This window comes from Accipiter gentilis, chromosome 2 (assembly GCF_929443795.1).
Source record: "Accipiter gentilis chromosome 2, bAccGen1.1, whole genome shotgun sequence".
Lineage (NCBI taxonomy): Eukaryota > Metazoa > Chordata > Aves > Accipitriformes > Accipitridae > Astur > Astur gentilis.
In genome coordinates this window covers 10,650,131-10,722,219 of record NC_064881.1, presented here as the reverse complement: position 1 = coordinate 10,722,219, position 72,089 = coordinate 10,650,131, and the positions used below count along the sequence as shown (strand labels likewise).

Here is a 72,089-nt window from a genome sequence, read left to right as displayed (position 1 = left end):
CCAATTACTCATTTGAACTGTAATGTGCGGCATGAGTTTCTGTTTCCCTTAGCCTTTCCTGGGCTGGCCTCCTCAGGGTTTATTAGGATTGGCTTTGACTAAGGGATTTACCATAGAGTCAACCTGTCAGTGTTCTCTACCCCAGTAGCCTCCTGATTTTTCAAATCCTGTTCAGATTGCCATGCCAAATGGCATCCACGTAACTGTGGAAGACATGCCTTCAATTTCTGGGGCCTCATGCCTGCAGTAGATAATATTGAATGCCTTCAAATACATCTCATGACAACTGCTGCTGCTGTTTCCAGGCAGGAAGTCCTAGATCCCCCTGTCTTCATCTCCACAAGCAGCCAAAGTTAACAGCTTGAGAACGTGTTAGATGGATCATTCATTAAACTTTTTACTTGACGTTTATACATACATTTACAACAACACCAAATGCTTCCAGCAGGAAGAAAGCATAGTCCAATGTCACTGTGCTAGCCCAGAATAAGAGAAGTAACTATTCAGTTGCCACGTGTAGACAATATGTGGCAGCTTGAGGGCGGTGAGAACTTATTGCATTGACGCTGAAATGGTGTAACGGTATACTGTCTCAGTCTTCTCTTCATCATATATGGCTATGCAATTTTTACTGAGGTTAGAGCAGTCAGAATGAACTTGTGCCCCGCAAAATACCAAACTGGTGGTCATATCTGAAGATGTGTTGTGTGGGGCAAGTTTTCTACACTAACTATTCTGGCAGAGAGCTGACTTAAGACTTTTAAAATTCAAAGTACAGTCAGACACTTAAAAATGGACCATAGCTTTCTTAGCCAACTAGCACATCTCAGGTTAACTGACAAAACAGGGTTTTCACAGGCATTTCTTTCAGAGATCTTAAAGACATGAGCAGGGTACTCACAGTAACAAGACAGTCGTGGTCTAAAATACGATTATTTTTTTAATGTATACGATGGTTTTCAGTCAAAGGGATGTAAAAATTTGTATTGGGTTTGTGTGGCAGGATTTTGGTAGCAGGGGAGGGGCTGCAGGGGTGGCCCCTGTGAGAAGCTGCTAGAAGCTTCCCCCATGTCTGATGGAGCCAATGCCAGCCAGCTCCAAGTCGGACCCGCTGCTGGCCAAGGCCGAGCCCATCAGTGATGGTGGTAGCGCCTCTGGGAGAACAGATTTAAGAAGGGGGCCCTGCAGTGGGTGAGGAGATTGGAATGCGAGAGGAACACCCATGCAGATACCACCGAGGTCAGTGAGGAAGCAGGGGGAGGAGAAGCGGAGGAGGAGGGGATGCCCCTGCAGCCCGCGGTGAGACGGCAGGCTGTGTCCCCTCAGCCCATGGAGGGGAGCGGGGGAGCAGGTGCCCACCTGCAGCCCGGGGAGGGGCCCACGCCAGAGCAGGGGGATGCCCCCGAAGATGTCCGTGACTCCGTGGGAAAGCCCATGCTGGAGCGGTTTGTGACTGAAGGACTGCAGCCCATGGAAGGGACCCACGCTGGAGCAGTTCGTGAAGAACTGCAGCCCGTGGGAAGGACCCAAGTTGGAGAAGTTTGTGGAGAACTGTCTCCCGTGGGAGGGACCCCACGCTGGAGCAGGGGAAGAGTATGAGGAGTCCTCCCCCTGAGGAGGAAGGAGCAGCAGAGACGATGTGTGATGAACTGACCTCAACCCCCATTCCCTGTCCCCCTGTGCCACTGTGGGGGTAGGTAGAGAAAATCAGGAGTGGGCTTGAGCCCAGGAAGGAGGGAGGGGTGGGGGGAAGGTGTTCTAAGGATTGGGTTTAGTTCTTATTATCCTTGTTTTGATTTGATTGGTAGTAAATTAAATTGATTTTGTTTCTTCCTCAAGTTGAGCCTGTCTTTTGCCCGTGACCATAAGTGGCGAGTGATCCCTCCCTGTCCTTGTCTCGACCCATCAGTGTTTCTTTATATTTTCCCCTCCCCATCCCACCAGGGGGAAGGAGTAAGTGAGCGGCTTCGTGGTGCTTCATTGCCAACTGGGCTTAAATCACAAGAAAGCTGAAGTAACTGGAATGTTGGGGTTTTTTAAATAATTTTCAGTAAAAACTTTGTGGAGGTAAAACAAGTTTGACCCTTTATAAGCAAGAGTTACTTTCATTTATTCATTTTTCATTTTCACTTTGTGTGCATGTGTGTCACCTCCAGGAATAAAAACAGCTGGGGATGCTGAACTCAATTCCCTTCTGCCTTTCTTTATATGGAGCTGGTATTTATAATGAGCCTCCAGTCAGCTCTGTCATGTTTAAATGAACTTTCTGAATTATTGTTGTTCGCCTGATTTCACAACTAGCCCTTTGCAACCCACAACACTGTCACTAACAATCTAACCAAAGGCAAAAATCTCTTTAATGTCTAGATCAGTTTATGTTGGCTAATCTCAACACCTTTCAGCAGCAATAGTACTTAAATACAACTGTAGTGGAACAAACCAGAACGTCTGAATTTTCAGAAAGCCTTATGTGTCAGCTCTTCTTTCTCTCCTGCTGGAATCCTGTAAGTAACAACTGTTGCAGGTTTTTTTTCTTTTTCTTTCCATGTCTTGCTAGCACTTTGTGTCTTGTCTTGGGTGTAAAGGTTAGCAAGTTTTAAGACTGATGGTCCTTGACACAGGAAAGTGACTTGTTAGAAAGCCAGTAGATTTATAAAGCTATATATAAATTATATGTTTAAAAACTTGTGTCAAGAAAATTCATCAGTGTATCTATCAGATATATTTCCGTTGTCCTTTTGATGTGGATAGAGCGTACAAACTCTTGCCTTTTGGAACATCACAGGAATAAAATGGCCAGAGACAGTACCTTTACTTGCAGCTTGAAGTCCATTTCCAGTTACCACTTCATATATATTTTTCTTTACTTTTCCATGACCATGTCTACTTACTGTTTTTTCAGAGAAAGACAGTATCAACTAGATGGGATTGGAGGGGGAGAGGAGAGGTTGCCTATGCCCATTCTCTATTCATCATCTTTTCAATCATCTTTTCATCCCCTCTTCTACAAAAATGAAAACCTTCACAAAACACTAGCTAGGTAACTCTTCTTCCCGTATGTATAGTTGTTGGGGTAAAATAAAATATTTCCACTGTCTGGTTCCAATAACTATGCTAAAAAAAGATGGATATAAATTCACAGAAGTCCTTTTTAAGAAAAGGTATTAGGTATACAAAGCATTAATAAGGTTTAAAAAAGTGATAATAAAAAAAAATTCTTATCTCTGGCAACAACAGAACTGTTCAGCTGCTAGGGTCCAGGTAGAGCTGAGTTTTGAAAAAAATGCTAGAGATAGGCCATTGATGCATATTACCAGGATAAATCCTTTCTTTGTTATCTAGTCCTCTTTGTACAATAATGATACACAGAACTAAATTCTGAATAAAACATGTGATTTCTTTCTAGTCCTATGATAGTGCAATTCAGACTACAATCTGACTTTAATTCTGCTTCAGTACTGGCAGGAGTTTTACCAGTTCCAAGGGCAGTACAGCTCGCCTATGGAAAAGCTGCAAGGGCTTTGTACCTCTTTGAAGCAGTTCTAAATAAAACCTCACTGCTAACTTCAACTGCTTGCCAAAAGAGTTATCAAAACTGTACATAGCTAGAATAGCTCTGTCACTAAACTGTAAATCAGAGGGGAAGAAAGGATGCACTCCCAACTGTTAATTCCCACTTTTTCCAGGACTTTAAACTTGACATATAACATGTGCACCAGCAGAGGGCATTACATGCCTCAATAAAATGCAGATTGATAAACAATTTGAAGGGAAAGTGAAATTCTTCTTTCTAGCCTTCTTAGGATATTAGACATTTTATACAACTAATCAAAAGCTAAATACAAACTGAAATATTCTGAGCAGAGGGTCTATCAGATATATCTCAAGTGTTTGTTCATTCCAGTAGTAGCTTTACTGGGAAAAATAGTAAATTAATTAGTTCTCACTCATAAGCAAAGGGTGAAACTAAACTAAAATCATATTTAAACAGATGAATCTGAGGAAAACCTAGGAGGAGTATGTTTATTTTTAACCTATTCATTGCATAGTTTTTGCTTTCATTTCTCCTACTGCTCAGCTAACCCTGCAGCCTTTTTCTACTTAGTGAGCCATGTGTTTTATGTGGATTTTACTTTACTAGCATCAAGTAATACTGAATTCCATCAGCTGAGGAGCCAGCCTTTTGGGTATCATTAGTTACAGAAATATGGCGCAGCTGGCAGTACATTTGTCATTTAAAAATTGTATTAGAAAAATAAGCCTTTCTTGCGCTCATTTTACAAGTCTGCAATCTTGTATAAGGATCCAGAACTTTTTTTAATCTCAAAGAGCTTAACATGTAGACAGCCTCTAAATTTATATCTATAAACTGTAATTTTCTGTAAATCAAGCAAAATGAAAGCAGTCACTAGAACTGAAAGACAACGAATGGGGAAAACACAAAGAAAACTTCATTTGTCATAGTTCTGTGCAGCTTTTCATTGCAATTGGCTTAATGTTTGCATTTAATTTTTTTCAGAGTCTGAGAGTTTTAACAGCACTTGATTTCACACATGAAAACAACATCACCATGAAGGAGCAAATTGTCCATGTTGAGATTCAAAAAGAAGTTATTTCACAAACATTTTTCTACTAAGTAATATCTTGCTACTTCATAATACTGTTGTATTTCTGTTCTTCAGGTAGAAGCAGGGTCTTCAGGGAAAGCAATACAACAGGAGAGTTCACATATTAATGCATCAATGCACAATTATGTGTTACCGGATAATCTAATATACACTTCTTCAGGGTAGCATACTAGTAATTTTCTAGATTGTTCTAAGAAAAAGAAAAAAAAAAAAGAGGGTAAAGAATCTTTTTTAATTCAACCTAGCAGACAAAATTTGGAAATGTGTACTTCTGAAATGTATTAAAAACAAAGCTTACTGAATAAACTACGTAAAAGAATACATTTCTTTCTAGACAAATACTGAATTATCATTGAAGTTGTTGATGAAAACTTTGTACGTAAGAAAAGAAAAAAATCTACAATGCAGGTAAGTCATCAAATAGTAAGAATGAAAAGTAGTTTCTCCAGTGGAACATTTTTTTACACAACGATGTAAAGAATTTAGCAGTCAATGATCTTTTTATTATACAAAGCATTCTAGCTCTTCAAGTTTGTAGATGAGTACGCAACTTTAGATCTTAGAACGTAAACGTAACATAATAATTGTTTATTTACAAGGCAAGGATGTGCAGTGACTTAAATCAACTGCTTGGATATCACAAGTCCATTCAGTAATTACAGAACATCATTACTGGGTAGGATGCTCTCACTTGCCTGTTCATCCAGTGTGGTTTTGCTTCCTTACCTGAATACTGGCGTAGCAAATTAATAGCTTATAATAATGTGTATATCGGAAATCTAACATTTGGAAGTACAATGTTTGCATTTAAGTCCAGTCCTAAAATGAAAATACTATTTCCTTCTGCTTCAGTGGACCAGAGGAAAAATGTCTTTCCAATAAAAGGATAAATGCCCAGAGACATGTATACAAATGACACACTGACACTCTGTGTATGTCTTCCTTCTGCTTGTTTCAGAACTCAGCAAAACACTTAGTTGTAGATGAGAAAAGTCCTTGTCCAGCTAAACCTAAAATGATCTTAATTTTCAGCAGCATCTAGGCTGCCCTACAAGCAGGAAGGACTGTGCTAGGAAGTAAAGGCTATTTGGTCTTGAAAGCAGCTGTCCTGACAAGTGAACGTATATTTATGAGAAACTATGAGGCAATATTAATTCAAACTCTAAGGTTAATAAGGAGAGTATTTGAGATGTAAAACTTTCTAGCGCAAACAAAAAAGTGCTTTGAGTTTAAGGGGACTGATGTTTTGTGACTTCTGTCCACAAAGCCTGTAACTAGTCGGTGAACTAGAACTCAGATCAAAGCCCATTTCTGGATACGGGCCCTGCAGTCCCATGTTATGTTGCTGTAAAAGCTCATGCAGGCGCTCTGATATTTGAGCTATCAAAGTCAAGGAGACTGTGCTCAGGATAAAAAAAAACCCTGTATCTTATTCCTCATGTTGGAAGGAAGAGGTGGCAGAAAGCCTTAAAAATACCTCACATTTCCTACTGCTTTTTTTGACACTTTTTTTGTCAACTGCATATCACAAACTCCGTGTAACCCAGTTGGCATGCAAAGAGGTTAATTTGCCTCATGTTAGCCAATGCTTCTGAAGTAAAAACTTCTGCAGAAATTATAAAGGAAGACTTAGTGTGTATGCGGGAAATTTTCATCCATATCTTAACCAGTAATAAACTTAGTGACAAGTTGTGCTTTCTAGCCAAAAGGTTGGCTTTCACCAAGTGTTTTGAATAGTTATTGTTACTACATCATTATCAGAGATAGGATTCACTAATATGTTGGGGGGGGGGGGCTTTTTTTTTTTTGCTTTTAACCCCATTTTTTCTTTTTGATAGACAACAGATAAAAGGGTGTTGCTAAGAGTCATCCCAGATTATAGCAAAGCCTGGACAAAAGAGAAATTTAGCCTAAACCACATGAGGAAAAGTATGCTGCCACTACTACTGGTGGCAAGAATAGGAACTACAGGTCAATGGCAGCAGCTGGAGGGAGTCTAAAGAAGAGGTGAGAGGATAGAAGTCACTAGCATGATCAAGGGAGACATGCCTCTGCATCAACTTGTAAACAAGCACTTTAATCATGTTTGCTACTTCATTAGCATTTGAACAATTCAGATTGAGATATGAAAGATGGTTTTAGCTCCCATCTCTTTTATGCAGGTCCTGGACAGCTTTAAGCAAAACACTTCTCATCTGAATAATGAGGATAAGAATAATAACATTTCTCTATCTCCAAGGGCTGATTATGAGAATAAACTAGATGCTCAGATGTTATAGTAATGCCTCCCAGTAAATAAAAAAGCATTTTCAAAACAAAATAATCACATTTACCTCTTTTTTTGATACCTACAATTCAAAAATCTCTTTCTGGCAATCATAAGATGTTTGTATGTAAACAAGGAACTTCTGGATGGTTAACCCCAGAAATGTGAAGAACACTTATTGGAAAATACTTCAGCTAGTTGACAGCAGAATAGAAAAAGAGGAGACTATTAAATTATTAAATGACCTATACTACAGCTTCTCATACACAGTTTTGCAGCTGGAGAAGTGACTGCTAGGATGCTTAGTTTGGCCTCTTCAAAATGTCTACAGTGAGGCTCTGGGTTTGAAAAGTGATTATGTAAAAATAGCACTTCCTACTCAGCAGATCTGTTCTTGTGTGCTGTAGTGGGGAGAAAGAAAAAAAGAAAAAAATCACTGCATGTCCTCACTGCTGAGCCACCATATCTCTGGGGGAAGAAACTGCATTATACTTCAGTTTCTGCAACTTCATCAAAATCACCAATTTAAAGCTATAGTGTACGTAAGCAAAACACATAATTTCAAAATTGTGCCCTTTGAAATCAGACCTGCATAACGTCATTACCTTCAGCTGAATGGAAATGAATGAAATGAAAGGAAATAAACCCTTCAGACTGAAAAATCATGATTGGATTTCCTCCAGCTTCCTATCACCACCCAAACTAATCAAGCTATTTCTCCCCCTAGGTGGAAAATGAAAAGAAAAAAAGAGGTGATGATGATTCTTTTTTAAATATTTGGCAGGTAATCTCAGAGCATAGAGCCCATGTAAGTTTCAAGAGGTTACATGGGGACTACAGAAGGCTAGTAGTATGATAACAGCTGCTAGCACAGGGATGTAAGCAGTGCAAAAGCAGATTCATGCAGTTTGGCCAGCCTGTTGCCAAGGTTGTCAGACTCCTGAGTGATGGAATAGAATAATGGAATCACAGAATGGTTTGGGTTGGAAGGAACCTTAAAGATCATCTGTTCCAAACCCCTGCCAGGGGCAGGGACACCTTCCACTAGACCAGGTTGCTCAAAGCCCCATCCAACCTGGCCTGGAACACTTCCAGGGATGGGGCATCCACAGCCTCTCTGGGCAACCTGCTCCAGTGCCTCACCATCCTCACAGTGAAGAACTTCTTCTTTACATCTAATCTAAATCTCCCCTCTTTCAGTTTAAAGCCCTTACCCCTTGTCCTATCATTACATGCCCTTGTAAAAAGTCCCTCTCCATCTTTCTTGTAGGCCCTCTTTATGTACTAGAAGGCTGCTCTAAGGTCTCCCCGGAGCCTTCTCTTCTCCAGGCTGAAAACCCCCAACTCTCTCAGCCTGTCTTCATAGGAGAGGTGCTCCAGGCCTTTGATCATCTTCACGGCCTTCCTCTGGACTCACTCCATGGAGTGGGCTTTGCCATTATCAGCTGCTCCCAAAGGATCAATGTATCACAACAAATGTTCCTCTTTCAGCCTTTCAAAAGAAGTCTTCTTTATCAGTGTGATTTTTTCCCCAAGAAGAACAGATGAGGAGGCTCTTGTAAAAAAAAAAAAAAAAAAAAAAAAAAAAAAAGTACAGTTCTTAACACTGGAAAATGCATACTTAGCATGTCTAGAGATTTGAAAGGATACTTTGATCATTCTTGCCAATTACATACCTGTTAGAGGCAAGTATATTTACATATTTAATATTCAGCTAATCTCCCCAAACTTCTTTGATCAAATAGACATGCCACTTATTCTCAAACGCTGTGCCAAAATCTCATCTCTAGATAGCCTAATGTGTGAAGTGATGAATTTGTTTTCAAGTCTTTTACAGAATGCCTTCCATTTTTTCACTTCAGATTAAAACACCTACCTTTTTAACAAGTGTATTGCCTCTCCTGAACACTATCTTTAAATATAAAAGAATCATACCAGAATGGTTCCTTTAGGGTTTTGCCTTTTGACATTTCTCTACTTAGAAAACTTTTGAGAAAGAAACCTAATGGCATTATGCTTGCAGACACAATCCTTTTCTAAATGAACAGAAATGTCTACTTATTTCTCCTTCTCATCTGTGACACATTCTAGTGTGCCTTATAGTCACAGATCCTGAATTACCTTCACTAAGTCCCTGGAGCAGTGGACTTAGAAGCATGACTAGCCCTAGAACTGCAAGTTCTGAGTTAGGGCTTCTGCACTCATTGAAATGGAAAGATTACTTCACAGGAAAAAAAGCACATAGGTTCTGACAGAAGCCAGTCCAGCGACAGAGGTTTTGCAACAGAATCTGGACTCAGATCTGTTACATTAGAGTTAGACATGACAAATCCCAATAAAAAGTGTCATATTTTTGTGATCAAATTGTGTTCTTACAGAATACATGCTTTCCAAGCAATGCCTAAGCTTGTAATGATTTTCTTCTTCTGTACCAAGCTTTCTCTTAAGTCTCTTCAAAAAACTCTTTCCCAAAATGAAAATCCACCCAAGAGTGTTTTATTCAACAAAGAAAGAGATGGAACAGAGCATCACAATTCCTTTATGTGTTTAGAATGCAGTATTTGCTTTAAACCTCAGATTGGGTCTTGGGAGACCACTCAAGCGTGGTCTACATGCTTCCTGAGGAAGTACTGGGCATTTCTGTCCTTACAGTACCAGGCATTCTAGCAGTAGAGGGTTAAGACCTCTGGCAAGTAAGGCATACAGTCTGATAACTAAACTGTAATATATCTGGAGTCCCTGTCGGCAAAGCACTCTTTGTTTTCAGTCCTAAACTTGAAGTACCATGCTAGAGTGTCACAGAAGAAAAAACCCTGTTAGAGGTGAAGTAAGATTTTATTTTGAAGTCCTATCAGAATTACTCTAGTATTTTTTCAGAATACTCCTTAGCATTGCCACTTTGGGGAGCAAGTATATGAGGCTTTGTATGCAGGCAGCTCTGGTCTACCACACCACAGTAGGCTGGGGCCCACCCATCAGCAGTATGCTTCATCAGTGGCATTCAGAACTTGAAGGAATAACTGATTTTGTACTGTTGTTGTCAGGGTGTGAAATGCAACTGCACTGACTTATTTAAACACGGACCACAGAGCTCACTGACCTGTAAGATTCAAAATAGACAATGAAAATATTAAAGAGAAACACTTAATTACAGAAAAAATGCTCTTCCGTAGAGTGTAGCAACCTTTTCATCCTCATCTATCACAAAAATATTTTGGAGGATGTAACGCATTTTTTTTTTTACCAATGATTAGATCAGTAAACAGTAGAACTTACTACAAGGATACAAATAATATTCTGAAAGATTTACAAAGATAAAATTAAATAGCCTTCAGCGAGAAGGTTTTGCGGGGTTTCTTTGCAAATCACTAGGGTTTTTTTTTCCTTTAGGCAGAAGGCTCATTTTCTTTGCAAAAATGTTTTTTCTACCTGGGACAAATTTGTAGAAACAGATATACTGAGAAGAATTCTGACACTTTCCTGGCAACTTGCAGTGATGCCTAGTGAAAATAGCTAAATTTTGCTGTAGAAGAAATTTGCAAAACCTCACAAAAACAGCTTTTGAACTCATGCAAATGCCATCCCCCTAAAGACAAATCTGAATAGAAATGTCAGGATTGTAGGTTTTTACTCACTTCAGGAACCCCATTTGGTATACTGCCTATACAGTTTAATATTAAAGTACTTTTGTTTTTTCCCCCAGAAAAAAACATTGTCTTTAAGTGTTGATTCTGATCTTTCTTTTAAAGCTGCCTAAACTGGATACCTATCATATAATTTTGCCAGGAGACTATTTTGCTTCTAGAAATTTCACCTTGAAGTCTCCAAAATCTGTGAAGATCTATCAAAGAATGAAAAAAAAAAATGGTGGGTATCCCTGTTTTGCCCAACTCCCCATAATCAGATGCAACCAAGTAAAACAGGGTCCAAAGAAAAGCTAAGAGCTCTGTCCCTACATGTCATGAATTACATATCACTATCCTTCACCTTGTAAAAAATGTAAAGCTTGTAGTACAAAAGCTACCAGAGGGGATCACCAGTATTTCAGACTCCCTACAGTAGCAGGACACTTGTTCTTCTTAGAGGAACCCAGCAGTACCACAAGCTGGCTATTTCTCCTATATAAAGACATTTTTGGTTTTGTTCTGATGAGCGCCCCAGTCATGAAATGAAAATCCACAAGAAATTTGCATCCAACAAAGCAGCATGACAGAGACAAAACTGATTTTCAGTGCAATGCTTTTTATATCCTGTCTTGATAGTTCATCCCCTAAAAGAACTTTAGAAAACTCTCATTTATATTCTTAATGGGTATAACCTGTTAAAAGGTGCTTCAGATGACAACTTCATAAAGGCTGATCTTGTGAAAACAGAACAGAACAAGATGACATGAAATTAGCATACTATTCTTGGTTTTCCTTATTTTTTCCTAATTCTGAGAAATTTGTTTAACCTTGCTGTGCTTCATTATACTCTCTATAAAGAAAAAGGATAATGATACATGCCTATTCTACAGAGATCTGGGAAAATAATTATCTTTACATTGAAAAGCTATGGGAATGAAAAGTGTCATCACTTCACTGTTACTTAATTGTATTAAAAAATATCCTTCAACTTCCATTAAGGTCTTTGGTATTAAATATAACAAGGGTGGACAGAAGTAATGAATGCCATAGTTCTTTATTTTCTCCATGGGTAAAGGTGTTTACTTATGTCAATTGATTGGCAGATCCAAGTCCTTTTAGAGGAACAGAGCCTATATTCTCTTTGAAAGAGGAAGAATCCCTATCAAACTCAAATCACCAGTTTAGTTTAGGTTCTTCCCAGCCATTTTGTAGTGTTTCAGGTCTGGGAGCTTTGGGGTTTTGCTAGCATTACAATGCTGGCCTAGTAATTACACTGTGAAGAAAAATAATGTAAAAATAAGCTAAAGAAATCAAGCGCTCTGGTGTTAACGTCCCAGATGGGAGGAGAACAACAGTAGGATGCTGACTAAACACAAATCGCTCTGCAGCTTTTTAATAAACTTTCCTCAATACAGTGCTGACATAAATAAGGTGTTTCAGAGATTATTTTTTTAAATATGACTCTTACTTTATGACAGATCCAAGGTCCCACTGAAAATTAGTAACAGTTAGGAGTAGTTCAGCATAACTCCCTCCTTTCTTTGCACTAACCAATGACTGCGTTTCTGAGAGCAACTCTTGCAAAATCAGAAGAGTTATCAGCAGAAAGATTACAACATCAGTATCATACGGTCAGAAGGTAACTGATCTTTTAAAAGGGAGCATTGCGATAGCTGAGCTATGCAGGTGAGATATAGTAATAAAACCATGTAATGACATTCCTTGTTCCCAAAAAGTTTCCACTCTATTATTAGGCAGAGGAAATAATGAAGGTATTTTGGATGTTACTGACCTTTGCAATAACACCACCTTTGGGTGTTACTGACCTCCTGTGACCACTGCAAAAAAAAAAAAAAAAAAAAGTGTGCAAGAATAACCCTAAGAATATCTAGACAGTGCTTAAATAATAACCATCAGGGAAAAAGTTTACCAGAGTTATTTTTTTTTATATTTATATTTAATAAGTTTTTATGGCTTCACATAAAATATAGGTATTGAGTAAGTTGGTTTGAAATTTTGGAAACTGGTTATAGCAGGTCAGATTTACATCCTAGCATGCTGGAAGGTTTACATCATGTCTCACTAAGAAGGTAATTGGCATTATTTGAACCCTGGGTCTTTGCCTTTCCATGTTTCCATGTCTTCTCCTTTCTGTGAAATAAAGAGCATATTTCATTCTCTAACTATAAATGTCTTCAGACATTACAGTCCCCTGCAGCTCTGAGTCACAAATCAAGTACTTATTACAGTCTGGACTCTCAGTATCTGACTCTGTTTTGATTCCCAAGTTCTGACTGCGATGAATGCTGTTGCTCTTCAGCAACAGCTAAATTAGTTTTAAAAAGCCACACAAACACTACAACCATATACTTAGTTTGCTTCTGTTGCAGAAAACTGATTAGCTTGTGATAAAAGAAATTAATGTTTGAAGGGGGTCAGAGAATGAATTAAATGAAGGTTCTGTAAGACTTTGTTTACATTTAATCAGCAGAATAAAGAAGAGCTACTGTTATCTTCTGAAATCATCCTTCCTGGTTGCAGGGTAGAGAGTCAGAATAAAGAAAGGTAATGCATTGACTTTATTAATGCCAGTGATAGTAAAGATAGTACCAAATGAAAGGCCACAAAAAAAGCCTCAGGGTCACTTGGCTAGATGAACTTGTAACAGAAGCATACCCACATTACACAAGAAATTAAAGCTACTCTGACAGTCAAGGTCTAAAGGGCCCAAAAGTTCAAAGCAAGAAATTTCACAGAAATTTTTAAGGATCTGGGATAATGTTGGATAAAACAATGTCTAAAGCTGCTCCTGTGTCATAACAGAGAAGAAAAAATCCTAAACTAGAATCCGATAAAGTGCGCCATTTGTAAAATTATTCAGAACAACTCTTAGATGTCTGTGATGCATCTTTCATTGTGGCTTTCTAAAATCTGTTTCTAGTGAATTATTCCAGAAAATAAGATGCTTCTACCCTCTCCTCTTGACAGCTGAGGTTCAGGAAATTACTGCAGTTCCTTTTTCCTTCCTTCTTCCTTCCCCAGAAGATCCATTTAGCCTCAGGTTGCTCTAAGCTATAGGTGTACCTACCATCCCTGCACTGCTGTTCAGATTTCCTGGATTCACCTTGGATCTGGCTTGCTGCCTTGCTTTTGTCTTATGATCCCTGGACTGTTCATAGGTTCTGTTGCTGTTACCACCCTGCTTTGCTTATCCAGCTCAGGGGCTGTTGGAGTGTGCCCTAGCAACGAGGGCATTGCTCATCCTGTGCTGTGGCTGCTCTCGGCTCCTGTTTCACCTTTAACCTTGGAGTTGTCCTGGTTTCAGCTGGGATAGAGTTGACTGTCTTCCTAGTAGCTGGTACAGTGCTATGTTTTGAGTTCAGCATGTGAAGAATGTTGATAACACTGATGTTTTCAGTTGGTGCTCAGTAGTGTTTAGTCTAAAGTCAAGGATTTTTCAGCTTCTCATTCCCAGCCAAGGCACAAGAAGTTGGCACAGGACACAGCCAGGGCAGCTGACCCAAACTGGCCAACGGTGTATTCCGTATCATGGGACGTCCCATCCAGTATAGGAACTGGGGAGTGGGGGTGGAGAATCGCCGCTTGGGGGACTGGCTGGGTGTCGGTCGGCAGGTGGTGAGCTATTGCCCTGCGCATCATTTGTACATTCCAATCCTTTCATTATTGCTGTTGTCATTTTATTAGTGTTATCATTATTAGTTTCTTCTTTTCTGTTCTGTTAAACCGTTCTTATCTCAACCCACGAGTTTTACTTCTTTCCCTGATTTTCTCCCTCATCCCACTGGGTGGGGGGGAGTGAGCGAGCGGCTGCGTGGTGCTTAGTTGCTGGCTGGGGTTAAACCACGACAAGAGTCCTGCTCTTGCTGCTCCCTGGTACTCAGTGGCCGTCACTCCTGTCAAAAGTGAATCTCTCTTAGACGTGAGGCACCTGAAAGCATTCAGCATACCATGCAAATAGGTATGCATGGAGGAGGCCAAGCGTACCGCTCTCACTATCAGCATACTTCGCTTACAAATTTGCCTTCAGTTATCTCTTTTCTTTCTTTTCCTTCTTTAGCTGCTCTTGCTTTTCAGAATCTTTCCAAAATGTGCTAGTGACACTTCCTCCATCATGCAGACACAAGGGTCTAGCTGTGCTACAGTCTATATGGCTTTGTAAGAGAACAGCTGAAGGCAGAAAATATCTTGCAGTTAGTGCTAGCAGAAATGACTGCAGAAATGGCCGAAGAGAGATTTGTGTAATCAAAAAGAGGGGGAAAAAAGTTAAGATATTGAGCTTTGTTTTGCACTATTCTCATTAGCTATTTTCTGCAACCTTCTGGAACTTCTCAGATCCTAGTTTCATGTCATACCCTTTTTCTTCTCTCTCTCATCCTTTATTTCTTGCCTTGTCCTTTTGTCCATCATCTTTCCTTCGCTCTTCACTTAATCTTCTCCTACCTACCTTTACATGCCATAAAGTTGTGAAACTAACTCAATGCTTGCTACTGCCATATAGCTCACTCATATGCATATTGTTCCCCATAGCCATATTCAATTAATTAATTTCAATGGCAGTATCTTACCTAGCTAGCGTCTCGTAAATTTTACCTTTCTCACCATTGCTCCAAGAGCCGGAGGAATAAAACACAGGAGAATATTCAGGCCATTTAATTTCTTTTACTATATATGTAAAGGTATGGTGTACAACCACAGGTGAGGGATTCTAGGAAAGCACTCTAATTAATTGGTTGAGAACAGATCTGTTCCAGAGATCCTTTACACCTCTCCTAACAATGTAGTTTCATATAACTTACTAAATAATGTGTTCCTCAGACACAGTTATGAAGTTTCACTTTTACTGCCCCAGCCATCTGCACATATATCAAAGACTTAATAATAGTCAACTACATCACCCAAAATGCAAAAAGAAGCGAAAAAAAAAAAAAAAAAAAAAGGTGTAAAACCTCTGCCAAATTTGGAGAGAAAAATATCAATTGTTTTTTTGGAAAGCATCAAGAGTTTGGAGGAGGCTAAAAGAAAAGATTATCTTCTGTTAGAAGACCTTTAAAAAGCAATCTGCATGCCAAATATTAAACACACATCTTTTGGTAAGTCTGTTGGATCTAGTGTATTCTTTCTCTGTTTCTCATAAAAATTACTTAAAATGTAGAATATTATATCTTATGAAGTTAAAAAAAATAGCATGCTAGTTTTAATGATCTCTATACAAGAAATGATTGTTTCCTTGTCTTTTTGGTAGCCTGTTGGTAAAGGATGTTTTATGCAGCCCAACAGAAGACTAAATTAATGTCTATAACAACTCAATCCGATTAAGAGATTTAAATTCTCTTAGGAAAAAAAAAATCATATAAAGTTAACCTTCTCACTTTGCCAAAATATTAAACGTGTTAGAAATGAAACTAGAGACATTTGGATTTTTGACATATTTACATGTAGATAGCTTTCCTCATCTTTCCTACTTAAAGATAAATGCAGCATGTAAGAAATAGATATCTAATAGACCAAGTAAATGGTTGGTCTTAAAAGCCTTTGAAATTATTGCATGTAGGCCAGCTGACTATCAATAAGAGGACTAATGATAGTGTATTATCAGCCCATATATGGAAGAGAGGCTCTGCAAGTTAAATGTTAATTCATATAAATTAAATTACATATTGTTCCATGTTTGATTAACAAAATCAGGGGAAATTACAGGCAAATTCCCAACATTTATTAATTTCGGAATAAAATTTTTGCTATTATTTAAGATAAAAAGTACAGTAACTTCCTTTCAATATGACTCATTCAAGGGAAGCTCAGACTGTTTGGCTTCAAAATATTAATCATGGTGCTACTAAAAAAATAGCATTATAAATTTAGCAAAACACCCTATTGATTTAAGAAAAGGATTACATAAAGAGTCTGTTGTTGACTCACTGCCAGCTACAGCCAGAGACAAATCAACATATTTTCACGGAGAATGTCTCGTGCTTGCAGTTTACAATCAATGAGTAGGACAGAGGTGATAATATATGACACTTTCTGCTGACACATTCATTTTGTATCCTAATATACCTCTGACACAAGTTACAAATGGTTGAAAGCAGAAACACTGAAGGAAGACATTTCTTTTCCCATCATGGGTCATGGCAAAAAAAAATAAAAATAATGAAAGTAGGTATCCATAACCTTTTGAAAAAGAATAGCTTAATATACCCTATTATTTGTAAAATACATTACAGGTGAGTAAGTTACTTCTATACATGAAATCTAAAAGACAAATACTTGTCTTGGTACCAAATTCTAAAAGATTTTTTTAAACATTTGATTGCATGACTAGATTTTACAGTATGCCCACTGTTCCCTAAATGTGATCATTTTGTTATGTTTATGAACATTTGGTTATACGCTTATCAGTGACTACAGGCCACTGGAACCCTTCCACTGCTATGATCTCAGTCTTGTTCTTAACAGAAGAAAAAACCCATAAAGGCGCAAGAAGTAAATTGGGAAAGTAATCTGAAGGCCAGATAGCTGGTCATGAGAGACACATCATGAGAGAGACATCCTTGAGACGAATGCCTATGGCCACAGACACCATTTAAATTCGTTTTTCATTTCCATTTCAGTCATTTTCAAGTTAAAATATATTTTTTCTAGCATGTGCTTTCAATGTTTTAAAATATGAACTGAGCATAGCTTACGTTCTGACAGCTAAAATAATACTTCTGGCTCTGTGCCATCCTTTGCCTGCAGCCAGGAGCACTCCCAACATGACTGCTCCAGGGAGCCTGGGAGTGCTAACACTGCCTGAACAGAAGATTTCATCGTAAGGGAGAAAAAGCCTCCTGCACTCTCCTAACCAGATGTATGCAGGCATATCACTTTTGGTAATTATCACGGCTATTCCTGCTTACTTAGGGCAACAAAAGAAGATGTTTCTGCTACTATTGTATCACAATTCCTCTAATAAAGCAGATAAGAGTTGCGATCACTTAAATGGGGCATGAGAGGTGGGATGCACGGATAGATTACAGGCATCCCAAATAAATGTATGGGACTCAAACCCCAACACATTTTGTTCGGAACTGATTCTGCGTGCTTCAGAAGAGCATGATTGTGACCCACAGCATGTGTAACACTGTTCAAATGCTTAATGCAATTTGTGTCTGAGAAGAGTGTATTTCAAAATCTACAGCAATGAAAATCTCTATTCATAAAATTACAAATGCCTTAGCAAGGTTACAGTACCAACTGCCTCTCAGAAGGGGGTGGGAGAGGGACAGAGTGTGCAGTTCTAAAAGAAAATTAAAGTGTCAAGTCTTAAAGACCAGTAGGAATACTCCATGATGTAAGCTGGCACATACACATGGCCTTGAGTAAATGATCATTTACTCCTTTTGAAGACGCCTTTTTCAATCAACTAGCTCTGGAGCTTTTAGGATCTGATCTAAAGTTTTATCAGCATACAACCACTTTTATCTAAAACAGTTATGCTGGGTTTTTTTAACCAATTTGCAGATTAACAAGGCCAAAGATGCAGAGACACTAGAGCTTGCATAAGTAGATTTTACCAGTCTCACAGATGAAATCTTTCAAGCCTCACCTGTCGAAGCAACACCACACAAACGTGATTACTTCCAGAGCCAGCACACACAGCTGCATGGCTGCGTTGCCAGTTTCAGACGTCTGCACCAACAGCCTACAAAGCCAGATTGATGTTTCACTACTTACCAGGACTGGGGGTTACAACATGATACGTGACTGTGCACTCAGACGAGCCCATTACAGCTTAATTGTGAGTGGGTTGCTGCTATATGTGCAACCGAACAGACTCAGCTTGGGTTTGGTACTCTGTGGGGGCTGATCCAGTTCCCTTCCTGGGAACCTGTACACTACTGATCATAAATCTTTGCAAATGGCCTGGTGGCTGCTGGGGTACAGCTGAGAGCCACAGAAGGTACACTCCAATATCTAGGAGCAAAGAATGCAAAAATAAAACATTTTAAAAGTACGACAGGCAGGCCAAACATTAAGGGTAAAAGAAACTGCTTTCCAGCTGTTATTTCATTACTTTTCCCTTTGTGTTACTTACAATTTTCTCAATAGTACAGTATTTTTTGCTTGCAGACAAGATGTTAATGTGGGAAGACCAAGTCTGCAAGACAGCAGAAATCCACTGCAGCACTTCTCCATTTCAGAGCCCTCTTCCTCAAACAGGCTATGCCAATGACAGCGCATGATACAGTGTGAAGCACATGGTCACTATACCCAATTGCCAGAACTGATATCTACTGTAGGAAGCAGAGGGCAGTATCTGAAAACTGTAACTGCTACTTATAGAGCACACGGATTTTGTGTTCTACACCTGTAAAACTGACCAGTCAAAGCTTGCCAAGAAAGAAAATCCACCAAAAATAAAGGAAAAGAAAGAAGGCAATGAAAAGTTAAAAAGACAAAGAAAGAACTCAATGCATATACTGTATGAAGGCAAGAATATCAGGAAGGTATCAATATGAGAGGGCATGCAAAACAGACACAGTAAATCAACTATAATTTTAAAATGCCTGATAATTAAAGAAGAAACAAAAGAGCAGACTGAGATTAGATTGAGGGAAGGAAGTCTAATAAGATTGTGGAAACTAGAGAAAAAAAACTAGTTACATGTAAAATGACTGAGAAACAGGATGTTACACACAGTGAAAGTTTGAAACATAAAAGTATATGAGCGTTCACTGTAGTTTCAGTATGAAGACACTATTTTTTTTAAATTTTGTGGAATAGAAGGAAAGCAGCAGCTTCTGATCTCCATATCAGTCTAAGCATTGGACTAAGAACAAGTTCAGAAAACAATGCATCTTCTCATCCTACTTATGGCTGCTCTCGGTGAAGCTCTTTGTCCAGTTCTTCCACTGAAGTTCTTCAGCTCCAACATTTTTCCTTTCTAATGACTGTGCTACACTGGCCATGTATTGTCCCTCTGATGAGAATAATAAAAGAAACAGAAACAGCAACTAACATTAACTCTGAAAACTCTGGTCCTACCATCTTCTTGAGGACAATTTTTTGTTCCTGCTTCATTGGCATAATGGAAGCTGACAGATATTTTCAATAGGGAAAAATATGTGAGAAAAAAAATTAAATATGCAAGAATTGGCAATATTACATCTTTCACACTTATTTTATTCAGTGAACCACTAACAATTGGAATTATTTGCTGGATTTGAAATTTATAATCTTAACATTTCTTAGAGTTATTCTAAAAATGACTTTCAATTTTTGTCTTAGCTTTTTGTCTGCCTATGATGCAATATCAAGTACTACTTACCCAGATCTTTGTATGATCCCACTCAAGCTAATTCATCTTAATATACAGAGAGGGTCTACGCTTTAAACAGATATTTAACTTTAGCTTTATGGATCAGGTTATCTATTTACATTTCCATAGTATTTTGATTTTTGTAACATATTCCTCGTTGGTTCATCTCTATTTTACTACTATATTAGGGTATTTTTTACATGGACTTTCTGGACTACATGCAGACCCAACACTACATCCTATTTTATTTTTTTAATGTAATTTTACAGCCTTCAAAAAGCATCAGTTGAAAAACTGAAGCAGAAGTAACTTCCAATAAAGAAGAAATGCTGATTGTTTTAGATCTCAGGGCCACCTTCATACTTCTTAATTATTTTTTCTCAAGCTGACTGAACCTCTGTATTAAATAGATATTAGTTATAACAAATGTGGTTGAAGAAGTGCTGACATTCAGAACACTTCTTCAGATGTTCATCAGTAAGGAAAATGAATGGCAGATAACCCACAGAACAGTAAATATCCATAATTAAAACAGCTACATTAGAATTTGTTTCTATGTCTTTGCACACAGTGTCTTTTTAACTCATCTAAAATGAGAGCCAAAGCAAAAAGGGAAAGATAGAATGAAAATTTACCAGAAAAATCCCGTTTCATTAACTACAGAAAAGAGCAGAATCAGAAGATGATCCCTGTTTCAAAATAATAGTAAGTTACTAATATTTTTGAAAAAGTTGTGTCAACATTCAAATGCGTGCACCACAATGTGAAATAACTAATTAGAAACAGAGCTAAGGTGTAGGTCTCTTATATCCTTCTCCTTGCATTAGCTTTCCATAGCTAAACAAGCAAGTAAAGAAATTCTTACCTGGTATGGATAATACTTAAGAAATCCAACGAAACAGTATACTCTTATAACTTTATTAATATTAGACTGTATTGCAGAACATAAAAAAATATTTTAAACACTGTCAGCTAAAGCTCTGTCAAAAATTTTACAATTTTAAGCTTTATTCAATTACCAAAATGGCATATATCTCTAAAAATAAATTTTCAAGAAAAATACTTGTTTTGTATGTTTTTTCTGTAGCATTTGAAAATATTTAAAAACAGTTACTCAATAACACAGAACATAAAGTTGAAACTGACTTAAATCAAGCCAACTTAAATGCAAGGACACGTAAATGGTTTTCATTAACTAAACTGAGATGTACAAAAAATATAAGCAGTATAAATTACACATTATTTGTTAATTTTATGTTAACAGGATTACATTCAAGGAATGCAGTTTGCACCAGTCTACTTCTAAGCCAATGACATTTTTAGGAAGGCCAAAATGCTGGTTTAGTCTAAAAAGAAACTTTTTTCTACATAAATAAAAAATTAAATACACCTAACTACTCAATATATACAACATCATCTTCATTTGAAATAGTTTTCATTATAAAATGCTATGCATATCTAATTTTCTGCTCAATATGGTAGCAGTTAAGTCTCAATACTTAACCTTAATGACCCCTAGTAGCAAATTTCACATTTATCTAAAAAATGGCAGTCTTGATTACATATTTTTCTGTTAGGCATATGAATGTTATAACCTTCACCAGCAGCACAGAATGAAGACAGACTGAACTCTTCCACCTAGTTCAGACTTTTCTTTATTTGCATGATCATGAAAAAATAACAGAGAATAGGTACAAAGAATTGAAAGAATAAATAATGCTTAAATCTGCAGAGGCAGTAAAAAAACCCCAAACTTTCACAGAATAATGAAGTTTTGGGGGTACGTTAGCCTACATAATCCATTGTTTTATGAGGGTGAAAGGATGTTCACTGTGTTTCAACTAAGAAGTGCTCTGCATGGGTTTTGAACTCAGCTGATTTATACAGACCTTTCATGGGCCTGCCATGTAATACTTAAGCTGAGATATGTTTTTTGAGAATATTAACTTATACTCAAATAAAAAGAAAGGCTGCCCAAATTATGCACATCTCAAATTTAAAATAATGTAACAATAAGTATCTTCCATGTCAAGATGCAGAAGTTACATACTGGGGCAGGAAATATGTACCTTCTAGTTTGACGATGGATGACGGGAGTTAGAGCAAATTTGGAGAATTGTACATGCTTGAGTAGAATTTTCTGCTAGACCTGAATGCTGAAGCTTCTTTTCAGCTCTGAGAGAAGACAGCAGAATGACCTTCCTAATTGGATGTCCATGTCCACTGTAAATGGAAAAAAATGGTATCAGTTCAAGCATAACATAGTAATTTACAGGGAAAAAAGCTACCTGAAAAATTTCCTTAAAATTAAATGAGCAAAATATGGCCATAACTTCTGTGCTGTGTGAATAAAGATTAAGTGCACCTTCTCTGACAGGTAATGAGTATGTGTTGGTCATGCACAATAAGATCTAGATGCAATGGACAGAGAGGGAATGAACAGGAAACCCTCAAACATACAATAGTCAGGGAATTATACACACTTATTACATCTATCTAAAAATTCTTAATAGAAGAAATATTCAATACTGAAAGCCAGCAAAAGTTACTTAAGTTTACTATCTGAGGGCAAGGCATATTTCAATGTAAAAATGGAATTTGTTTCTCCTCCCCTCCATTTCTCTCATGCAAGGGGCCATCAGTTACAGCAGTAACAGTACAGCAATTTGTAGGACTATTTGAATCCCTCAGTCCAACTAACAAAAGACAGAATTATTTCTCAGTCATAGCCTAGCAGAAACTCTTCCACTCATGTTGCCAATTATCTCCACCTCAGTTGTTGCCCTCTACAGCCATTGTGTGCAGCAGGTATTAACTAACTCCACCCCTCAACAGAGCAATACTCACTCCTGGCCTCTGACCAGCTACATTTTTGTGTACTTCATTTCCCAGGGCTTTTACTTAGAAATCCTGTTCCACCAGTACTCAAACTTTGGCTAAAGCTCAAAACTTTATGCCTTTCAGCTGCATTTCGCAAAACTCTTAATACTTAAACCACTCCAGATTAAATTATCATTGCAAATGTCACCAAGTTATCCAAATTGCTGTTTTTATTCTAACAACCATTCTAGATCTTCAGGTTTTCATATCCAGTACCCTGAAGTGAGCAAACACTACACCTTTTGCCTGATCATTTGGTATGAACTTACTGTTCTGCAAGTGTGAATACCACCCATTTTCCGATACTGATCTCTGGTGTTTCTCATTCCTTTCCTCAATGGAAAACTGATTAGCCAAGCTCCTGCAACAAGTCCTGACACCTGTGTGCTTTTAATTCTTCAAAACACCATAAGCAGCCTACTTTCCTCGCTCTCCGACTCCCCAGTCTCTTGCCATTCCTCCAGCCCCCTCTGCAACCAAACACGAGACGATGCCTTAGAAACCTCGCTTGAGACCAGGGCTCACAATGACCCAAAACCTTCGATCACCTCGGGCTTCCACTGAGGCCCCAGGCTGCCTCGGCCTCCTCTTAGTCCTGCCTGTTCCTTTCCACAGCGCTTCCTCCTTTCTCAAATTCCTGAGCGCTCCCTGGGATCTCTCCTCCTCCCTGTAGTTTTTTCAAACTATCTCATCTTTCAGAGCATCGGCAACATCAAAGCCCGAAGCCCCTTCTCTCGGGGGGCCGGGGGGCACCGCCACTTTCGGACTCCCCTTGTGAGAGGCCCTACGGAAGGGGGATCTGAAGAGACGCCGGCCTCCCCCTTGCCCCTGCTCGTCGGAGAAAGGCGAAAACGCCGTAAAATTAGGAGGCCCGGTGAAAGCAGAGCAATCCCGGACGGACACGGGGCACCTCGCACACGTTTTAAACACCGGGCCTGAGCAGCGGCGCGCCCTCCCTCGCCCTCCGGCCGTGGGGCGGCTCCTCCCCCCGCGGCCGGCCCGGGCCCCGGCCCCCGGCCCCGGCCCCCGGCCCGTCCCTCCACTGCGAGAACCCTTCCTCAGCGGCTCACGGGAGACAAGCGGGCCGCCTGCCACGGGCGGTGGGGACACGGGCGTCGCGGCCCGGCCCGCTCCCAGGAAGGGGTTTCCAACCGGGCGGGGGAGGGGAGAGCCTGTGGCCTGGCGCTACCGAGAGGACAAGGATCCCCACGTCCCTAGGCGACTGGTGACGAGGCCGTGAACGCCGGCCTCCCATTGGCTCTGGCGCTGGCAAAGCGCGGCCAATCACGGCTCGAAGCAGAGCGGCTCGCCTCCCCCCCCTCCCCCTTTCGAGCCGCCCCGTGGCGCGGAGGGGGTTTGGCCGCCTGCGGAGGCGCAGGGTCACGTGACCTTCTGTTTACATCCTCTCAGCTGTTGGGGCCCCTCCTCCCCTCGCCGTCTCTCGCACCGACACAAACGGCGGCGGCGACCCGCGGACCCCTCCGACGTGCGGGCCGGGGGAGGGTAACGCCGGCGGCACGCCGCCCTCCGCTCGCAGCGGCCCCCGCTCCCTCGGCGATCGCCCCCGCTGCTGCGCTCCGCCGGGGCGACGGGAGCGCTTTCCCGCCTGCATTTCTCCGCACCCCCCCCCCCCCCCCCACCCCACCCGCCCCCGGCCCCAGGCGGGTCTCGCCGCTGCCGCCCCGCGCAGGGTCCGGGGCCCGCTGCAGAACGGGTGAGTGTCCCGCGGGCGGGTAGGAGGGGGCCGGGCGGAACTGCGCTCCCCGGCTGCGCCGTGCGGCGCGGAGACCGCCGTCGGACAGCCGGGACGGTGAGTTGGGGCGGCGGGGGAGCGCGGCCCGCCGGCCCCCGGCCCTCCCCTCGCCTCCCCGGGCGCTCCGGTTCCCATTGTCCGTTGGCCGCGCACGCAGGCGCGTGCCCTGCCGAGCGGGGGGGGGGGGGGGGAGGGGGAAGGTTGTTTTCGCGCAGCCGGGACGGGGCGAGGGCTTGCCGCCGCTCGCCTCTGCGGGGTGGGGACGGACGGGACGGGCAGTGTGTGCGTACGCCCTCGGCAGCCCATTCCTCCTCCTCCTTCGGTCGGTTCCCCCCCCCCCCCCCCCCCCCCAGCGTCCTTTCGCCGCCTGCGTAATAAATAATCTCTGGCCCAAAAAGGGGTTGGGAGGAGAGGTGGTTGGTGCGGCTGCCACGACCTCGGGGCAGGTGTGAGGGGACGGGGACGAGAGAGAAGGTTCCAGGTGAGGGCTCGTCTCCCCGCTGTGGCTCTGCGCCCTGCCTCTTCCCCGTGACGGCTGGGGTGTTGTTTTGGTTTTTTTACCTTGGAGGAAATGCAGTGAGAACGGGAGCTTGTCCGTCCGTCCCCGTCCCCCCCCCCCCCCCTCCCGAATCCTTGTAACCTCAGCGTCTTGCGGGGGCTGCGTCTTGCAGGCCGAAGCATTTTGGAGGAGGCAAAAGGGAGCGTGAGACAACATTTTGTTCTGTTTCAAGAAAAACCGGTGGGCTAGGGAAGGGTGTCTCTGCTTTCGGGAGGGGAGGTGGTGTGGCAGCAGCGGGAGGAAAATACTTTGTTTACATAAGCGAAGTACCTAAAACGCAGGGTAAGTTTGCCCTCCGGCCCGCACGCCGCCGTGGGCAAGGCGGCGGTGAGCGGCCCTGGCGGCAGCCGCGAGGGAAGGAGAAGGCTGCCGCTGCCCCCCGCCTTGCCATAAACGCACATTCTGCCTCTGTTTACATTGTGGTCTCTGTTTTGGCTGGGAGCAGCGTAAGGGGAGGAGCAGGAACTCGCTCCGGGGCAGCCACCTCCTCCCTTCTCTGTTTTCTTTGTTGTTATCTGTTCGGGGGAGACGTCCTGGGGACACGTCTGCCTGTAGCAGAGCTGCGGCCGATGTGATTCCTCTTCGGACCGAAACCTCGGGCCGCCTTCTTCTGTGCATCTGCGGGTCTCGTCTCTCCTGCTTCGTCGCCCTCCTCCCCCCTGCCTCGGCAGTTCTCAGCGACTCGCAGTGAAGTTGGAGGAAGGGGAAGGGAGGGCGGAGGGGGAAGGAATCTTGGCATTTATTTGATACGCAGTCAGCAACCTGGGCCTGATTTGTACAGCTCTGTCGTCTTTGACAGCAAAAGGGAAAAAAAGAAAAACCACCTATGGTGGAAGGACGGGGCGGGGGGGGTGGGGTGGGGTGTTGTTCACTTTTCTTGGTGGAAGATGAAGGAAAACATCTTTAGGGTCTGCATGAGAGAACAGATGGAAGTACTGAACTGGTGCAGTGTGTGGAGAATGCTCGTGTCCTTGCAGGACTTGCCCATGTAGCCACTGTTCTCCTAGTGGGTATTTTTTACTCCTGTCAGGTAAAAGTCAAGCACAGTTGAACTGCAAGACTTTAGCAAGGAAGTAAGGTGTCTTCTCATAATAAGCAATAAACTTTGAGACACACACAAAAAAGAGACACAGGTAAGGCTAGTCAGCACTACAGTGAATTAGTGAAGATACTCAATCCCTCTTGACCATACGCCTTCTGTATTACAGAGAATGCTTTTAAGATGCAAGATGAAAAAAATCTAATGCTTAAAGTTAGTAAATAAGAGTGTATTCTGAGAATGCCTTTGTAACCATAATTCATTATTCTTGCAAATGAATCATAATATGTGTGATACATGTTTTTTTTTCCCCCCACAGGACCCTTACCTTACTCTGGGCAGACTATCTCTGGAAGGAATCAGGCTTGGATAAATGGAGCTGTCTTCTGCAGAACTCCAGCCTGATTTGTTGGGAAAGTTTGAAAAATATTTAAATGTGTAGGTGGAGAAATGTGTGAAAGATCTATTGGTATTTTAACTGACTTTGGGTGAATAAATATAATGTAACGATAGGAATGTAAGAAGTACGTGAGTGAGGTCAGAGAGCCACAATGAGGGCTTTGGAGATGGACACTTAGCCAGATGTTCTGTACAACAGTCAGTGTCCCTCAGAATTGCAAGGAAAAACAATTGGATGTTGTTGGGAGATCTGCAGTGAGTAGACTGTCATGAAATCACAGAAACAGAAAAAAGTATGTAATACTGGGCAGCCCTGGATGGCCAAATGTTATCACTGGGTCTGTGCAGGATTAGGTTCCTTCCCTGCATAATCTCTGATCTTCACTGCAGAATTCTTGTAAAAATCTTTCTGTTGTTCCTAATTGGCTTTCTTCCTGGGTTTTCTTCATCCAATCTCAGACTTTGTGTTGTGACTTGCTTTAGATACTTGACCAGCCAGTTTGAATTTTGCCGTACTCTCTTTATATATTTATGAAGTCTTGCCATTTTTATAGTCCTAATCTTGGCAGATCGGTGATTTTTATTGCTCAGTCTTCTGTTCGCCTGTCAGTGACTGCCCCAAGCTGCAGCAGCTCCTTTTGAAGAGGCTTCTGCCTAACAGGAGACTAACAATAGGACCCGACTGCCAGATATGTATTGTAGTTTTCCATGCCTGTACTGGACCATACCAGAGCAGTCACTTGGCTGTGTTTCTGGAAACTTGAAGTGTGGTTCCTTTCAGCTGGTAAGTGTGTATTCTGAAGCTAAAGGTAGACTGAAGAATAATACCAGTGCAGATGGAAGTCTCCAAAGAACATGTTGGCTGTGAGTTTTTTAGGCAAATTTGAAAGAAAAAAGAGTAACACAAAGATCAAATTTGGAGTTCCTACTGCAAGACATGGTTAGTAATACAGGTTTGTTTTGTTTTTTTCCCCAAAGATGCTCCCAAAACTCAATATAAGCAAGATAGTTTTTCCATACAGTGTTCCAGAAAGGTTTATGCCAGGAGTTTTAAGAGTTTCCCAAAACAAATACATTAAAAGCAATTCTGAAATAGTTAGGCAGGATGGGAAGGCTCATCCAAGTATTCAGTGCATTGTAAGAAACACCTGAGAATACAGTCATTGTTTCTGGATGAGAAGTGTCTTTACATGCACCTGTTCCTTTCATTTCCTGCTTTGTTCCCATCTTCAGCAGGAATGTCACAGAGATCTGCTATTTTACCCTGCTGAACTGAAAGTGATGCTCTGTAGCTGATCATTAATCAGCTCTCTGTGTAAGGAAAGTGCCTTGATGTCTACAGCACTTGGCACTCTTGAATGCAAACATCATTGAATATTACCTCATTTATTTTACCTACTTAGAATGTGAATTCCTACAAGCAAAAGTAGGAAGCATATGTGTGCCATCTTGTTTTGCAAATGAGTAATCAGGTACGTGACTGGCCTAAAGGCACTCTAGGAATCTTCTGGTAGGGTCAGAAGTTGATCTGTATGCTTCATCTTCTCCAACCAATGACTGAGAAATTTTTTTGATGGAGAATTCTTTTAATGTATCTGGTTGCAGAAGTGAGATCACAGTGTTCCATCTCTTCCTTTTATGGATTTCTAGGGAGTAAAGTGAAGTATTTTATATTAAATATTATGGGTATAATTACATTAAAACATCAGGAAATAACTGCAGTGTTCCAGTTCCTTTGGGACTTCCTTGTGTGCAGTGGATGTTAATGAGAGCCTTCAGGGCTGCTTAATGCAAGCTCTTAGAGCAGTTGCTGCTGCTGCTATGTTGTTTAAGAAAACTGGGCTGGACTTCTCGGCCTTGAAGAAAGGGTAGAATTTGTAGCAGGTTAGGATGCTGAATATCGTTTTTTGCAGGTCTGAAAGATAAGCTGACTGCCGTTCAGAACAGTAGTGTTAGTTCTTTGTCCTGGCCAACTATATGTTTCAGAGTTAGTGTTGCTACTGCAAAGTTGACAGAGATGTTAACTAATCCCAAGGAGCTTGAAATCCTGATGAATGTGTGTGTTCTTGAATGTACTTCTGATGAGAAGCTTACTGGGAACATTGAAAGTAAAAAGTAAAGTAGAAGTAAAGGAAAAGTAAACTGAAAGTAAAGATGTCCTTTAACAATGGCACTTAGTCCTAAGAAACTTATTTCTGAAAGCAAAACTATTGGAAGTTGTATCTAGAGAGCAGCTGTGGTGTCCATCATTTGTATGTTGCAACTACAATTGGTATGTGATTTATTTCTCAATTTTATTAGTCCTTTAAATTGAAGCACAAAAATATAATTTGTCCTTCATTGTGAAGAGAAAGCACTGGTTTAGAAGTCATCATAGAGCAGTTAAAAAAAAAAAAAAAAAACAACAAAAAAACCTCAAACTCCACAGCCTTAAAATAGTTTAGATGTGACATCAGGAGTCACCATGGTAACTCTCAGGCTACAGATTCTGGTGTATTCTCATGTGGAGGAGTTCTAGAGCAGGGAGGTGATCGTGGAGCAGGAGAAAACTGCCCCTCTGGTTAGAAGGCTGTCTTGTGGCAGAGAAAGACTTGGAGCTTAAAAGATGCATTTAATGAAGGCTAATTCTGGAGTTCTGGTTTTGTATAATGTTTAGTGAAGAAAGGATGTAAAGATCTAGTTTGTTACAAGTGCAGAACATAGAGTTCTGCGTTGCACGAAGTTGAAGATTTAAGGTACTTCAAGTGTTGTTAAGGTGATGTAAAATACTGAGTCTTAGAATTTCTCTCAAGTATTGCATTTCACTCCAGATTTTCTCAAAGTAGTATTTGCTCAGCATACAGTTGCAAAACAAATGCTGAGTTTGGATTTGCAGTGTTTCTAGCATGTAAAAGAAGACAAGTGGAATTAGCGTTTAAAAACTTGTTTGAGGAAACAATCCAGAACTTGCCAACAAACCCCTAAAATAAGGTTTAAAAACTAATTTAAAAACTAACAGGCTGAGAGCAAGCAGTTTGATAATGATGTGGGATGTTCAGAATCCTGTGTGAAGGACTTTTATGTGAAAGTGCTATAGGGCATCTGAGTTGTCAGCATGGAGCTGTTAGATATGAGATAGGGTCTACTGAGGGCCTGTGTTCTTCTGAAGTTAAAAAAAAGATGGCAGGCAGAATGAATTCAAGTAGAGGTAGCTGAGCAGTTAGAAAAGGGGCAGTCTTTGTCTTGGTTACTAACACGCACCCTTTACTGGAGATGGTGTGTGTTTATATGCACAAATGCACAAAGAATATGTGTACAACCAACCAGTTGTGCAGCAACGTAGTGACTGTGAACAGGATCTCAGTCCTGAGAGTTTTTTAGAACCTGGTGGTGACAGGCTGCACATTCAGTTCTGGTCACAAGTCAGAGCATCTCCAGGTTCGTTCTTTTGGTCTCTCGTCTTAGGAGTCTTTTGGCCGAGGATGCCTTAACTTTTATCTGGTTGCTTTTCCAGTCCCAACTGTTGTGTTCCTTTCAAAGGACACATCCCTCAGCTTTACGTGGTTTGTGTTCTGCCTAGGAGTCTTAAATCGCACAACAGCAGCAACACTTCTTGCTTATTTGCAGGGAAGCAAGGACAGGATGTGGGCAGAAGAGTTTTCTCTTGTGTTACTTAACACTAACTGTTGCCATATCATAGGCCAAGTAGCCTATAGTTAGCATAAGAACCTACAATAGCACTAGAGGTCTGTTTAAGCACCTGAGTCACATCACAAGTATCAAAGGCTTGCTGTTATTACAAAAAAACTTTTCTTTGCACGATTTCTAAATAGGTAACGCTTATTAAAGCTGTCAGTAATCATGATTATTTCTTCATATTTTTTTAACAATTGGCTTGTTAAAGTCTTAAATGATAGGTGCATATTTCTAATGGCAAATTAAGCAATCTTGAAAACTATTTTCAGGATGAATAGCAGCAACTTTGTGACACTGGATAATGTTTCACCAGGAGGCATCTAAATGTCATTGGGAAGGTTTTTTTCTTTTTATTTTCTAGCTGATGTCTACAAATGTTTATAGATTTAGTGGTAGCAATTGGAGTAAAATCAGAGTTCTTGCACGGTACTAGTTTAAGATGTTGTGAAAGGCACTACGCAGTAGTAGACACAAAATACGTGTGCTCCTGAACGTAACTTCACAGTATGCATGTTGATACTATCCTTCAAGCAAAACAAATAGCATTTGCTATCAGTTCCTGTTGCCTTCAGGAGTGAAAGGGAACTAAATTTCAAAGAGAATGTCTAAGAGATGACATGTCTGTCTTAATTATTTGTTCATATTTTTTAAAAAAATGACAAGCTGCTTCTCCAAAAAGAGATACCTCCATCAATGTATGGCTTCCATAAGTGTAGTGGTAGTCATTGGAATTTTTTATGGTAATAGTCAGCTAGTGAATTGCATCCAGCAATTGATATGCCTGTGGTGTCCCTGTCCTAAATGAAAGGCTTGATTCCTATAAATGGTTGTTTTAACATTGAATGAGGAATTAGGACCATGTGGTTGGGAGAATGAGAAGTGGTTACTATTCTGAGAATTTATTTGGGTTATTTCTGTAGCAAATGTTTTCAGTGGATATTCAGGAATTACCATGTGGTTTTCTTTACAAATATTCGAAAGAAAAAGCCAAGTAATACTCTTCAACCCAGTCCAGACCACTGTGCTATAAAATGTTGTATATATCAAAGTTAGAGAGTTGGAGCCACTATCCTGGTAATCATATCTTCAACACGGTTGTTTTTGCTTGATAGGTATGGCTAAAAGGTATGTGAGTTAGCATTGCTGAAAATGAACTCTGAAGTTCACTAACAGAGATGCTTAATTTCAGCAAACAAAGCAAAAGGTTAATATTCCTGCAGTACTAATAATTTCAAGTAATCAGGAATGCTGTGAGTATTTCTACTAGGACATCAGTTTGCCATTAAAGGATTGGATTTCCATCTGAAATCTTTGCCTAAGACCCATGAAGTTCTTGTTTACTATGTTCTTCTTGTTGGATTCTGGCAGGTAGGGTTTTGCTGGGACGTGTGACCCTGCTGTTTATTTGCGAAGCTCTCCCCTTTACCCTTTTGAGAATGAACTGTGGTTTTGTTTCCATTCTGTGTAGCCACCTGCTGTCTAGTTTCTTAAGCTTTGCTGTGTTCTTCCTTCAGGAAACTCTAAATTTGGCATCATTGCAGCCAGGAGGTCAATGAAACTGGAAGGACACAGAAAAGTTGAGTTGCTGAGTTTTTGTAACTTCTGCTGAGCTGACAGTTGCAACATTATAAATCCCATAGGCCTTAGTCTCTGTTTATTTCAGTTAATTCATTAGGACAAAAACTCATTACTGCTGAATTTCCTGAGATTCTGCAATGCTTTCTGGATGTCAGAAAAAGTCAGTGTAGGATTTGACTTCTCGATTCTGGGGGGCTCTGGATAAACTGGAGTTGTTCATTATATAACTACAGCAGGTTATGTGACTGTAGCAGCCTCTTGTGTTATATTTGTAAACTACATTTCTCTCAGGTGAAAACCATGTGCTTTGTATGACTGAAAAAAACCTGATGGGGTAGGATTATGCAGCTGAAGATACACTGTGCAAGTGCACAGCTGCTACATAAGCAATGATAAAAGGTTCTCAAGTTTCATTTCTTGGTGAAATATTTGTATGAATATCTTGAAGTGGTCACTGAAGCTTTCCCAAATGCTCCAAATCCCCTTCAGACTACATCTGCTATTGTTTGCACTGTGAGTAAATCATAACTTTGGAGCCATATTTGCATTAGTACTTGATTCATACCTGGAGACAAAGAAAAACAGTAGTACAGAAACATTTTCAAGTTAAAAATGTGCTTATGTATTTTGGTTTTGGCTTTTAAAGAAGGGCTATAAGGGGTTTTGTTCCGAGTATTTCAAGTTCTTAGTTTAAGCATGCACAACCCCAGATCCAGCCAATAGTGAGGCTGAGCACATATTCTCAGTAGCACAAACACACATGTATTCAGCATGTACTTACATAAATGCTTAGTTGGCCACCACACCAACACAGAAAGCACAGTGCTAATGCAAGCGCAAACAGCGCTAGTGGCCTTATCCTGTTGACTTTTCTGGATGGTCAAGCTGAATGTCTGCTAGTGACAAATGCATGTATATAGTATGGATCCTTCCAGTTACTGGGATTAGACACTTGTTCTACCCTGCAACTGGCCCTTGGGTTCATTTATTCCCCATTGCCTCTTAGATACGCACACAGTCATGCTCAGCCACCAATCCCAAACACCACAGGTTCTCTAGCAGTCGCCTCCTTCAGTTGCCTCACTTGGACGGTCTGCCCCATCCCTGGTTCCCAGGCCACACTGCTGGTTTGCTGGCTAGTCCAGCTTGGTATTCCCTGTGATTGCACCTTGACCAGCAAAAGCTAACCCCCTTCTTTGTTGGCACCACAGACCTGCGGGCCCCTGTGACCTGTGGTGTGACTCTGCTTGTCAAGTAGATTGACGTGCACAATGAATAGAGCCCCAGGAAAAGAGTTACAAAAGGAGGTTAATGAGCAGACAGGACTGACAGCAGTGATTTGGGGCAGAGCACAGCTAGACACACATACTGACCTGCAACCTGTTCACAGGTGACCTGTCCCTCTTGTCACCATAGCTCTCTGTTTTCCCATGCTTGTTCCTCCCCAAGCTACTTTGATCCCCCCCTTTCCCAACCTTTGGTTCCTGCTCTAACCATCCCGTAACAGGACTCGTGCGATTCCCAAGTGCTTTTTCCCTGCATCCCATGATAAATCTAGTAACCCTGTAAGCAGTGACATCTCTCTATTTGAAAAGTGCCCTGGAGAGGCTGGGTGGTGGTGGGGATGTGGGGAGAGCCAATGGTTCTCCTGCAGTAGCCCTGGGAGGAGCTGGGTCAGGGCGTTAAGGTGAGTTCACCAACCCACAAGCGTGCATCTCTGCTCCTTTGTCTGTGTGTGGAACAGGGTTAACTTTGCTATGTGCTGGCAGATAATCTTTAATCGTTTGCAAGCCCAGTTGAAAATTTATGGAAGTTGTTGGCTGGCTGTAGATGTGTGAATTAAAGTGATATGGTTACAAAAGCAATACTTTGAAATGTTACCTCAAAGTAGGGTTTTTTAATAGCAACAGGAGCAGGGAGAATGCTAGAATGATTGCATGAAACTTTGTGGAACAGGCTTTGGTAACAGTCTTAAGGCTGTAACCTTTTAAATTGTAAAAAAAGGTGTTGATTCCCCCCCCCCCCCCCGATGACTTGCATATTTGTGTAGAGACTTCTTTGGTATACTTTTAAAATACATTTAGTTCATACTTGATTTGTACGTTTTGAAAGTTTTGATAAATTACCACTTTCCTTTGGTAAGAACCATGAAGGGATAGTTAATCTCTTTTACATAAAGTAAGCATTGGACATCTTAAGAAACAGGGATTTATGGACAAGGTCACATCAGTTTAGGGTGTGCTGTTCATAGATTTATGGTATATCTGGAGGATGAGACAGATTATGACATGGTCCTTTAAATGTGAGGTGCTTGGAGATACGCAGGATTTGAGGATTAAAACCAAGAAAGTTAGGTGAAAGTAGATAGCCATTGCTTTCTTTGACAAGATAAAAGTAACTTAGTGTGCATGTGTTTTACTAAACAAACTACATTTGAAAAAACTGGTGATCTAGTGTGATACTTCTGGAAGATTGCATCGGTGAAAGAATTTTGTGTCATGGTTCTGAGGAAGAGAAGCAGGAAACGGGAGTAGGCCTTACTCAATTCTTCCCTCTTGAGGATTGCAGGCCTAAGTAATAAAGTAACTTCTCAAAACATATTGTTGTACTGCAGTGGACTGTTCTAAGAATCTAGTAAACAGGATCAGGACTTGAATTTTTTTTCTTTAATTTTATTTATTTAGTGTCTCTTAAGAGGATGCATAATAAAAGTTGAGCCTCTCAGGCTGTGAAAGTAAATATTTTGGTAATACAGTATTAGAAGTTGTTTATGATGTGATTATTGCATGCTATTTTGATGCTTTTAGATGTATTTCTAAAGATCAGAAAACCCGAAGGTTTTAGTGCACTTGGAGCTTGATAAAGTTGACTGATATTTTGGGTTTTATTTCGGCCTGGGTTTTTTTTGGAGACTGCAGTAAATGCATAGCTCTAAGATGAGGTTTCAAGTGTCAGGAATGTAACCATCTTCTATTTTTACACTTGACCTCATTTCTATTTTCTTTTGCTAAAGGCAACAGGCGTATGTTGTTCTGTTACTGCTGGAAATGAGTTATTTAAGTAACTTGAAATGTTTATGTGCAATAAGCTTTTGAACTTTACCACTGGCTGAAATAGTGAATACTTTGTCATGGGCCACATTTCGCCTACTCAAAATTATATGAGCTGTGACTTGATCTGCTTTAAGAGCTCTAGCTGCAGAAACTACATTTGTGGTAGAAGGTTAGGAAAGTATGTTTCAGTTCTTGTACTAAACCTGCTTGATATTTCATTATAAAAGAGGATTCTCCCCACCCCCTTGCCCACCCCTTGCCAGCTGTTACTGGTTGCTCTCTGAAGGTGATACTGAAAGTAAAGGAGCACCATATTTTACTGTGGTTTGTTACCTTCAGGTCATGACAAACTAACAAGTTTTGGTTTAAAAATGTTGAGTATTTGGCTTCTCATTTATGTCATCATGTCTTGGTTGTCTTGTGATCAGGATAATCTTAAAATTTGCAGAAAAGTTTGTGTCGGTTGTATGCCTTCTACCTTTTCAGGTTAAACAGGATTAGATACTCCAAGTGTTGTTTTTTCTTTTACACATCTGTCTACAGCTCTTCTAATTCTTAACATTTGACTGTTAACGGCTTACATAAACCTGCTTGAAATGAGTATTCTCTGTTAAATACCCTTGCACAAAGCTATGTATTGTGGCAATGAGTTTTGCAGCCTGGTCACTCTGTAGCTCACTAATTCCTGTGAAATATGTGCACAGACAGCAGTTTCTCTTCTGAAAAACAGGTGCATGATACAGACTGAGTGAATATCAGACATCTGTATGTATTAAACATCACTGATTCATATCTGTCTTACGAACTTTTGGTATTTTAGTCTTGCCAGTGAACAAGCCACTATTACCTGGTACCTCCTGTTTCTGTGGGTCTGTTAGGCCCTCTAGAGAAGCTTCTCATATTTCTCCTTTCTCCCAGCCAGCCTGTGATAAAGCAGTACTCTTTGACTAGTTTATACTGGATGCACTTAAAATAGTTGTAGCCTTGGAATAGGCAGAGCTGTATGCACACCTCTCACGAGCTGAGACCTTAAAAAACGTCCTATAAGAGGACTGCCAGGTTCTTTCACAGACACTGCTGTCAGAGGAAGGATAGGGGATCTTCTATATGTTGGACATTGGGTTAAGCTGACATCCTTTGCTTATAAGATCTTTCGTGGGACTTTGACAGGTCACTAAGCCATTTTAGACTCCCCAGAGAAGAGACCATTTTATGCAGTATCTTACAAACGAGCACCACCAAATGTTTTGGACTCGTGTGGGTAGAGAAGCAATATTAATTGTTTTGAAATCTGCAGTTGATCAGATACTATAGGGTACACAGAGTCAGCACAGAGCTAGTTTTCATTCACTTGTAAAGGTATACACGCAACCTCTTGAGATGTAAAGGCCAGTTTGCATGTAGCTGAACTCTGATGGTAAGCAACAGGCTGGCAACTATTGTTTTGTTGACATCTTATCACTGCGTACTGTGAAAAAAGCATGCCATGCTGCTCTGATCAAGTACTGTTACCAGGAACTGCCTAGTTCCACCACTCAAGCTGCATCATACACTGCCATAGACATCAGTTCTTGTCATTGTCAATCAGTTATTCAGACTTTTGTTAGCAGTTAACACTGCTCTCTGAAATTATTGAAATAATGTAAAATTTTTTTCTTTAAATCTTGTAGACAGTATCACTGGACTGACACATAACAAATTTTAGTTCTTTGCTTTTTCTGATGATACTAGCTAACAGCATCTTGCTGCTTTGGAAGATGACTTTCAGAGCACTTCTGTTCATCTGCTTCAGAATATGAGGAGGAGCTGGTTCTGGGGACTGAGCAGCAACTGGTTATTAATATTGTGCATCAGTAATGGACAAACTGTTTCTGCCTGACAGACTAATGTCTTCTGCACAGGTAATAATGTTGGGTGCTTAAAATCTCATGAGACTTTTGCGAAGACGGGCAATCAGAGTATTCCAGAGCTGTTTAACATCTCATCAGCCTCTCATCCATGGAGGCTTTTTCATTTTATAAATAAGAGCATTTCTTAACAAAAGTTCCATGGCAGAGACCGGCTAAATTAAAGCTTACTGTGAAATTAGATACTAGCAGATCCTTTTAAGAGAAGGGAGTGTTTCTGTGCTTGCTACCAATTTAAAGCTTTTTGTAACATGAGTGACTAGATTCAAAATACTTGTGGGTATGCAAATCCCAAAGATCTCATGTATTTGAGGTGGGAGGTGGGGGGACAATAATTTTGTGCAGATGACCAACAGACAGTCTTTACTAGCGATTAATGAGTCAGTAAACTAGGGCAGTGAGACAGCTTTTCTGTCTCTTGGCAGGGAGTTTTTGCAGGATATAATTAAGAAAGGTCAGTTAGTGGCCCAGAGAGCATTCTAGGATGTGAACACTGAAGCTGGGTCTGTGGTGACCATAGTGACAACTGTTGGAGAATCATAAGCACAGCCCTAAATAGATAGAGACCACAGCTGAGGACTTGCTTTCTGAGGGTATAAGGCTATTTTAGTACTTACTGGGTATAGATCTACACCTTTAAAATTCAGAAACTACCCTGTACTCTAGGTTTCACCCCAGTGCGGCAAATTACGCTTCTAGCTGTCTGGGGTGGAAATGGTGAACTCTTACTTCTTTTTTTTGAAGTAGGCATTCCGAACATGCTTATGTGGTGTCATAGATGGGAGACTTTGAAGAAACTGCTTGTGAAGCCTGGGAGGCTCAGCTTTGCAAGCATTTTTTGGTTGCCTAGATTTTAAGCAGTGAGGAGAACTGAATCAGGATATGGTGTTAAGCTATGCATTAAAAGTTCCATCCAGGAAATAAGTAGGATTCTTTGCTTTGCTTTGTAATAAAAGGTAATGAATTTTAAAGTCTTTATCAGCATACCTGAAAACAGGTCTGGCATATAGAACTGGTGTATAGAAAATGTTCTTTTCAGCATTCAGTCCTTGCCATTTTGTGAAGAGGGTAGGTAGAATTTCAGATGAGTAAAACAAATCCAGTACAGAAGAAAACATAGACTGAGAAAGGAATATATCCCAGTCCAAAGAAGGAAAAAGAAAATATGTGGTTTTGTTTTTGTTTTGGTTTTTTCCCTGGGTGAACAACCAACAAAATTCTATGTTGCTTTATTACTTTTAAGTTCCTGTGAACTGTCTTGATTTTTTTTTTTTTAATAAAGAAAAAGAAAGTCAAAACGTTGAGTAGACATTTAGCAAGGTTGGTTCAAAAATTATGCCCTTATGTAACTACCAAGGTTAAGGTCATTTGATCATGAAATCTGCACTGATGCGCTTGTCGCTGCTTATATGTTTGTGGAGCGCCATAAGCTTCAGTGCATCTTCTGAAAGAAATGCGGTACCATGTGTGCTGTTTGGTGTGTTCAGGTGACTGGAGGTGAAGGAAGAGTAAGAGCAAGCACACACCTGGAATCTTGTATAAACAGCTGTTGAAGGCCTAAACAGGAGGATCAGGACTTAAGCTTACATCAGACTTGACAAACATTTTCTGCCCAAGTAGGTCAATGCAATTCAGGTTAAGTCAGTAGTTGTAGCTGTTTACATTCATTTGGCTTAATGTTAATCCTGTGGTCTGTTCCTTGTTCTATTGGTATATTACAAAGAACCTTGAAGTGTGTTTTGTGGAGTACATTACATTGGAGAGTTGACTGTACTTGTTTTTGTACTTCCTTCTGTTTAACTTGAAAAGCTTCTTGAAATGATTCACTGAACAGTAGGTTAGGATTAAATGTTTTTGAGTGAGAGGAGTCTGCAGTATAGACTTCAAAAATGTGCCGTGTTTCTGATAGAGTTTTCCTTAATGCACCAAGTAGTATATTACTATATCCTGAAAACAACAGTTTTCCTTCTTTCTGAACTATTTGGAGTGACAAAACAAATAGCTGTGGAAGAGAAGGCAGTTCAAGTAGCAGCTAATTGCCAAAGCACTTAGACTTGTTACTGCCTTTAGCAGCAGTTTAGCAGCAAGGCATACCTAAGACTTGATGCTGAAATACCTCTGTCCCCCACAGTTTATTCTGATTTTTGTAGTCACCTACTACACCTACTATTGCCTCTAGCACACAGTTCATATTTTGGTTTTCTTCAGCCTTTGCCTGGTGAAGCTAATGTTACAATTTCTCTTTTCCTTTCAGATAGTAATCAATCATTTTGTTTATTCAGAAGGCCCTGCTGAAATCTTATACTTAGCTCTGCAGTTTGGAGTTGAATTTCCTCGTACAGCACTGTTAGAATACTTGGGAGGAAAGGGAAAGCTAAACTAAAAATGGAATCCTTTTGTTGTAGGAGTCTCTGGATGGGACGAGGACAGGTACAACATGATCTTGAGTTCATTACGGCTGCAGGAGTGGCATGAATTGAGTCTGAACAGAAGTAGGTCTAACACTTGGTGGCCTGGGAAGCTTTAAACCTCTGCTGATCCTAGTGGTGTTGCTGACTTCTGCCATGAGTAAACTGAAACTGTTAAATGGGCTGACGTGTTTCAGGCCCTTGTGTGCATTTGTAGTTAATTCCCTCTTATTGCCAGTCACAAAATATTTCTTTTTGGGGGAACTTAACAGCTGACTCCTATGTCTATATTTATGCATAGCTCAGTGGTTTATTGTTGTCCCTTCCCTGTCCTTCCCTCCTGGGTAAGGTGAAAGGTTTACCAAGCAATTCTGTATGCCATCTATGAATTTGAAGTAATGCATCACAGTCTTGATTCAGTGTGGTATGGTGTGCTCCAAGCTGATATCTTAGTGAAAATAGTTCGGAGGAGGATACTTGCGTTAGTTCTGAGGATCCGACTTGAAATATTGGCTGATCCCATTTACTATATTTTGTCCTCTACTTTTCATCCTTTGAAACAAAATAAGATTCAAGTTAGTAGGCTGAAATAACTTTTATTTTTAAGGAGTCACCTGTGTGGAGTCAGGATGTGTCAGTATTACAAGATACTAAATTTGTAAGATACTTGGGATTGTATGGATTTAGCAAAGGCGAGGTTTTGTCTGTCAAATTAACCTGATACCTTGCTAGCATGGTATTTAATTGCGTGTACAAGTCATTACTGACCTAACGAATTAATTTGAAGTGCTAATATATATGCAAAAATTCTGAAAAGTGCAAAACTTGTGTCCCTTTGAAAGCTGGCAAAAAAACCTTGGCAAACCTTACATCTGGTTACTAACTTCTCAGATAAGAGTTTTTCATAGCTTATAAAATGGTGGAGAATAAAAATGCACTCAAATTGTCAGCACTTCCTAGATTCACGTAGCCAAAGAACACCTGTTCAGTTAATGTGACAATTTCTGATTTTTTTATTTAATATTATTTATGGTAAGGAATTACAGTGAAATTGGTTACAAGTTAGGTCATTTTTACAGAAGTTGGAAAGTGTGTTGACATTTCATTTTTATCATGAATGTAAGAAACCTCAAGATAAAGTGTTCCAATTCATAAAAATAAATTAATGAATAGTATGGAATGACAAACAGAGGGTTTTTTAATTGTAAGTGGTTTTAATCAGTGAGTGAACTTTTTTATTCAAGACTATATTGAAATTCTAACTCCTAAACTACAATTTCTGTTGGCTTCTGTATTCCAAGGATTCCTAAGGCTAAAGGCAATTACTGAATTTTGTTAATGTTATGCACCCTTCCCCTTTCTTCTGAAATTTCTGTACCTCTTGGTCTAATAGGCATCAGAACACTGCTTGTGCTTTTTGAGCTGTGTGTGTTTCAATTTAGGTATCGGTGAGCTTCACAGGATGCTTTCTCTGACCTTTGCAGCTATGTAGAAAGTTTTATCACAGTATGATCTGCTGTCTTTATCTTGGTCCTGGGTCAGCTGTCACAAGAAAGCTTTGACTAATTTGCCCTTTTTCTGTAGCTGTGCTAAAATAGCTTGTGAGGTGTTTTTTGTGTGTTTAAAACAGTAGAAAATGTGTCTGACCACACATCCGTTGCTTCTGTTAGAAGCAAGTAATTTTGCTTTCATAAGGTAAAAGCTTACAAACATAACACCATTGGAGGAAAGTAAAATATAAAAAAATATTTCTCTCGGCACAAGAGGTCACTTTTCATGAGAAGACCTATTTCTTTAACTTCCTAGGGTGTTTTTTGTTTTTTTACCAAAAATATTTTCCACTTGAGTAGTATTTTTGCTTACCTATAGCTGTAGAGTTCAAAGTAGAGCACCACAGTTGATTAATGAAAGCAAACCAAAAGCAAGATAGCTAAAAAGCAAACAATATCACTGTCTACCTAATGTTACCGTTTTCAGCCAGGGGCATAGTGTCCAGAGTAAGATGCAACCTTCAGCCACACTTCTGAGTAGCCACTCTGTTCTGCTGCATAAGCATCCCGTTCGTGAGAGGAGGCTCTCTGTTTTTCTCCCCTGCTTCCCACGATGTCATGCTGTGTACTTTTCTGTTCTTGCTTTTGAGATTCTGCGTGATAACCATTAATGAAGGTGAAATGCTTGGTGGGTCTCATCAGTAGAAAACCTTGTGATACTACAGTAATCAGATAATACCAAGAATATAAAATTACAAAATACCTGAAGACATTAATTCTGTTTTAGCATAGTGACTATACTGAAATTACCAAATGTTATTTATGGGAAAGAAATTTTATGTGAAACTAATAAAGACTTTTTTTGATAGAAACGATAAAGCTTCAGGTTGGAAGAACAGCATTTTTCCATCTGAGCTGTTTGTGTATTTGCCTGCTCACCAGTTGAGTGTAGCTAGTTGGTGAAGTTCTCCATCTGCTGGTGTGAGGTGGTGAATGCACTCTGCACGTAGGGCTGGAAGTGGTATTTCTGTTTCTCAAATGTAACAGCTGCATTAGTCTTCAAGAAACTCAGTTCTTACATTTACTTTTTAGTTGAGATGTTTGGAAATAATTTTGAGGTAATCGTGAACTTTTTAGGATGAAGGGATGGCAAAAACTATTGCTTTAGTCACTGTAGATTATTTAACTTGTTAACTATCATTTGATTCAGTAGTTCATTGAACTTGTAGCTGTGATGTGCTACAAGTGAGCAGGGCTGGAATATTTTTACAGATTATTTTTCCGTAAAAAAAAAAAAAAAAAAAAAAAAAAATCCTCCCTCAAGTTCTGCATTTCCTGTCTAAATTATCCCTTAGTTTTTTCACAAATAAAGGGATGTTCCTGTGTGATTAAACACACACTGGCCTACTTACTCTGCTGTGGAACACTAGGATGTTGAGAAGTGTGGTTTTTCTGCTTTCATTAAAGGTTTTCCTGCTGGTTGATAATTACACCTGGTGACTTTTACCTCTTCCTGCTCCAGAACATTAGTGAGGATTGGTTTTGCTTCACACAGAAGCATACAGCTGAGTGGTGAACAGTCATCATTTCACCCATGGTTTTACCAGGGGTCTAGCAGTCCTGAGCATTCCCCCATGTCTGTCTTTTTTCAGTATGTTTGTAGTTAAGGAGAAGCATTGCAACTGTGATCTGGTAAATTTGAGCTTGTGTGCTTGAAATTTTAAACCTAGCTATATATCTTAGCACTGGTACTATATCATTATTCATCTTCCTTAGTGACTTGGTGTTTTATGTATATTAGTGCAAGGCAAGAATAAGGAAACACTTCTGTCAGTCAGAATTGCAAATAGAAATTAGGTGTCCTTTGTTGGAAGACTGTTTTGTGATGGCCATCTAGATAGGGGAGGAGTAAGAATTGTACAACTTTTGGTGTTGGATGCTGTAGAAACTTTTTTTTAAGCAAGAAGATGATAGCAGGCCAAAACAAATGTCAAAGTTTAATCTTAGTTTCCACTTACTTAGGATTATGTGCATTTTCATATATGCCCTTTCTGCTCAGAACTGGTCTAGTTCTCTGGTTTAGTACTCCTTTGATTATCAGTTTGGTGTTCAGAAAAGTGAATTTAGTCATTGGACTACAGTGCAGGAAGTGAGTACGGGTTTTTTGCATTTGCAAGGATGTTTCAGTGCTTTAGTTCAGAGTCGTTGCTGTTTGCAGTTTAATCATTCAGGAAAATGGTTCAAACTCCAGAAGTCTTTATTTAATGTTGCAATGGGGGAAAAACCCCCCACCAAACTTGAAGTTGCTTGTAGTTTCTGGATGTTTCCATTTCATTTTATGGAAAGATTTACTAGTACTGTTTTGATAGAGACCTGTTGAACGTGTGGAAAAGGATTCATTAGTGTTCTAAAAAGGTTCTTCATTTAAAGTATTTAACCATAAAACTTGTGTTGCAGTGACCCCCACAATGTAAACTTAGGAACCATCTTTATTCTGGTAACTTGAATGACCTTGGGCATCTGGATTGTGTTTGTAAGTTCTTGACTCACGAATTTGCACAAATAGGCATGTACAAGACAGGAATTTGCTGAATTGCGTTGGAGTATTCTCAGATAAAAGATTACATTCATGTTTTTAAAAAGAATGCTCAGTGAAATACACTTGTTTGAGGAGGCAGATGGAATTTTTTAAAAGGTGATACTCAGCAATGCAATTAGAGTCAGAGGTGAGTGTGTCTTTGGTTTTGTTTGGGTTTTTTTCCTTGTTAACTAGGTTACATAGAATGTGCAACAGGATTCATAATGGTCATTGTCTTCTGTCTATCTAAGCTGACTTTGTAATTAATGTTAACAGCTAGCTCACTATGGGTACTCTGTTCATCTAGAAGTGGTGGATTAAACCTTATGTTTTCCTTTCTTCCAGTCTTCTGTTGCTATTTTACTGATAATTTGTGCAACATTAAAAATTTTAACATCTGGATTCTGAGTTCAGTGATGAATAATGTAATAACTGCAGCTAAAATACAGATGAAGGAGTTATTTTGAAGTGAATATGCTATGTAGAATTCATGAAACTTGCTAGTCACTGAAGAGCCAGCAAGCAGTTGAAAACTTCTAGGAATTTGCACTCCTCCAGTGAATATGGCAGGCATTAGGAGGAGCTCAGATACTCAGAGGGGTTTTCTGTGCGGAATCCAGAACAGAGCAATGTGTGGTTGTCTGCACTAGTATTCTGGTTCAACTCAAAAGTGAACATCTGAGAAGCATCTCCTGGACATAGCCACTCACTTGGCTTTGTCTCCCACTGTGGGGTGACTTCAGAGCATGTAAACCCAGTTCCTTTCAAATGTAACTAAGTTGGTACATGCTCTAACTGCTGTTAGACGTTTAGTTCTCAGGATAGGACTAGAGGTAGTCCAAAGGCAGTTGCTGTCCTCCCCAAATATATGTAATAAGGGTGATAGGTTCTTAGCACTGTAGTGTTTTCAGCGTCTGTGTAAACTCTTATGCTGTATTGCTTGCTAATGTACACAGCCCATGTTGATGTATTAAAACTAAGCTTAAAAACATTGGATTGAGTTAAAATCTGAATGGCAGAATTTTGGTTAAATACTGGCTGTCCTGACTCTTAATAGTTCTGCTTCGTAAAGTGATCCAATACTAACAATATTTCTTCACCCTGTAACAGTTGTTGATTTCTCTGTCTTTTGAAACTCAAGTTATGTAAATGTATCTATTTTCCAGGATTCGTTTGTGATGTGCTTCTGAAAGAAGAACTGAGAATCCGTTACATACTTACGCTTTTGGGAAAACTCTCCTCCGAATGTATTTTGCAAACTAATTGAATTATTGTAGAAATTCAGCATGGGAGGAGCTGTGAGTGCTGGAGAAGACAATGATGACTTAATTGATAACTTGAAAGAAGCTCAGTACATTCGCACTGAGAGTGTGGAGCAAGCCTTCAGAGCAATTGATCGTGGTGATTATTATCTGGAAGGATACAGGGACAATGCTTACAAAGACTTGGCCTGGAAGCATGGAAATATACATTTGTCAGCACCTTGCATTTATTCTGAAGTCATGGAAGCACTGAAGCTTCAGCCTGGATTATCTTTTCTAAATCTGGGTAGTGGAACTGGATACTTGAGTACAATGGTGGGATTAATATTAGGTAACTTGAACATTTTTTTTTAATGTAGTCTTTCTGTGTATTTTTAGGACGTTATACAAGCCCTGTAAAACTTCTTTAAAAGTGACAGTACTATACTTAAGACTGGGTGTTTGAGATGTGGTGTTAAAATATTCTATGTTGTCTACAAGTTCTTCACTGGCACTGCTGTTCAGTGACATTTCATGGAGTGTTTTGGAAGAGGCAATTGTTGCTGCTTGCCTTTCTATAGTCTAAAATTCTCATTTGAAAAGGAACAGTCCTTTTATTGCTTAAAAGGAGAAGGCATAGCAGAACAATTTTTGAGGACTAAAATTTTAGTTTGCACCATGTTTATGCCCTTGCTCTAGGTTACTGTTTTGATCTTCAGTTTATGGAAAGAAAAATGTAAATTGTAAAGACTAATGACTCTTGAAGAAACTTAATTGAGAAAGAAATCTCTTATCAGCATGCAAAAAAAATTATTTTAAAATATATCTATTTAATCATTTTATTTGTGAGAAAGTTTTGGGATGTAGACTGATCAGACTGTTTGAACACTGCAGTTCTGTAGGTTTTTAAAGCTATTTTAACAGATTAGCACCACGTTTTTTTCTTCTGTTTTAAAACACATTTCCTGTATGAAAAAAGATGGAATTAAATATTGCTGACTAAATTTAAATTTTAAAACCTACCTTGGAGAGAAAAATGCTTTAATTCCCCCCATCCCCCAATATTTACAATACAGAGCATGTGTACGAACAAAAAACTTTTTTTTACAAATGAATTTCATTACATGAAATAACTTCATTTATTTTAGTATGTAGTTTTCATAGATATAATTCTGTTGACTGTATTACATGGAGTTTTCATATTTTCTTGGTTGCAGAAACCTTGCTGACAGGTAATACACAGATTTTACATGTAATTATTTATATACACAACTGAGTTGTGAAGAATTGGTTTGTTAATTTTCAGTTAGTTTAGTTACTGTCTGTCATCTGGTCTTAGTAAAGAGTAGAAATTATCTCTAATAGTACATAACAAATGTCATTTGTTGGCATCTCTGGCAGTGTCTTTTGTTCCAATTAATAGCAATAAATTCAATGGATTCCACTGTTCTCTTGTGGAAACAGGAATTATGTTCATTCACAGGTAAAAATAAAATAAAAAAAAAAGATAGGTACTCTGTTGGAGTGTTACTTTGCCCTTTTCAAGAGTGTTTCTATTTGGGAGTGGATATTTTTAATTAGATTGTAATATTTTTATGGTCAGCATTCCATTTCAGTATTAAAACAATTAGTATTGCAGCATTTTTTCTCTAAAATGTTTGTTCAGAGTAGTGAGTAATGGTATTCATTTATTTCTCTGCCTTGTAGAAAGCTTTGTTATTTCATTATTCTTTCTTAACTATGATGTTTAAAAAAGAATTTGTGGCTGACGTATATTGCACTTGTATCTGTGTAGTTATCTAACCTATTCTGAGTGGCTCCCGGTTGGCTGTTGAATGCTGCTGGGTTTGACCTCTCTTTATCAAGCAGAATTCTTATCCTTCAGAATATTATGTGCAGAGTTGAGGAAATTAAACAGAAAAAGGCTTGTCTTCTACAGAGGGTGAGATTGCCTGACACCCTCTGAGGAGCACAGTTATGCTGCAGATGTTCCCACAGAGCCAGCTCAGGTGCTGATACTTCTCTAGCAGTGCTGAGGAGCCTGGAGCAGTGACTGTTCAGCTACTGACAAAGTAGACTGCCCATGTTTCTGTAGTGCTGTACCCAGTCTCCAAAGTCTGCTTAGTGTTGTAATGTGGTTTGAGTGCTAGGCTGAGGCATGGAAGGTATAAATACAATTTGTGGGCCTTTATTTTCTTACTCTGCTCCCTTTGATAAAAATTACTAGTTACATATAATCATTCTTCTTTATTTTAGGATTTGTTTTAAAACAGGGAACAACTGCTTTAACAAAGAAAAATAGACATATTTTCTGACAAACCATATATATTTTTAAAAGCTCACTTTTTTTAATCCAATTTCAGTGTGCGCTGCAATTAGTAACAGAGGACCATGTGTTTTTTGACAGTAGTTGGGTATCTTTCAATTTGACAATGTAGTGAGTAGTATTTCTGCCACATTGGCAGTGTCAAAATGACTAGATTAAATTAGCAAATAATTTGAAACTGGTAGACACTTGTAAGTGTAGCAACATACTAAATAAAACCACACCACTCCATAGAGATTAAATTAACTGTTGCTGATAACTGTCAAAATGTAAATGTGGTTCAGACTAGATGGTGGAATTCCTAGCTCATTACACTGAAAGAGGTCTGTTGACTTTGCAGAGTAGCAGGGAAGTTGGTTTCACGTTTTTAGAATGGCTGACTCTTTGCTTAAATGTACAGCTGTGACTCTCCTGATGAAAGAAGAGAACATGCTTCTCCTATTTCCGTTCAAATTCCGAATACTGTGGTGTGTCATGATGTGGTGGTGTCTTGCATTCATAGAGTTAATTTCAAGCTGTTGGAGCAACTGACATTTACAGGTCTTTTTTAGTTCTTTGTTTTCAAAATTGAGTATTGAAAGAAATGTATATGTGAATTTTGGGACAGATGATGATGCATTTTTAATTTACTTTAAATTATGAGGTTAAAGGAATGGCAATTAAATCTTAATTAAAACATACTTTGGATGCTTTTGTATGCTGTAGAACTGTAACTACACTGGTTAGAAACATAGCCTATTACTGTGCAAGGGAACATTAAATAAACAGGAAAGGATTGCCTATGCTAATGCTTTTCTTAATGTGATAGATAATAAACTAAATTTATAGTAGGTGTGAGTGTCAACAGGAGGTACAAGTTTTCACAAGCTGTAAGAATGTCCCTTGTGTGATCCACCTACTTCTTGCCTGCCATCAGAGGTCTTGGGACCACTGCCTGTAGTAACCTAGTGGATTCGTTTCATTTCACCTAGTAGAAAATGCTCTGAACTATGTTAAGGATGGCAATTATTAATCAGCTTAGTGGCATATACTGGTTTTTTTCTTGCAGTAAAATGAAACTTTTCTCAGTAACCCTAGATCTGTTCTGTTAATTGGTGTCCTAGAAAAGACAACTTGAATTCTGTTTCATTGGAGTAACATCTTTGAGCTAAATACTTAGGAAAGATTTAGAATGCAGTAGAGGATATAAATATAAGTTTTGTCTAATCTTACTGATGTTTACTTTCTCTTCTTCCCCTTCCTCTCCCTTTTTGAGTTCTCTGCTCCAGTGACTAAAGTCCCTGGGCTATCAGTGCATGTTAAATATAGAATCCCCACAGCAAATGTGACTATCTGATTCAGATTCCTTCCTGATGTGGATAATCCTCATCATACTGTCTCATGATTTTTTTCTTGTTCCTGAAAAATAGCATTATCTTTTGGCTCACAAATTGACTTGGAAATATACTTGGATTTGATTGCAGGAAAGCAGTGTTGCAGTTCTGATGGGATTGTGATGAGTGAACATAACATGGTCAACTTCAGTGTTCTAGATGGGAATTAATTACTATATAAGCAAATCAGGAGCAGACTTCTGATTTTGGAACCTGCAAAATGGAAGAGCAGATGTGGCTAAGGGATATAATACCTTATTTCTGAATTGTCAAAAGCTGAAAATTTTGCTGTAAGGAAACTTCAAAATTTAAATGTCAAAATAGAGACTAAATTATAATTTGAAATTGTTGTATTCCAACTAAATACTGTGTTGAAAAAAAAGTTGCTCAGACTGACTTAAGTGTAGTCAGATTCATTTTTTTTCTGCATGCTTATGAAGAAAATTCATTCTATAAAATTGTTTTGCCAGAGTTCTGTCCCTGTTCTTTCATTGATTCTTTGGCCTTTTACCTTCCTCTTAAACACTGGTAATGCAGATGCAAAAAATAACTTTGTCTAGCCGTGTTGGGAGATCTTTGTGTTTTATGTGATCCTAATGCTTTTACAGATGAAATGTATAATGCTGTTCCATGTGGTTGTGCTGTGCTTAAAAGGAAAAAAAAACAAACCTAAAACAAAAAACCCACAAACCACCCTGCTGTTTTTATTTACAGGACCTTTTGGGATAAATCATGGAATAGAGCTTCATTCAGATGTGGTAGAATATGCCAAGGAGAAATTGGAGAGCTTCATAAAATATAGTGATAGCTTTGATAAGTAAGTATCTAATTTGTACAGTTCACTTTGCCGCAACATTTTTGTTTTTAAACTGAGTGCATCATTGCTTACAAGTTTAGGGAGGGGAGAAGAATGGCGTCACACAACCAAAACACAAAACTTCCAGTTTGTGACACTAGTTCATAAGGTAAGTTAAGGCTTAAGAAAGCACTCTTTCAAAGTGTGGGAGTATTCCTGCTGTGTAATACTTAACAAAATTGATTTCCCTGCATTTTGGCGGTGTGTACACATAGACACGTACACCTATGTATGTGCACGTACATGCATATATACATAACGTACTTAAGAGAGTGATGTGATATGCAGGTGTCTTTGTATAGAGTAATTCATATCCATTAAGTCAGTTTTTGTTATATAATTGTACATCATCTTTCTGTACAGGAGTAGTTTATTTCTAATCTACCACTGTTGATCTAGACATGAGTAGATTTATCTGATTGCCTTCATGTTTATTACCTGAAGAGATGGACTTAGGAGTATTCGTATGTGCTCATACATCACTCATTTTTAATGGTATACTTCTGGGTTGCAGGGCTTTGAACCTTATTGGTTCTACCTACTCAACAATTTTTTTTATTACTAATTTTAAGTTGGCCCATAAGAATCTGGATCTTGGGCCTCTCTGCCTCTGTAAAAGGGAAAGCAAGGTTCTAGCTAGGGCTGTTCTCTGTAAAGACTTTCTTCTTTACAGGCCGTAAGTTCTCCAACAGTGATTTTAAGGTAGCTTCTGGAAATGCAGAAAAGCTTTTGAATTGTAGGAGTAGCCTAAGAATTGCACATCCTATGCCTCTTTCCTTCCCCAGCAGGCAGCAGAGAGAATTCTTTCTATGCCTTTACCTTTGTTGAAATGTGCTTTGTGAACTGCCATGCTCTTGGTTATGTTGGCTGGAGCTCAATCCACTTTTTTCTATACCCGAAACTTTGGGAACTCTGGTCTGACCACAGGCCTTCCTCCTTACGCTCCTAAGTAACAGAAGGCTCTTAGAATATAAAGTATCATCCTAGTGTTACCTGTATCTGAATTAAATTCTGTACTTCTGATACTGGCTAGATGATTTTAGTACTATGTTCCCCCATTAGAATAAATAAAACTATGTAAGAGAAAATACTTACATTTCATTACTACTATCTTAATTTTAATACAAGCACTTATGTTAGCTGAGGTTAATACATGCAGAAGTCAGAACAAATAAAAATGGGTTCAGTCAGGAACTTTATGATGCACTTTATATAATCTTTCTTTAAAAAAGTGTGAAATGTGGTTACTCGTGATCATTACTCGTACTGCATTAGGGGTTCTACTAAGTTAGATGTACCTGCCAGCTAATCAATTCCTGCACTTACCTGTACTCCTGCATTTCTGTGGGTGTGTGTACTGAGACATACAAAAAGCTGGTTTTGATTGAAATGGGTTTCCGCTTTGGTGATATGTTTATGTACAGAATTTAAGAGTAATTGAGTGAAGGGATAGCAAGGAAATTGTATTAATAAAACAAAATCTGATTAGGATATTTATGTAACTGAATATTACAACACTGGGGTTTACACTTTAAAACATGCAAGAACTGGAAAAAAAATTTGCTAAACATGGCATAAGTGAGTGTCAGTGTTTTATGTATGTTGCGTTTGAAGGAAATAAGTGATCATACATAGTAAATGATCTAAATACTCTTAAAGGAGAAGAGGTGTATTTTCTCCTAATTCAGCAAAGATCAGCTCTGGGGACAGCATTATAAATGCTGTGTACTATTTACAATGGCAGTTAAACTGATCTTTAGTTATACAGTGTTATTCCAATGAGGGGGAAGAAGTCAGCAGGTTGGTGAATATGATGTAAACTTTATCACTAATTTGTATATTATATTTTGGCATATGCTGTTTAACAATCTACCTTTTCCTCACAACAGTAAAGTACTAAGCAATGGCTACAGAAACACCCTCCTCGCCAACTTAACAAAAATTATACTTCTGTGAAAGTGCTTTTTGTTACAAATCTACTTGGTAGTAGCTGCACTGCAGCTGACATGATACTGATTGGCTGGTTGGATTTTGTGTTTTGTGGGGAGATTTGTAACTTTTCTGCATAGCTGATTCTGGCTAACTGCTTTCTTTGTAAGTACTCTGTATTTTAATGTAGTTAATGAAGATGGTGTGTGGGTTTTTCTGTGATGGGGTCCTTCTATATTATTTTCTTAATACAAGCGAATTTATACAGCAAGTCTTGAATTTTAATCTGCCTCTCAAAGTAACGTGCTCTGGGTGAATAAGTCTAGTTTTGATTCTTGTTTCAGTAACTTTTTCCTGCCTCTTCATTTATAAGTGAAGGAGATCTACCAAAAATTGTATGGCCTGTGGCATCTGAACTTAACCACTGATTGGGTCAGCTTAGTATTTGGACGAAAGACCACCCAGGAAAAAGGTGTGCGGTGTCTGTCTACTGTTGAACACTGGTGTATACCTAGCAGGTGTCCTTACTATTTGAAAATAGATTTTACATGGCAGACTGGTATGGATGAAGTTAATTGATTGAATGGACGTGTGTGTGTATGAGTTGGGGAAAAATATCTTACACTTGCTAGTAGCGGGGAACAGAAGAAGGACAGAGACCAAGTTCTGTTTTACTGACAGTAATGGAGTTAAGTGAATGGGAAATTCTGTAAAACTTTATATTGCCACTTCCCTGCGTTCTTTCTTTAGTGTATAATATTCTGCAGTCTGAATATTTTAAGCAATCTTGTTTTGAAACAAAAAATGGGTTTAACCTTGTGGGTGGATACTTGGAGAGCTTCAGCCTACATCCTAAATAAATACTTTGTAACTTTGTGGTGTTCCTTTGCTTGGAGCAACAGGCCATTGGCTTTGCATCAGACTTTTGCATGGAGCTGCGTCGTGATGATTTAGGTGGGTTTTTGCCTGATAAAGCAAGATGGAATATTGCTTTGATGCCATTGTATGGGGGAAAGATCCAGCGATGAGTGGTATAATACAACTGTTTATCTTGATTCCTGATACGAATGTAATTGAAATGTAATTTAAAACTTACTTTTCTATGATGGGGGTAGGCGCTTGACCACAGACTGGAAGCAATGTAAAAATAGCATGCCCAGAAGGATTTGAGACACTCTTTCTGCCTCAAGGGAGGGCTGTCTACCTCTGGTAGGTGGGTTTCTCTCAGTTTTGACCTCTTGAACTGTTCATTGGAGGAAAAGCTTTTCCAGATACCTGTTTCAGAAAGACAAATAATTCCAGTTATCACTTGTATCTGTATCCATATCCCACCAATCTATAAAAACAGTTTTCTTCTAAATGGAGGTGGAGTTGTTCATTCTGAGAGGTAAAATGCTGCCTTGATTTTACTTGACAACATATGTTTGCCAGTAGAAGCAAAGGAGAAGTTTCATCTGAAAGCATCTGAAAGTGTCGTCATGGTTGAGGTGCAAAGATTTTAATTATAGACTAAAGAAAGTTCTCTGTCTGAGACTGAAATGTGCGTAAGGCTCTCTTTCATTCTTAAAACCTTCAGGAAATGCATGCCAGTTAAGGGGAGAAAAATCATTCCTTAAGAAGGCTCTATCTAAAACACATATGTGCAAGTACCAGGCCCCGCTTCACCTGTTTATTGAAGGGGAATGTGTTGTCTTTTCTGCTCCCAGTCAACTTCTAGACCTAGAATATCCAGCTCGGAGAGAGAGCCACAGGGCAAGGCTAGGTTGCCCATCTTCTAGCACCCTATCAAAAACCAAACCTGGGTAAGCTGGTGAAGTCCCTGCTGTGAAAGAAAATCACCAACCCTTCTCAGGATCAAAAGAAACCACTTCAATGGTAAGTGACAAGAACCCTAGTACTACTTCTGGGATAACTGTTATGGGTGAAACTTCTTCCTGAAGTCCTGTAGTAGGTTTTGTTAGCATTGACAAATAGTAAGGTTAATCTTCCAACAGAATATTTGTTTGTCTTCATGGAAATTCAGGGCTTCTGCTAGGACTCTGAAGGCTCACTTTCTTTTCATTAAAGCAGATTTGAAATGGAAAGTTCCTTGTATACACACAAAGAAAATAAAGCTCCTGCCTGCCTGTGCAGCTGGTTAATGATTGCAGTAAAAATCTAAGCAGGAAAAGCAAACTGTCACCAAAACTCACTGGTGGCTTTCTCAGTTTGAATTCTACTGATAATTTAGTCTTAGTTTCAAGTACTGTAAACAATGGTTTTTTTTCTAGGAGTGAATAAATCTTGTTGAGGTTTAGTCTAACCAGAACAACGTGACCACAAGAATTCCACTGGGATTCTTTGATGCCAGAGGTTATGTTAAACAAAAAGGAAAGGAAAATAGGCTTTTGGAATATCCCTGTTTTTATTTAGAGACATTAGAGAGAAGTACTATTTCTAATCCTACGCCTTCTAAACCAGAAGGCTCCAAAAATGATAATTGAATCTACTCTTACCTAGGAAGGAATTAACGCTGCATTTTTCAAGTATTTGGTAGTTGCAGAAATACATATTCTTGCCCTACGAACAACATACAAAATTTCTTCTAGAAATAAATAAATGAATCCCATGGTGGACCCTGCCTTTCTTTTGAAATCTCTCATTGCTACAAGTTTTGATAGTATTGAGAATGTTTGTTATGTTAAAGCAAGTGATGGCAGTGCTCAATGCATGGTTCCTATAAAATCTGTTGCTTCACAAAAACCCGCCATATAAAATATGACAATTTCAACCTATAAAACCATTTTTCTGCTTGGTAAAAAAAGAAAGCAAATACTCTTCTGTTCTTGTAACCAGACTTCTATCCATGGATGTATCAGGGCCCTGACAATAAAGTGAAGTGACAGAATTTTTTTCTTGCTTCTGTATTCCTGTCCGCTTTTCTTAAAATTCACTGTGGAATTGATAAAAAGTATTCCTTCAATTTAATTCTTCATTTTACCACCAAAACTTCAATATAGTACATAATGAAGTCTAAATTTCGTAAACCAGTGTTGAAGGGAGAGGGAGATTAGTTGTAAGTAACTTTTAAGAACCAGTGTTTGAGGTTTTCTTCAATTAAGAGTAATGTGTTTTAGTCCACTTCAGTGAAACTGATGAGAACATCAGAAATTATAAACATAGAAACAAGATAGCTGAGGTTATAGAAGAAGAAAACCAAGACAATTTTATTCAGAAATGGAGATGACAAATACAAGTGAAATAGAGATACGGGTTTCTCACTTACTGTCCCTACAGCATTGCCTAGAAGCTGAGAAAATGTTCAAGACAAAATTACCGAATAGAAATTTTACCAGCATCTCTTTTGTCTATTACTCTAATGCTGATTAAAATTACTATTATTGTAATTGGATGCAAGGGAGTTAAGTTGTCATTGTCATTGTAGATTTTGTTTTCAAAGATTTAATATTTTTATTTCTGTTCATTCTACATGCAGAAGGTCTCACAAATAATATTAATAGGTAAGATGTGTGTAACTTTTCAACAAAACACGGTAGCAATCCATGAATATGCATTTATACATGAACCAAAGACTAGTTCAAAGAGCTTGAAAAAAATGCTTAAATAAGATCGAATGAGCAATGAAGAAAAAAAAATACAAAAAAAGGTGGAAAGAACTTGGCATTTTGCCCTGCTATTGTCCCACTTAATAGGAAAAGAATTAACACCTTTAAAGATTGTTTTCCCACATTAACTCATGCAGGTTTTAAGTTTCTTAGCTAGTGATGTAATCTTAAATAGACATCACTGACAGGATATGATGTGGGAAGTATTTATTGAGAAACAAATGGGAAAACCTTTTCCTGCAATATACAAGAAGTACCTTTAAATCTGATACTAATTCTAAGGCACTTTTGCAGTCAAGTAAAATGAAAAAGGCTAACGAGGCATAGAAATTGGAAAGTATTTCATTATTCTGTTGCATGTTCTTGTGGCATCTTATATCACATAAAACCATGTGAGTATTCACCTTCATCTGTGGTTTTCAAAGAAGATAAGTTTTATGTCAGTTTGAAACTTGAAAAATTAACTAAACGATCTGAGAGCTTCTTCAAGGTTTCCTTTAGTGAATGCATTAGTATTTAAACAGGTTCTAGGAGTACTTGGAGTAAGATTGCTGATCTATGAAATTCTTGTTTGACATAGGAGAAGCTCTGAGAGTATTGTCTTTTTAATGCAAATGGACAAAGGAGCCAGAACTTCCTAGATTAAATTATGCGTAGCTTTTCAGTCTGTGGCCTAAAATAACCACAGGAAACACTTACTTTTCAGCTGCTGTAGCTGTGTTTTAAAAAGGCCATTTTTTTTGTTGGTGAAAAGAGTAAGAAACTTCTAAACCAATCTGCCAGAACTGATTTTTTTTTTGATTCCCTCCTTCCTCCATCCTGAGGAGTCCTTGTGCTGAAAATATGGTCAGCAGTATATTAGAATTAGGACAGCAGTATGTTAGTATAGGACAAAAGTAAGTGTTATTTCCTTGTCACAGTAGCAGAAATAGTTTAATGTTTTATCATATGTTTTCAGAGTCTGCGTGTTTTGCAAATGGAGATCAATGTCTGGTTATTAATGCATTTGATGGTTTAAGGGAATTTTGATACAAAGCTAATTTAATGAGTTCTTACGCTGGATTTGCTATTCTGCTCTGGAATATGTATTAAAACCTGGGTTTTTTTTCCCAAGAAGAGTTGTGTGAAATTTGGGTTGCAATGCTTTTGAATTTTTTGTTCCAGTGTAGTGTCACTGTAACTCAAATGGCAAGTGCTAACAACTTGCCAACATTTTCTTATACATCATTAAAGTTGAAGAGTAGTTCTTTGTGCCCTAAATTTAAATAAATTTCCTATTAGAGGGGAGTTACTTGGAGCAGCTTGATGGTACTGAATGAGATTTCAGACTTTTTGGAGGGTTTGAGTTTACTGACTAAAGGAAATCACTGTGGATGGGAAAACAGTTTACTAAATTCATACTGAAATGGGGTTTCTTTCTGTAAGGGCTGTGAACAGCAAGCTGAGATATGAGTGTTATTAGTAAATATAGGGATAGGCAGAAGTGTACTGTTAGATGATATCATGCTATGAATGTAGTAGTTGAGAGGCATAGAATGTAGCTGGACTGATGCTGGTTTTAAGAACTAATCAGTTTTACTCTTAGCAGAAGACAGGTGTAAGTAGTTTAAGTGGCTCCTCAGTATTACTTTTTTTTAAGCATCTTGTAACATGTTTTACTGTTTCCTTCAAACACAAGCCTGTGGATGTTGAAAGTTGTTTTTCCGTCAAATTACTGGATTTTTTTTTTGCCCCAATTTTATTGAATTTATTCCTTTTTAAAGAATCATGTATACCACTTAAAAAACCAACAACAACAAAAAGACATTTCCTGCCTTGTTGCACTTAGTTTCATTTTCAAGAGACATCAGCATAATATCCTGCATTCGTGAAGGTTGTATAGGTAGAAGAGCTTAGCCCAAGAAGCATCCTGTACATCTTCAGAGTTGGACGTAATTAAAGGGTAGGTTCTGTGGTTGGGTGTTACAGTAGGACCAACCAGTGAATCCCCTTATTAAAAAAATCCCCAAAACCACACCACCCACCACCCACCAAAAAAAACCCAACCAAAAAACCCAAAACACCCTGCTATTAGAGTAGGTTATTGTACTATTCTCTCTTAATTTTTTTATAAAGATCTCTATCACACAAATACTGGATTGGTGGATATGGATACAAAGCAACAAATTTTAATCTCAGCTTTTTGCTATAAATGTTTTTCTAAATGGTTGTTCATTTTATTACAATAGTAATACTTCATTGTGTTGATACATATGGAGAAACTTAACATGGGTGGTAACAATCTACTACTTGATAATTTTCTTCAGTTGCTGCAGCAAAGACAGAAATGCACTTTAAGTTCTACAGAATTCTTTTACATTTAACTGGAAAAAACATACTGTGGCTATGTTGAGGATGAATTTGAAACGCCCATCCTTGAGGGGTAGATTACAAAAAGATGGAAGAGCAGAATCGGGTCAACAGGTGTTTTATGTGCTTAAAGCTGCTTGATTATCTTGGGCTATTGCTAAATGTGATCTGTGTGTGCTTAAATTTATGCTATGGAAAGTGCTTGTCTAAATAGAATTTTTCTGTTGCAATGTTATCTATAATGGGAACTCTTGATTTCTGTTCTGTGGGTTGTTGGTTCTCTTGTAATTAAGATACCAGATTCAACTGAAGAACCTAATGTGATTAAAACTTCTCCATATTGTTCCAGCTCTTAATTTTTGCCTTTTTTGGCATCTGATATATGAAATAAGAGTTTTTTTCATGTTACCTATATAATGGTCTGTAAGGCCACTGTGGCCATCTAGTAGAGGTGAACAAATGGTAAAGAACACTTGGCATTTCTTAGTTCTATTTCAACTCAGTAACAAAGAAACCAAATCTGAGTGAAATACTACCTCATCTTGATAGGTAGTTTATGTGATTGTCAATATTGCATGTTAAAGCAGCGCACCATTTATTTTCAGTAGTGTCATTAGTCTAATAAAGGATAACTCAGTGTAATGCAGAAGGAAATTGAATATCTGATCTTTTTTGCTATCCCAAAGGCAAAAGGAATAAAATCGACTCATTGGCTGTAGTGACAGTTAGGACTAAAAGAACGCGATTAGGTCAAGTTCCACTGTAAAACAATGTGGTTGATACTACTTTCATACTGTAAGACTAACAGGCTGTGATGCTGTTGGTAGGTATTCTTAAAATTGCTTACTCCCTTGTATTTGCAGAACCTTTGCATTTATGTTTTAGATCATTTCCTGATCGAATGATGGAGTCTTTTATACTTGAGTAAAACTGAACTTGACTTTGCTTATTTTGAAAATTATTTGTAGTCAGTAGAACAAACTCAGAATTTTACGTTAGTCTCTGTTGGAAGGTCATCACAAATTACTGGATTAAAGACAAGAAAATGGTACTTTCATTTATCAGCTGTTTCTGATTCAGAGGCATGTGTATCTTTTTGTGAAAATTGAATCAGCTGAAGATTCAGGGAGTGGCAGAAGTCTTGTTGCATCACTGGTGGGGTTTACTTCACATGGGAGTGTGGAGGAGTACAGTTCAACTTCGTACAACTTAACTAGGTTTGAAGAGTCCATAGTGCTCTGCTGAGTATTAACTTGGGTATGCCTTTGTTTCTGGTGTTTTGTCACGGCTCATACCATAACACATGAAGCAGTTGGTTCTGTGGGAGGCATGTATGAAAAGGGTTGGCTTTTGAACTCCCATGTTGCTATGACCAGAGACAGTTTATAACCTTTTCCTCCCATTCCTTCTACCTACTGTTAGCTTTCCAGGTAACAGGAAGCTACTTATGGCAATTCCTGAACTGCCTATGTTCAAGTGGGCAGCTAGTGTACCAGTGCAGGCCAGCTGGGTGTTAACATTGCACAGACAGGTGAGCTGAGTAGACCCCCTTGTTTTTCATCTGACGTGGACTAAAGAGATGTCTTCGGGAATTACATGTACCCTAGTCTGTACAGTGTTTAGATTTGCTGTGGGAAATTAGTCTTTCAGGAAACCCCAGCTGTTCACAAATTGGGTTGAAACTAGCTGAAGCTGTGTCAGGGAAGAAGGTATTTTTTAAAGTAAATGGTCTGAACTGGCTGGTTTGATCGTAGGCCTCGTGTCTCTACAAAATTGTGCTAAGTCCACCCAATTTTAAAGTGCCTATAGGCAGAGTTGGTCTCTAGTGCTTAACCCATCTCATTCTTACAGGTGTAGTAGGAAGTTGCTTCTGTGCCTTCATTTGCACTTTGTGCCCTTCTGGTTGCAAGCTGTGGAGCTAAATGAGAAATTCTCTTCAGCTTTTACTATATTTGTAAAGACCACTGTGGATTTTCATCTACAGCTCGTGTGTAGAGTGGTTTGTGTCTGGGGAACGTTTTCTGGATTTTTCTTTGGTCTTGTATTTTTGATTCCTTGGAGAGTTTGATGTTCCTGCTTATTTTAAGAGGGTATGACCAGTGGCTTTATGAGCTTTGGGGTAGCTTCTAGTAGAGGAAGCAGTTCAGGAGTATCTGGTAATAAGCTTGCCAGCTTTTAGAGAAGCATTCTGAGGAGATGAGAAGTTGTGAAAGTTGCCATGTTAGGCAGGCACGCTGTCTTCATTTTTCTAAAACTAACCAGGGACTGTCTCAAGATGTAAAACTACATTTTGGAAAAGGTACCATATTCTCTCCATCACTGTGTCGTCCCCCTGTCGTTGTCCTCCCCCCACCCCCACCCCCCCCGCTTCTTCCTCTTGTACTTTTGAAGCCCACAGAGGTATTTTGCTCAAACTTTCGAATTAAATTGATGTGATCCTTACTTAAACTGTAGGCAGTTACTGAAATTAAAACTACAGCATGAACTGCCTGATTGACCTTCACTGAATGTAGAAAAATACATGATAGTCCAAGTGCTTATGAAATGAGATCACTTCTTCAGCAAAGTGATCAGTGCCTTGGGTTTCATTTTCTTCCCAGCATTTAACCTTGCCTAATGTATTTCTAGATCTTTCTGTGTTAATCTGAAATTATTTCAACCACAGTTCAGGCTGGGCTAGCTGCCCAGTTGTGTGCAACAAGGCAGTCATTCCTCACTCCCCCTCCCTCTCCCTTTTTTCTTTTTAATGTACCAGTGGTGTTTGTAGCTTTCAGTTTTTCCTCTGGATTTGGATGAGGAAACAACATTACCGACGGTTGGCCACATAGAGCATGTGGGACAGCTGTGCAGTAGTTGGTAAAGGATTCTGTGGTCTGTTTGTGACTAGTCAAAGAAGGAAGCATAGCATTATTTTCAAGATCAACCATCACATCTTGGGGAAAAAAAAATATACTTCAAGCAAAAACTTGTTTAATAGAATTCTGATTTGTTAATGGCAGTGCTGTAGATAGGAAAGTCAGCCAAGCCTTATAGGCAGCATCCCTAAGCAGTGAAGGCTGCCAAGCTTCACTGTAACTGAAGAAATGTAGATTTGAATGTTGTCAGGTGGCGTACTGGGATTTGCCACTGCTAGCCAAGTTTAAAAAAAACCTCTTCCAATGACAAGTCGGCTGTAAAGTTCATAAAATGGCTACATTATTTGAATTAAGTTTTTAGAAAAATTCATTCATTGTGGTTGAGGTTTGAGATGCATTGGATTTTAATACTGCCAGATGAAGTTTATGAACGATGTCATGCAAAAAGGTCTTAGGTTTTACTTAATATTTTTTTCTAAGAAAACCATGAATCCTTTCTATGAGCTCCTTTGTAACCTCTCTTTTTAATTTTCATGTGCTTGGAGAAAACGTAAAGTTATTCACTGAAGGAATTTTTTTACAAAAAGGTAAATTACTTTTATTATGCTGTGAACAGCTGAAGCAATAAGGTGCTGCAGAGATTTGAAAAATGTCACAAAATACCGGTGTAATGGAGAATATATGTAGCTTTGGCAATAAAGGTCTATCCTGTCCATCTTTACTTTGCTGTATTATGCAGCAACAAATATTACTTAGAGTCGTTGCAACTTCTGTTACAAACTTAGGTCCACTTAAAAGCAGTTGTGTAACTTCCATTTGCTGATGAAAATTAGAACAGATGCTTCTGAGATAATTAATCCTTTTTTTTTGTTTTTTTTTTCCTTTTGTGTGGTCAAAAATTAACAGACTTTTCCATTAAATTCCTTTTTTGGGGAAAAGTGGATTGGGCTCCAGGTGGAAAATTGGGAGGTGGAGGAAAATAAGTCCTTTAAAAGCCTGTTTTTTTAAAAAAATGGAGGGGAGCTATTAGGAAATGAACGTCTGATATTCAAAAGCCTGGATATTGCACATTGTTGATAATATACTATTTTAAAGGCACTTTTACTGTATGGTTTGTAAGGTTTCTTTAGACAACTCTAATTGCTTGCAGTTAGGAAGTCTGGTGATGCTTTGAGGCCTTTTCTGTTTTGCATAATACATAATGATAACTGTTTAATAGTTTTTCTTTGGTGGTCCCTGATGTGGCAGAAAAAACCAGATTATTTTCAAAGTGGTATTGCCTTAATACAGACTTTCAAAGTATGTATGCTAATCTTCATTACATGAGGGAAGATATGAAAAATATTTTTTCTGTCTTTATCTGGACTGGCTTTTAAAAATCATAATTTGAAATGTGTCCCCTCTTTGTTTTTTTTTCTTCCCCTTAGATTTGAGTTCTGTGAACCTGCTTTTGTGGTTGGTAATTGTTTGGAAATAGCTTCAGACAGTCATCAATATGACCGGATTTACTGTGGAGCTGGAGTCCAGAAAGACCATGAAAACTACATGAAAATTTTATTGAAAGTTGGAGGCATTTTAGTAATGCCTATAGAAGATCAGGTGACTTAGTGACAATTTTCCCTTTTTATCTTTTAGTATGAGAAATACATTATTTAAGGAATGCTTTTAAATGTATATTTGACTAAGTTAATGTTCAACTAATGATATCTTGATTCAGTGTATTGTTGCAGTTAAGCAGATAGTAGTCTTTTTAATGAAGTCTTAAACTTTAAGGGAAAAAACTTGTAGGAGAGCATCAATATCCTGCTTCCAATAAAGTGTGTTGCAAAATTGTGTCTTCAGTGAAACTAGAACTCCATTCATAGTATTTTTGGTGTATTATACTACTCCCAGAACTGCTTTAAAATCTCCTTGCCACACAGACGTTTTCAGTCAGTGCTTCAAGACAAAGAAACCACACTCTAAACCAAGAGAATTTATTTCAGAGAAATATAAAATAGCTGTGATTAGTGGGACATTGTAAGGGGAGGAAAAAAACTGAAGGAAAAAATATTACTTTTTCCCAGCAGATTAAACATTTTTCAGACGGGTGTATTATTTTAATAATACTTCGCGCTTCTATCACTTTTCATCCTTAGATCTCAGAAGGCTTTACAAAGGTAAGTATTATTCTCCCTGTTATAGGGAAATTGAGAAGGACAGATTATGTGTCTTAAGTTCATGTCATCCTGAATACAATTACTGAAATGCTTGTTGATAAACATGCTAGTTACTTTTTCTTCCAAAAAGAATTACCGCATTATGTATTTGCTTCCTCAAAATACTGAAGTGATTTAAACATAGCCTGCGTGATTCGGTTCCATAAATATTTTTTTTCAGTATTTATTGGACTAAGATACTGTCAGGTGAAATTGATGGAATCCAACTTAAAAGCAGTCACAATTTAAAAGCAAAATTAAAACTGTGAATATTTCTACCTTACATATGAATGGTTAGGGGGCTAGAGCATGTAAAATACAAGGAGCAGCTGAAAGATCTGGGTTAATCTAGCCTGCAGAGACAGCTAAGGGAACATTTAATTCCTGACCTTGCTTCTTAAAGGGGTAGGTAATTTACCTAGTAGACAGGAGTCCAGTTCTCCTCAGAGGTGCACAGCAAACTGGAAGAACAGTGTTATGAATGGCAGCAAGGGGGCATTCTATCTGCATATAGGGAAAACAATTTTTCATAATGGGAGTGGTTGAACACTACGGTAGGTTGCCTAGACAGTTTGGGGAATCTCAGTCGTAGGAAATCTTTTTGAACTTCATCGGAAAAGCTTCTGAGTAGCCTGATTTAACTTTGGTCTTGTTCAAGCAGGAGGTAGGACTCGAAGAGGTTGCTTCCAATTTAAGGTACTCTCTGATCTTTTGGAAAAATCAGAAAAAGCAAAACTTAGGCCTTAATTTTCCAGCTGCATCTCTTCCCATTGCCAAAGAGCCTTATTCGATACTCAAGTGAGCAAGTAATTTGAAAGTCCAAGGAATATGACAGTCCTTTCTGTTCATAAAACAGCCTTTATAAATTAATTTTGAAGCAAATCAAAACAGCAGTGTGTTTGAACACCAGTCTGAATAGTATTGAGTATGGCAAAACTGTAACCACTGATTTATTTTGTTTTTATGCAGCTAACACAAATCTTGAGAACAGGACAAAACACGTGGGAAAGTAAAAATATCCTTGCTGTTTCATTTGCTCCACTAGTGCAACCAAACAGAAATGACAACGGCAAACATGACACTGTGGGACTGCGTAAGTGTCATTTGTGCTTGCTCCCTTTGGCTTGATGGGTTGTTACAGTGCCTGCTGGTGGTGTTCTGGAAGTGGGGAGACTATGCTATACAGACATAATGTGATAGAACAGGAACATACAGTTAGCAAAGCAGTAGCTCGCTGATAGGTTTTTGTGCTCTTGGCACCTGTTCTTTGTTACTAAATAATTAGTATCCTGAATTAAAGTGATACAGTGTTTCCATCTTATTTTTCCAGACTTCTCTTCCTTTCAGGCTCAGCTTCTCTATTTCTAGCGAGGTGTAGATAAAATAGCAAGCTAATATTAGGTCTGTCAGGAGTGCTAACTTTCTCATGGTCTCCCAGAGAAAAATATTTCTTCTCTTCACCCTGAAATGGACGGAACAGGTCTAAACTGCCGCTGTGGTATGGTAGGATATTAATAGCTGAGTGTGCTTGTGTCTGTCTGCAACTGATAGAGTCATGCTTAGCTGTCTTTTATTAGTCATTGAGGTTGGCTTTCTAGCTGCAGTGCTTTGAATTAGGTTAGTAAAGGTATTTAGAGAGTCTCTGAAAGTACATCTGTTGGCAAGATGATAAGATAGCATGATAAAGGGAAGGGGAAAAAAGTGGCAGAGAAAGGTGTAGCGTTGAAATTTTCTGTCAGAGTAGACAGGGCTAGGACTAGAATAATACACAGAGCTTCAGTAGCCTGTGGGAACTTAAATAAACCTAACAAAGAGCCTAGAAGATACTTTTCTCTCCTGTTTTGTTCTGTTAACATACAACCAAAGGGAACTAATCCCCCTGTCCTCTTGTTTTTCTTGCCTCTGTGCACATTTTTTTTAACTGTGAAATGGGTATAAACCCTTCAGGAGTCCAGGATGTCCTATCAAGTTGCATTGCCTGTAACTACTGAGTAGTAGAGAGGCTGTTGAGAGTGTGTGTGACCTTGCCAAGGATAGTTCCTTAATACAGTTACCTTTACTGATTTTGTTTAAAGTACAGAAGATCCTTTCCTTTATGTATAATCAGTTCTTCCTCAGAAATAATTCATCTTGGTTGTTTTAACACTTGCTTTTTGAGACTTGAGAGGTTATTTCCTGAAATTAACTTGTTAATACAAGATATTTTTTTTCCCCTCTGTTCTTTGCTTTAGGTGTAGTCCCTAATAGACAGTCTGTATCATGACTAACAGTGAAATACAGTAGTGGCTTGTCAAACTTTCTGGTCTTACTATGATTTTATGCAGTCTAATTCCCTAGAAGACAGAAGAGGATTTTCAAGTGTTCTCTATCACCATTCCTGAATTTCCAGAATGAAAATAGTGCAGACAGTAGCGCTCAGAACTGAACTGTAGTACAATAAAGGTGTTCCCTCTAAGTAGCTTAAAATAATTTCAAAATTACTTTTTAGTGAGATTAGGAAAATAACATGCAAATGCGCTACTAAGTTGGTACTATTTAAAAGGGGAAAAAAACCCCAGCAAAACAACATTAGGGGCTTGAAGTTGCACTGCAAAATTAAATCAGTAAAATAGGCTTATTTCCACTGCCCAGGCTGATCTAGTTTTACCGTGAAGTTTAAAAAAAAAAAAGTTCAGATTAGTCTAGTAAACATTATCCTTCTGTAAACTTTAGCCAGAAATTGCAGATGGCGCTACTAAGTAAACATGGACTCTGTGCCATACTTTGGAAACCCCTTGAATACCTTCTGACAAATATGTAATGTTATATATATAGTTATAACTCTTATGTACATAGGTATTAGTAAAACACCTTTCAGCCAGTCATTCTCAAAGTAGAATCTTTTTCTTGTAGAAAACTACAGCGGTGTTGCTAAAAGGATATTTTACCAACTTAGTTACTGGTTAGGACACAGTTCACTGCTGCTAGACATTTGGAAGGAAGTGGACATTAAACATGCAAAAATTGCATCCTGTTCCTTCCATTTAAAAAAAAAAAATCCATAATGTGAATAGTTTGATTAATGCTGTTAGGAGCGAAACTAAGACAGAGTGGCAGTAAACCACATCCAGATTCCCATGTTGTGTGTAAATGATTTAAGATCGCTTATTCAACACCAGAGTAGTTACACCTGTGTGGCATGTTGCAAGCAAGGATGAACTCTGTCTTTGGGTAGATTAAAGTTATGTGTTAAAAGGTCAAGCACCACTAGTATTGGTAAAATAAATTCTGCATCTCAACAAAGTTTTACATTTGAGCAGGATGTTAACATGGTTGCATAGCTTCATGCTTAACTTAGTATGGGAAGTAAACTTGTGTTGACCCACAGTGTACTGTATGAACTAACAACTGTGATCATGAGCCCAGTACATACATCATTGATAAGTCACAATGATAGGTTTTATTGAAGTCTAATTTTCTTTTTTTATTTAATCATAATGAAGGAGAAAAGATGAAACTTCTTAGATTCAGTTAAATTTTACTATATTTTTAAGTTGGTTACCCTCAGATACAATTTTTAAACATTAAGCAAGTTTGAGAAGATCACTCATTAAAACAAAAGCTAGTTGTATTTCTTGGTCCACTTGGCTTAAATTCATGAATATCAGTAGAACATAAGGCTACTTCTGTTATTTGAAGTCTTCCCTAGGTGTCCTCCTGAGTAGTTCTTATTCAAACAGATTTTATATTACCTGCATAGGAAAGCTTTCTGACTGTGTTACTGTAAGACTTCCTAACTATCCTTCCTACCTCTCAAGCATTTTTGTTGTTGTTGTTGTTGTTTTAAATACAGCAAGTCTGAAGCTTTCTAAAAGCTCATTTTCTTTATGCTAGCTATTGTGTGTGTCTGGGATTTCTGAACAGAAGTGCAGGAGCTTCAGGCCTTGACTTACTTCATGTAGTACGAATTGTTGGTAGTTACTAATTACAGCTTATTATCTGGGATGCGATTGTGAGGAGCTTACTTTGTCTTTAAAACTTTTAGATGCTGTCTTCAAATAGAATATAATCAATCACAACTAGCACTAAAAATAATATGGTTAGTTTATATTATCTTACAGGATAAGAAAGCTGAGAGTTCACCGCTTTTACACCTTTTTCAGGACACAATGTTTCAAAATTTTTTTCCACCCTCTTTTGAAGGAAATAATTTTATTTTTTTTCCTGAATTTATGAAGTCTCTCTTACATGGTTCTGTATACAGGACTAATGCCTGCTACTCCGTTACTTCAACTTTATATACCTAACTTGTGCTTGCATTTACTATGATTGGCATACAGCCTGCAATCATGGCTTGCTTAGCGTGATCTTACAAATGTGTTTTGGATAGTTAGATAGGGTTTTGTTCTTGAATTTTGACTTGGTTTTATATTAAACAAATGAGGCTTGTTCTTTTTTCTGGTTTTGTTGGCATTAGCTGAAATCACTATTGCCAGTCATAAACATACTTTCTGTCTCAGATATGAGTAACTAGCATGCAATTGAAGTCAGTGTATGAAACGGTAGTTTATGTTTGAAGTACATTGAGTGTTTTTTAAGCTGAATGCAATATTGGAAGTGTAATTATCAAAATTATTTCTTCACTAACTTCCTTGCCATAGTCCCTGCTAATTTTATGCTACTTTGTATAGGAAGAAAAATGCTGAAGGGTTCAACAGGCTGTGGTTTTCTTTGGAGTGCTTTTTTGGTTTTGTTTTCCTTGGAATTAGCCAGCTGTAGCTCATCTAGGGCAGGCATCCACCAGTCCAGTTATACTTAGTCATCACCTCCCTGTCTGTCATTGGAAAATATGTGCCTTTTGGCTTTTTGTTACTTGTTTGTTCTTTTCTTCAGGACTTCAGTAATTCTGATTCCTTTTCTGCTGCAAAAATACGGGTGACTTACCTGGTTGGTCAGCTGTGAAGTTGATGTGGCCCTCCCTCATCAGTTGGATTCAGTAGGAAGTAGGAAAGAGCATAGTGAATGGAAGAGAGAGGTGGAAGAAAGACACTTGCCTAAACAAATGTGACATAGGGGTAGAAATTTTTTCCCAGCAGCAGGATCTTAAAACAGTGCCAGCAGTAGGTCCCAAGACTTGCCAGGTGCTAAAAGGTGACTTATTTGTTGTGTGCTTTCTTAAATTTACTTTAATAATCTGTTCACACTTCTACTTCTCTTGCACAACTGTCAGAAGACCTCTTAATTTCTTGGACTGTGCCACAGGGTTTGTCAAGGTGGCTATCTACCCTTGTTTCATTTGCATATTGTATCATGTACTAAAATTTCAATTGTTCTTGAACATTAATCTTACTGCCTTGCAGGTAATTTTTTTGCTAGAGGGAAATTTCACTTAGTATAACTTACTTTTCTTTCATTTTAGCTCCATGTGCTGTTAGGAATCTCCAGGACCTAGCTCGAATATATATCAGACGCACCCTTAGAAACTTCATAAATGAGGAGATGAAAGCCAAGGGTATTGCTCAGAAGGCTCCTCCAAAACGAAAACGCAGGAGATGTCGTAGACGCAGGATTAACACCTATGTGTTTGTTGGTAATCAGCTCATTCCTCAGCCTCTAGATAGTGAAGATGATGAAAGAATGGAAGATGACAACAAAGAAGAAGAGGATAAAGATCACAGTGAGGCCTTGAAGCCGGAAGAGCCTCCTCGAAATCTGTTGAGAGAGAAGATTATGAGTCTACCATTACCTGAATCTTTAAAAGCATACTTGACCTATTACAGAGAGAAATAACTTGTTTTAAGTAGAAGTAATGCCTACTGATAGTTCCTTTATTCTTGAAAATGTAGCATTTATTAAAAAGTAGGTGGACAGATTATTATTAGTCTTTCATTGAGACTGAAGTACAGCGATAAATTGTAACATGTCTCTATCTTGTCTTTGCTACAAGGAAGACTTGCATTCAACAGTAGAATCCCTTTTTAAAAATCTATTTTTCTTTAAATTTTGAAAATGCTGTTTTAACACTGATAGAAATATATATTCCATTATGCAGCACTAATCAATATTTTGCATGGTAAGTCTTTTTTGATCCCTAACAGATTTGTATTGATGAAAGGATGAGTGAAATTTTATATATGCTAAATAATTGTTAAACATGTGCATCTGACTTGATGAGCAATTTGTCTGTATTTATTATTATTAGGGAAACATTTTAAACATACAGACACTTATCCTCTAATGTCAGAATCAGACCCTTTTAAAGTTTATTTTACTATGGCTTTGTTGCAATCATTATTACTATGTTGGTATAGATGTATTCCAACAACACAAGTGCAATAAACGTATACAGACACTGAATGAGCTGGCTTTAATGAAATATGAAAATACAAGTTCTGAAATGTCAGATGTCCCTGCTACTTCTGCATCTGTATCTTTTGCCAAAAGATCTTGAGAAAAGTAACAGCTTCTCTCAGAGCCTTAAAGAAACATCATATTGAATAAGAAGCAAAGCAATGCTTACTTCAGCTCTGCTTATATTTATCTCCATTCTACACTTTCAGTATTTCTAACTAGAAGCACTTCCTCGTTTGTGGGAAGTTTATGACAGTACACTTTGTTATTTCTACAGCTCACAGCATTGAGTCAAAATGTTTGGTAATACAAAATTGTAATTTAGATTTCAGTCATCTATATTTACTGCTTTTAAGTAGAGGTAGAATTTCAACAAAGTTTAGTTTGTATTGCTTATTGGGATAGCTATAATAGTAGAAGTTAGAATTTGTTCAGCAAATGCACTTTAGTAAGTGAATTTTATACTTAACATGCATCTCCAAGAAGGTAGACTTGTGCTGGCCTATATTTTGTTTCTGAGCATGGCTCTTAGCACAAAAATATAAAGTCATATGCATCTTTTGGAAACCTAAGAGTAGCAGTGCAACTGTGGGGACCCACAATAGTGCTGATTTACATTCTTCTAAGATTTTTCCTCTTCTAGTTGTGAAGTTATTTGCGGTTCTCATTTTTAACTTTGTTTGCTTTTGCCATCATAATTTCTTCATTCTGTTGTAATATAACCATGAGGGAAAACACTGTTTATTAAGAACTTGGTATGATATGCATTAAAAGCCACAATCATTGGAAACGTATGCCTGTTGGACCCAGTGAAGAACATTCCTCTTGAAATATCCTGCACGATACATTTTATAATACTGGTAAGAATTTTTTTGTGTAATAATAAACCAAAATAATCACACCTTTCTAAAACAGTAAATGTTCCTAGTCCAAGTATTTATAACCAGCCAATATTCATATGGTCTAACAGTCCAATATTGACTTCAGAATACATAAGCATTTTGCTGCATCCGAGGAGGAAGACAATACATAATGCCAGGACACTGACTTTTTATGGTGCATTTCATGCTGTAGTCCCTGTTTTTTAAGGTACATCATAGTAATGTTTAAGTGGAACTTCATGAAGGCCTGTTGTACCAGCATGTGGAGTTACTTTCCGCAATATATTTACAGTATAAGTAAACAAAAATATTTGAAATAAATATTTTGACTTTATTTTAAAAGCAGGAAAAACTAATAAGAAATAGTTTTCCAAAATAATGATACTAATAAAGTAATTGTGATGCTTCAGCTGTAAGAATTGAACATAATCTTGTTTTAAATTGATTATTTTAGGTGGGGTTTAAATAATCTGAAGTTTGAGATGGTTTTTTGTCTCTCCTTTTCTTGGAATCTACATCCATAAGCTCAAGAGTATGAGATTACTAAATATTACTTAAATACTTCAAGGACTTTATACAGGATGTTTTTGGAGAATAAATTTCTGCATTCTTTCACACCTGTATACTTGGAAAAAATGGACAGCGGATGACTTGTCATGATTCTTCAGTATGTAAGGTTTTTTTGGAGTCACTGAAAGAGAATGTTTCTTCTGTGTTTTATATGTGGATTTATTTTACACTCTTGAATTTATATTTACATAAATAAAAAGGTAGAAACGCAAAATTAATTAAAACTTAATTTTTGCCATCTCAGTTGATGATGGGGACATTGTTGCAATAAATTTTTTTTTTTTTTTTGTGTGTTTTCTTCTTGTTTGAATTTCTGTGTTTCTATGCAAGTATCTTCAGTTATTTGGAAATTCAGATACCAGTTTGTTCATAGTTAGGTCAGTAACTTCTTAATAAAGGCTATTCTTGAATTTCAGAAATAGAGTAATACACCTTCTTGCTCAATTTTGAATTTTTGCAAAGGTTGGAAGGTAAGATGTTATTCATGATACAGGAAAGCTGTTTTGGGCCCAGCACTACTGTTTAAGTACTCATGTGGAGAGTTAGTTTCTTCTGGACTGCCCAGAAGCTATACTTAATCTATATACTCAAGAACAGTTTCATCCTGGGGGGGGTGGGGGTCCTAAATATTGAGATTGTTTTCACCCTCAACAGAGCAACTATCTGGGTCCAAATGAATACGGAAAACTTTAAGAACAGCAAGGGAGTGAGTCACGCTTCCTATGGAAACTCCCTCTTGGTGCAGCAGTATATTGTTACCAGTTAGAGGAGAAATGCAAGATGGGTAAGGCTAGGCTGACCAGCAGTACTGTAATTGTGGTCACTGTAAGGAAGGATGCAATGAATTGGAACTTCCAGCGATTTTTATCATCTTTGGTCTGGTGGAAGACTTGAGATCAGTGCAGTCTTTTCAGAAGACCAGGAGATCTTAATCCCATGTTGTTCAAGAAAAGCTAAACAGCTGCCTCCTAAAAACTTGGGAAATGTTTTTTCTTGAAATGAATCTGAACGGCTTTGTTCAGCTGAGCACTATCTCTTGCTTGTGGAGATGCTGGCAACTTAAGTCTATTTTCTTTTTTCTTTTTTCTTTTTTTAATCCTGTCATTTTTTTCTCTAAACTACTTTTAATGCATCTTCACCTGTCAGTTTGAAAACAAATGGGGAATGTGATCAAATGTGCTATGTTCCGATTAAAGCTGTTTTAACTCAATCCAACTCTCAAGAGTGTCTCCTACTCATGTAATTGAGTAAAACAAGGCTTCTACCTTCGTGTGATTTACTAATCAATTATGGAAGATAAAGGACTTGTATGCTATGTTCTTACATGTGTCTACAGAACTCCACCTTAATGAGCTCCTAATTATTTTGACATTTGAAGTGTGTATGAGGTCCTTTCCATAAACTTGTTTTGAGAAGGTCATTGGAGCGCAATGGGAACAGTAAGGCTTTAAAGTTGTGTGTTTCTTGATATCCTTTAGTAAAATTAACTTCAGTAAAATCTAGATGGCTGGCTTGATAAATGTCTGCTTCCTTGGCTTCTGTCGCTTCACAGGGTATGTCTCAACTTGTTAAATTACTCTGTTCAAGTAAAGCTGGCTTGTTTATCCACAGGCTTGCACCATGTTTCTGGTCAGTATGGAACACTGATTTATTTGTGCTTTTTAACATGATGGTAGCATTTTCTTTCTAGAGTTCTCTGATTGTCATCCTTTCTATTCTGTGATGCTTTAAAGAGGTTTATCAGGGGAGCTAATGGAACTTACACCTCCCTGTTAAAGCTCTATCCTCTGCTGCTGTGAACTAGGAATCTGTGTAATACCTTGCCAGGATATTCTGCAAAATACTTCTGCGCTGGAGGGAAGGGAAAGCGCTACAGAAAGCACTGAATTGTTTTCTCTGCCTCTTCCTTCATGCATTCACAAGCAGCCATAATGATTGTAGGCTGGAAGAAGAGAGAACGGGGGGCAAAAGTGGTATCAGTACATGCTGAATGCTGTTTTGTCTTTTTATGAGCATTTCCTTGCTCTTTTGGTAGTCTTTGTCCTGACATAGATCTACAGGGGGGTTTGTGGATATACACTTTGGAGTCTTCTGTCGGGCATCCTTTTTGTTCCTGCACCAGGATGTTCAGTTTGATCAGGTTTCTGTTTACTTTGATTGTGAAGCCTGGTGGCTTCTATTCGTGTCACATCTCTGAAAATTGGGCTATTTAAGTAAGGAAACTAACTAGTTCAGGAACCTTACTTTAGACTCTCGCTTCTGAAATGGTGTTGATAAATTGCAGATCCTTATTACAAATCTGTATGACAACCTGTATGTCCAAGATAGAGACTGTTTCCATCTTCTGATATAAACCACCATGACTGAAGTGGCCATTTTTATACTGAAGCTTTCACCTGATTCCTAGTCAAAATC

The 72,089-nt window shown here is 38.6% G+C and overlaps 1 protein-coding gene across 7 annotated transcripts; it reads left to right on the top strand.

The window, feature by feature from the left end:
• The first annotated feature begins 24,358 nt into the window (after nucleotides 1-24,358).
• PCMTD1 (protein-L-isoaspartate (D-aspartate) O-methyltransferase domain containing 1) lies at nucleotides 24,359-69,962 on the top strand. 7 transcript variants are annotated; one of them, XM_049817350.1, is made up of 6 exons: nucleotides 24,359-24,436; nucleotides 44,328-44,754; nucleotides 48,816-48,918; nucleotides 61,123-61,294; nucleotides 62,863-62,986; nucleotides 67,292-69,962. In XM_049817350.1, exons 2-6 carry the CDS (start codon nucleotides 44,448-44,450, stop codon nucleotides 67,660-67,662), a joined length of 1,077 nt encoding a protein of 358 aa, XP_049673307.1. In that variant the 5' UTR covers nucleotides 24,359-24,436; nucleotides 44,328-44,447; the 3' UTR covers nucleotides 67,663-69,962. The 7 variants fall into 7 exon arrangements, with proteins under 7 accessions (XP_049673307.1, XP_049673351.1, XP_049673359.1 ...); XM_049817368.1 differs by lacking the exon at nucleotides 24,359-24,436 and adding an exon at nucleotides 24,490-24,532; XM_049817359.1 differs by lacking the exon at nucleotides 24,359-24,436 and adding an exon at nucleotides 24,883-24,956.
• The last annotated feature ends 2,127 nt before the right edge of the window (nucleotides 69,963-72,089 follow it).

Coding starts and splice junctions, on each gene's coding strand:
- PCMTD1 (XM_049817350.1), top strand. CDS start 44,448: ATGGGAGGAGCTGTGAGTGCTGGAGAAGACAATGATGACTTAATTGAT. Junction 44,755..48,815: donor AATGGTGGGATTAATATTAG/GTAACTTGAACA, acceptor TTTTATTTACAG/GACCTTTTGGGATAAATCAT. Junction 62,987..67,291: donor ACATGACACTGTGGGACTGC/GTAAGTGTCATT, acceptor CTTTCATTTTAG/CTCCATGTGCTGTTAGGAAT.